General features: G+C 44.6%; 2 protein-coding genes across 6 annotated transcripts; one reads left to right on the top strand and one right to left on the bottom strand.

Moving 5' to 3' along the window:
• Positions 1-11,846: 11,846 nt before the first annotated feature.
• LOC110516183 (zinc finger protein 740) lies at positions 11,847-21,945 on the bottom strand. Of its 3 annotated transcripts, none has more exons than XM_036988672.1 (7): positions 21,687-21,945; positions 19,967-20,133; positions 19,170-19,403; positions 18,740-18,880; positions 18,489-18,615; positions 18,151-18,269; positions 11,847-14,690 (listed from the first exon to the last, which is right to left on the bottom strand). In XM_036988672.1, exons 2-7 carry the CDS (start codon positions 20,009-20,011, stop codon positions 14,505-14,507), a joined length of 852 nt encoding a protein of 283 aa, XP_036844567.1. In that variant the 5' UTR covers positions 20,012-20,133; positions 21,687-21,945; the 3' UTR covers positions 11,847-14,504. The 3 variants fall into 3 exon arrangements, with proteins under 3 accessions (XP_036844567.1, XP_036844566.1, XP_036844568.1); XM_036988671.1 differs by having other exon boundaries at positions 18,489-18,618; positions 21,687-21,847; XM_036988673.1 differs by lacking the exon at positions 19,967-20,133 and having other exon boundaries at positions 18,489-18,618; positions 21,687-21,843.
• Positions 21,946-26,603: 4,658 nt separating this feature from the next.
• On the top strand, positions 26,604-40,496 carry LOC110532657 (LIM domain and actin-binding protein 1). 3 transcript variants are annotated; one of them, XM_021616738.2, is made up of 11 exons: positions 26,604-27,155; positions 29,084-29,240; positions 29,673-29,718; positions 31,228-31,611; positions 35,942-36,002; positions 36,530-36,624; positions 36,880-36,954; positions 37,030-37,081; positions 38,432-38,502; positions 38,598-38,731; positions 38,957-40,496. In XM_021616738.2, exons 2-11 carry the CDS (start codon positions 29,119-29,121, stop codon positions 40,029-40,031), a joined length of 2,115 nt encoding a protein of 704 aa, XP_021472413.2. In that variant the 5' UTR covers positions 26,604-27,155; positions 29,084-29,118; the 3' UTR covers positions 40,032-40,496. The 3 variants fall into 3 exon arrangements, with proteins under 3 accessions (XP_021472413.2, XP_021472412.2, XP_021472410.2); XM_021616737.2 differs by having other exon boundaries at positions 26,606-27,155; positions 38,435-38,502; positions 38,930-40,496; XM_021616735.2 differs by having other exon boundaries at positions 26,607-27,155; positions 38,930-40,496.
• The last annotated feature ends 21,100 nt before the right edge of the window (positions 40,497-61,596 follow it).

Raw genomic sequence — 61,596 nt, 5'->3', positions numbered from 1 at the left:
ACGGGTGTGATTTCTTGAGAATAGCTGTATGTCCTGCAGCCTGTCTATAAGATGCAGTAACAGCAGAGTGGATGCTTGTATTGGTGTCTGCCAGGGACACAGAGCGAGAGGAAGAAGTTAAGTGAAGATAATGAAACATTACCATTGTCTTGGCTGGCCTCCAGTCAGGTCCATTGTAAAAACCTACAGTTTGTGTTGCTAGGTGGACAAGTCAACTGCTCTTTACTCTCTTAAATGGATGTAGAGATGCCACTGAATTGCATTTGTGCGTTATCATTTTGTTTTAAGCATTATGAAATTATTAGGATATAGTGTTGGATCTATTCATTCAGATTAAAAAATTCTGCCTATTCCCTATTCTATATGTCCCGACCCAAACACGTGTGTGATTTTGGGGGAGGGGAGATGTGAAAGGCGCCATTGTTTCAATAGCGTTCAGTCTAGTTTATCCAGGCTAGAATGTGAAGGATCAAGAGGACAAGGTTAGACAGCACAGCAGATCTAGACAACAGCAATGCAGTAAGTGATTAGATTAGATCCACCTCACTGTGTCCTCACCCAGCAGGGCAGAGAGGGACTGGAGAGGGTTCATATGGATCACACACGTTGGTGCCTCCTGGGTCATCCCATCACTTAGTTTTCATCTAGATATTCAATATGTTTCAGTCATATTTTGTGTGTGTGTTTGTGCATGTGCTTGTGAGTGTGTGTCCTGCCGTCCCCTCACTCATTTCCCATCTAGGTATTCCTTCAGCAGGGCAGGCGGTACCTTGGGGCAGTCAACGACCCCCTTTCATCTGCTAATTATAGTTACACCGTCGTAAAAAGACAGAGAGGTAATTTATATGAATTATACAGGAATGAGTATGATAGTCTGTAACGCCATGGCTTGACACGCTGTACATAACATGCTGTTAAACAGTCAGGAGCATGTAATGGGCTAGAGGCTTGTAATTGATCGATGCTGTGTACGATAAAAGAGAGTGTGTGTGTGAGTCAGTAAATGGTAATTATTTACATGGTGTGTGGCTGGTGACTGAGCTATATAAAGTGCCTTGCGAAAGTATTCGGCCCCCTTGAACTTTGCGACCTTTTGCCACATTTCAGGCTTCAAACATAAAGATATTAAACTGTATTTTTTTGTGAAGAATCAACAACAAGTGGGACACAATCATGAAGTGGAACGACATTTATTGGATATTTCAAACTTTTTTAACAAAGCAAAAACTGAAAAATTGGGTTAATACTTTGTAGCGCCACCTTTTGCTGCGATTACAGCTGTAAGTCGCTTGGGGTATGTCTCTATCAGTTTTGCACATCGAGAGACTGACATTTTTTCCCATTCCTCCTTGCAAAACAGCTCGAGCTCAGTGAGGTTGGATGGAGAGCATTTGTGAACAGCAGTTTTCAGTTCTTTCCACAGATTCTCGATTGGATTCAGGTCTGGACTTTGACTTGGCCATTCTAACACCTGGATATGTTTATTTTTGAACCATTCCATTGTAGATTTTGCTTTATGTTTTGGATCATTGTCTTGTTGGAAGACAAATCTCCGTCCCAGTCTCAGGTCTTTTGCAGACTCCATCAGGTTTTCTTCCAGAATGGTCTTGTATTTGGCTCCATCCATCTTCCCATCAATTTTAACCATCTTCCCTGTCCCTGCTGAAGAAAAGCAGGCCCAAACCATGATGCTGCCACCACCATGTTTGACAGTGGAGATGGTGTGTTCAGGGTGATGAGCTGTGTTGCTTTTACGCCAAACATAACGTTTTGCATTGTTGCCAAAAGGTTCAATTTTGGTTTCATCTGACCAGAGCACCTTCTTCCACATGTTTGGTGTGTCTCCCAGGTGGCTTGTGGCAAACTTTAAACGACACTTTTTATGGATAACTTTAAGAAATGGCTTTCTTCTTGCCACTCTTCCATAAAGGCTAGATTTGTGCAATATACGACTGATTGTTGTCCTATGGACAGAGTCTCCCACCTCAGCTGTAGATCTCTGCAGTTCATCCAGAATGATCATGGGCCTCTTGGCTGCATCTCTGATCAGTCTTCTCCTTGTATGAGCTGAAAGTTTAGAGGGACGGCCAGGTCTTGGTAGATTTGCAGTGGTCTGATACTCCTTCCATTTCAATATTATCGCTTGCACAGTGCTCCTTGGGATGTTTAAAGCTTGGGAAATCTTTTTGCATCCAAATCCGGCTTTAAACTTCTTCACAACAGTATCTCGGACCTGCCTGGTGTGTTCCTTGTTCTTCATGATGCTCTCTGCGCTTTTAACGGACCTCTGAGACTATCACAGTGCAGGTGCATTTATACGGAGACTTGATTACACACAGGTGGATTGTATTTATCATCATTAGTCATTTAGGTCAACATTGGATCATTCAGAGATCCTCACTGAACCTCTGGAGAGAGTTTGCTGCACTGAAAGTAAAGGGGCTGAATAATTTTGCACGCCCAATTTTTCAGTTTTTGATTTGTTAAAAAAGTTTGAAATATCCAATAAATGTCGTTCCACTTCATGATTGTGTCCCACTTGTTGTTGATTCTTCACAAAAAAATACAGTTTTATATCTTTATGTTTGAAGCCTGAAATGTGGCAAAAGGTCGCAAAGTTCAAGGGGGCCGAATACTTTCGCAAGGCACTGTACTTCTCAATGGCCTGCCCTAGTCAAAGACTCAAGGCTGGGGAAAATAGCAATGGTCCAATACACTATACAGGGGTGTCAAACATACGCGGGTCGTTTGAGTAATTTTTTTTTTTAGTTTTGACGGTGAGGAAATGCAATCAATATCCAATGTTGCGCTCCGGACCTCATTGAAGACTGAATGCGGCCCCCGGCGTAATATGAGTTTGACACCCCTGCTCTACCCTATCAAACATATAATAAAAATAGGACATGAATTATGCCTGTGTTGAAGTCTTAGACTATAATGTGTAAGACGCAGACACATTACACACACCAGACCTTAGTACTATACCCCAATGTATCTGTATTGCACCAGGAAAACATTTTCTATTCTATGTATTCCCGTAGAATATAAAATCATTGCTGCTCTGCTCCGTAGAGAAGCCAGCCAACAGCAGTGCCAGAGAACACACCACTGCACATTCTCTCTGTCCCAGTCTCCTCAGCCAGAACTCAACATACAATGTATGTTTTTGCAACAACAACAAAAAAGATGGTGATACTATCAATTACATAAGATGATGATCAATTGCTGATGTGAGTGTTTAATTCTGTGTTGATGTATGTCACCAGGACCTGAGCTGGTCTGTTAGCTACTGTTCATCATTCCAGTGGGAAAGTGACATGTTTGTTAGGATACTGCTTTTTACCCCATCATTGAATAACAGTGCTTTTGCATGAACATATTTATCCACCTATCACATTTCATTTGCTTCTCAAACGATGTCAAATACATTTTCCAACACGTTTAAAGGTTAATGACATGCGTTATCAAGGGTTAGTAAATTGACAAAATACTCCACCTTTTTGCACTACTATTCCCCTATGCCTTTTGCAGTAGTTCATATGGTTGTTTTTCCCATTCTCTCTCTCTCTCTCTCTCTATCTCTCTCTCTCTTACTTGTTTTCAAATTCTTTGTGGGTCTGTGTAATTTGAGGGAAATATCTGTCTCTAGTATGGTCACACATTTGGCAGGAGGTTAAGAAGTGCAGCTCAGTTTCCACCTCATTTTGTGGGCAGTGTGCACATAGCCTGTCTTCTCTTGAGAGCCAGGTCTCCCTCTCTTTCTCTCTCTCTTCTTACTCTCTATCCTCTCTTCTCTCTCTCTCTGTTTGTGTGATTTACAAGCACTTCTCTCTCTTCTTACTCTCTCGCCTCTCCTCTCTCTTCTTACTCTCTATCTTCTCTCCTCTCTCTTCTTACTCTCTCACCTCTCTCCTCTCTCTGTTTGTGTGATTTAGAAGCAGAATGAAATCCTTTCACATCCAGGTCTCTGCCCTGCTGTGCTGTAGTACCCAGACAACAACTGCTCTTCATTTGGACCGGCTGTCTGCAGAGACCTGTAAGAGGGATCACACCTGGTCAGCCAGCTCACTCTCGGCACGCAGACACATACCCTGAGCTTCAGACCCGGGGAAGTGTCGGCCTCAGCCCAGCCTGCCTTCAGCCAGTTAGTCCCTTTGTCTGCCCCAATGTCTCCAGCTGGTCCCACTGTCAGCCAACTGGTATCAACACAGAGTTTGCCTGGAGTAGGCTAGTGATGCAGGACTAGGCTAGTGATGCAGGAGTAGGCTAGTGATGCAGGAGTAGGCTAGTGATGCAGGAGTAGGCTAGTGATGCAGGACTAGGCTAGTGATGCAGGACTAGGCTAGTGATGCAGGAGTAGGCTAGTGATGCAGGAGTAGGCTAGTGATGCAGGAGTAGAATACAGATGCAGTGAAACTGTTTTCAATGTAGGCATCAGACTTTATGGATATTTATACTGGTTTATCCAAGTCCAGTACCATCCCTCAGGGGGACGTGTTTCTCCTCTTTTGGGGCTGTGTTTAGTCTTGTTTTACTCACTAATTCCTCAGCCTGCCCTCTTTAAGCTCCTTTAGTTTTTAACGTGGTATATTATGGATGTGGCTTTGAACATGGCGTGGCCTAAGAATTAGAGAGGGAGAAAACAAGCGTTTTATTCTGTGTCATACCTCTGTGCCTTCAGTTCACTCCCTTTCTCCCTCCCCTCCTCCCTCTGTCATCTATTCTTTCTCTCTCACTTTCTCCCCTACCTCTTCCCCACGGATTGCCCAACCACACCACAACACTGTTAACAGACGTACCTCTGACAGATTTACCGCCACTGTCTTTCCATTGGCCGCCAGAGTGACAGGTGTGATTTAGTGCCGCATTCTGATTGGCCCAGGCGTGACAGGGGAATTTATGACTGTGCTGTGATTCGATGCCAGCTGCCTTTGAAGTGAGTTACAGCTCTGTCGCTTATAGGACACAGAAACGGTGTCAGGTTTCAGTCATAAAATATTATCCCTGAAGGGAGGTGGTGCTGCCTGCTGGATAACACTGCTGGGCTGACTGGTGTCATTATAGGAGAGGAGGAGAGACCCACTACTAGAGAGTCACACAGAGAAAGAGAGGAGGAGAGACCCATTACTAGAGAGTCACACAGAGAAAGAGGAGGAGAGACCCACTACTAGAGAGTCACACAGAATGAGAGGAGGAGAGACCCATTACTAGAGAGTCACACAGAGCGAGAGGAGGAGAGACCAACTACTAGAGAATCACACAGAGAGAGGAGAGACCCACTACTAGAGAGTCACACAGAAAGAGAGGAGGAGAGACCCACTACTAGAGAGTCACACAGAGAAAGAGTGGAGAGACCCACTACTAGAGAGTCACACATAGAAAGAGAGGAGGAGAGACCCACTACTAGAGTCACACAGAGAAACAGAGGAGTAGAGACCCACTACTAGAGAGAGTCAGATAAAAGGAGAAGTACGGGTTGCCCCAGTCACACACAACTACTCCACTATCGTCATTGAATTGGGAGTGTGTGTATGTCTGTCTTTCTGTCCGTCCGCAGCACCTTCCTCAGATCTCTACTTTCCCGCAGTAAAGATAAGTATCATAAGGATAAGTGGACACTTTGAACTACCCCCTCAACCATCCACCTATCTTCCCCCGTCCATCCCCAGCCCATACATCCTGTAATCAACCAGGCAGAATTATATTACTGATAATATATCAACATCTATAAGACTAAAATGGCAGACTAAATCACTGTATCTATCGCATAGCTGATCAACAGCAGCAAGCCGCCAAAGTCACTTTGAATCCTTGTCTATCTACCCACTGGTACAATATCTCCTATGAGCCATAAATACAGTTAGTAATCTATCTATTGCCTATCTATGTCTCCATCAGCCAGGCAGACAGTCTATCCCCTGCAGATCATGCCCTGTATTCATAAAGCATCAGAGTAGGAGTGGTGGTCTAAGATCAGGTAGGTTAGGTCCGTCTGCTCAAGTGGAAAATTGCTGGAAAATAGAGAGAGAGAAACCATGTACTACCATAATGTAATTGTATAATTCCTTGATAGAGCCAAGAGCGACACGGGCATATGAACTTGCTTAGCTCGAGGTTACATGGCAGACGCAGACTCACTGTCGTGCTTAGAGAGAAGACAGGTTCTGCACTTAAACACCATGAGTACTCCCTGACGAAGACCATGCAGCCGAAACGTGTCGTTTAAAAAAACTTTGTTTCTATTGAACATGCCATACTAATAAAGGCATTTTATTTAATTATATGAAGAGTGCCTTGGTCCTCCTTTCTTTTTGATGACCATGGCTGCTCACTTCTGTGAGCTCATGACTGATATTATGACAAGAGATTAGCATAATCATATTAATATCTAATATTTATCAAGTGAGCATTAAAAATATTTGCTATTGTCGCTATGTGTAAGTTAAAGCGCTGGTTTTAACATGCCATACTTGTATCACATGACCATGCATATCACATGACCATGCATATCCATTTCAGAAATGACTCTATCTAAGTATGTCATAGAGGTTGACTACAAACAGGGCTGAAATAGTGCTTTAATAAATCAGCCACAAGACTTCAGCATGTCATAGCAGACAGTCTCTCATACCAGGCTTGCATCCCAAATGGCACCAAAGCCCATTCCCTATAAAGTACACTACTTTTGACCAGATGGGTTCTGGTCCAATATAGTGCACTTTATAAGGAATAGAGTGTAATTTGGGATATACCCCCAGAAGTCACGCTCCTACAGCTGAGCCTAGAAGTTGAGCCTAGAAAAAAACTTGTTAAAATTCTCCTCTATCGATATGCGTGGTCAGTAGGTGAGAACACATTAAGGAGAATCATATTTCATATGTAGCAGATCTATTACCTCTACTATATCTTTCTTCATCTTTTTCTTACCTGCTTATTGGTCCTGAATCCTACGGGTTCATGCCTTTATGGCGTGTTGCTGTAACAGCTTTAGAGAGGCCCTTGGAAATTTCAGATGACTTAAGGCCTTTTTAGTCCAGGAGAATATGTGAAGGGCCTTTTTAGTCCAGGAGAATATGTGAAGGGCCTTTTTAGTCCAGGAGAATATGTGAAGGGCCTTTTTAGTCCAGGAGAATATGTGAAGGGCCTTTTTAGACCAGGAGAATATGTGAAGGGCCTTTTTAGTCCAGGAGAATATGTGAAGGGCCTTTTTAGACCAGGAGAATATGTGAAGGGCCTTTTTAGTCCAGGAGAATATGTGAAGGGCCTTTTTAGACCAGGAGAATATGTGAAGGGCCTTTTTAGTCCAGGAGAATATGTGAAGGGCCTTTTTAGTCCAGGAGAATATGTGAAGGGCCTTTTTAGTCCAGGAGAATATGTGAAGGGCCTTTTTAGACCAGGAGAATATGTGAAGGGCCTTTTTAGACCAGGAGAATATGTGAAGGGCCTTTTTAGACCAGGAGAATATGTGAAGGGCCTTTTTAGACCAGTAAAATAATGTGCTGTCATAACTGCCTTTCTTCAACATCAGATTTGCAACGTTTCAGGGGTTTGAAAAGGCCTCTAGGTATACAGGTTTGTTTGCTGACTTCAGAGTGCTGGGGTGGCACCATGGCAGTGGCACGCTACTCATTGAGGGACCCACCCATTGTGCCTAGGCTCAACATTCCTTGGAGAAGCTCCAGCCCTGCCTTGCCAGCCCAGACAGGCCCCAACGAGCTGCAGATTAATGGGGTGGCGTTTGGCCATGGTGTGTTAATGTATCTGTCTGTCTCGCTAAATGCCTGTGACTCCCTCCACCTCCTTCCGTTTGCAGAGAGAAGTGGTGGGAAGCCACCTGTGGTGCCTTGGCTTGGAAAGAAAGGTGGTCTGGGAAGGGCTGGGCTCCGGCCGCGTTGTCCATCTTATCCAGGGGAATGTGAATGACTATCGAGCCAAAACACCAACAGACATTCCCTCTCTCAGCATGAGGTGGATAGGGGACAACATGAACATTTTGTTCTAGTATGTGTCTTATGGGTTAATGCATGAATATGCAGGATTTGGTAATTAGGCCATTCGTGTGACTGTTTCTCATTCAAATCCTTTGTCACCTATCATATGCTCTGATTGTGACAACTTCTCTTCCCGACTTGATCAGATGGGACAGAAGTGTTGAGGAACAGGAATAATATGCTTCAGTGTTAATTGAGAGGGGAAAGTGTGTCAATAGCAGCTGAATGCGTAGTAAACTAACAGTGTAAACCTGATGTGTCACACAGCTTTAGGGTCATTCCACCCATTCGGTACCTTTTGAGAAGTGTAACTTTGTCAATAAAAACTTTTAATTTTAACATTCTGTCATAACGGGCACATGTTCAACATAATAGAAAACAAGACTTCCTATCTCTAGAGGTAAACAATTTAATAATGACTGTAGTAAGTGCCTATTAAATGCCAAATAAAGTAACAGGGTTGATGATTTCATTTTAATTCATCCATAAATCCCATTGTGACAGGGGGAATGGAAGTGTGTTGTGTGCAACAGGAAATGGCAATTGAATTCAACCTTCATTTTTTACATTTATTATTCTTAAAACATTTCTAGCCTGTCTATCTATGGGTAATAAGGTTGAAGTGCCAATCAACATTGTGTGAAAATAACTACCACAGGAGGCTGCTGAGGGGAGGACATCTCATAATAATGTCTGGAATGGAGTGAATTAAAAGGGAATCAAACACATGTAAACTGTGTGTTTGTTGTGTTCGATATCATTCTATTGATACCATTCCAGCCATTACTATGAGCCCGTCCTGGTTAAAATCTTCCTAGAAGTCAAACAGGGTGCACAGAGAGACTTCAAGTCTATTCATATAAAAAAATCTGATTTATTGAATTGTAAATGTGGTCTATATTATAGGGCACTTTAACAGGATTTAAAAAAATCTATATTGGTGCACAATTTCTACTTAAAAGGCTGTATTTTTGTGGATTGACCATTTCTTATCGGCCACATATAGAAATCTTTTAGGATGCTTTTTTTATCAAGCGATTGCCTGTGCATCATAGAGTTGATTTGCTATCTATTTTTAGTCATGCATTTACCAATGAATCCAACTATTTGGAGGCCATTTTGTTTGTCACCCTCAAGCAGCAGAAAATGCAGTCAGTCATGTAAAATGGCTGCCATTTAATAAGGGTCCATTCTTGCTTTCCTGTCCCAAGAGAGCACTTAATGCTCACTGACGTCTCAGGTCCTCTGAACAGTTCTTATATGGGTTTATTATGCTTCTGCATTATACTCCGTATTAGGATTCAGACCCTCATAAATCATTTCAGAATAATTGCATTGAGTTTTTGAAAATATTATGTTATTTTGGTCTTCATGGTTTCTCTGTGCAGAGTTGATGGGATTTCAGAATGTATAGAAAAGCCTACTTGTAATGGAAAAGTATTTGGTATCTGTTTACTAATAGGCTAGGGTTTACCTTAGAAGCACGACTAGATACTCATGTATAAAACAACTGTTCTATCACACTTTTAATTGCTTAAAGCTGAAATCTAGGATTCAAGTGACAAGGCAATTTCTGTATTAATATTTCATAATTTTCATTACTGTGTGGCCAGTAATACCAGTGTGGCCACCACCTGTAGTTAGTAATACCAGTGTGGCCACCACCGGTAGTTAGTAATACTAGTGTGGCCACCACCGGTAGTTAGTAATACCAGTGTGGCCACCACCGGTAGTTAGTAATACCAGTGTGGCCACCACCGTTAGTTAGTAATACCAGTGTGGCCACCACCGGTAGTTAGTAATACCAGTGTGGCCACCACCTGTAGTTAGTAATACCAGTGTGGCCACCACCGGTAGTTAGTAATACCAGTGTGGCCACCACCGGTAGTTAGTAATACCAGTGTGGCCACCACCGGTAGTTAGTAATACCAGTGTGGCCACCACCTGTAGTTAGTAATACCAGTGTGGCCACCACCTGTAGTTAGTAATACCAGTGTGGCCACCACCTGTAGTTAGTAATACCAGTGTGGCCACCACCTGTAGTTAGTAATACCAGTGTGGCCACCACCTGTAGTTAGTAATACCAGTGTGGCCACCACATGTAGTTAGTAATACCAGTGAGGCCACCACCTGTAGTTAGTAATACCAGTGTGGCCACCACCTGTAGTTAGTAATACCAGTGTGGCCACCACCGGTAGTTAGTAATACCAGTGTGGCCACCACCGGTAGTTAGTAATACCAGTGTGGCCACCACCGGTAGTTAGTAATACCAGTGTGGCCACAACCGGTAGTTAGTAATACCAGTGTGGCCACCACCTGTAGTTAGTAATACCAGTGTGGCCACCACCTGTAGTTAGTAATACCAGTGTGGCCACCACCTGTAGTTAGTAATACCAGTGTGGCCACCACCGGTAGTTAGTAATACCAGTGTGGCCACCACCGGTAGTTAGTAATACCAGTGTGGCCACCACCTGTAGTTAGTAATACCAGTGTGGCCACCACCGGTAGTTAGTAATACCAGTGTGGCCACCACCTGTATTTAGTAATACCAGTGTGGCCACCACCGGTAGTTAGTAATACCAGTGTGGCCACCACCGGTAGTTAGTAATACCAGTGTGGCCACCACCGGTAGTTAGTAATACCAGTGTGGCCACCACCTGTAGTTAGTAATACCAGTGTGGCCACCACCGGTAGTTAGTAATACCAGTGTGGCCACAACCGGTAGTTAGTAATACCAGTGTGGCCACCACCTGTAGTTAGTAATACCAGTGTGGCCAACACCTGTAGTTAGTAATACCAGTGTGGCCACCACCTGTAGTTAGTAATACCACTGTGGTCATATCTCCCATTCTACACTTGTGTAGAGGTCGTGTTGAATGGGAGATGGGGTGAGAAGGAACGAGGAAGTCAATCTTTAATGAACCGTGTGCAATAAAGATTCACTTTATAGACCCTCTGGTCAAAAGTAGTGCACTATGTAGGGAAAAGGTTGTCATTTGGGACGCAATGCCAGTGTTGAAGAGACACCACATATAGTCTGTCTGCAGAATGATTTCAAACCTGGATGATTACAACACTCTCTGCAATGATGGAGTGGTATCACCCTCTCTCCTCTTCCCTCACTTAAGGCAGCCCAGTGTAGTACTCCAGCCTGTGGGTGCTGTAAATCAGGGGTGGAGAGGGAACGTCAGAGCACACACTCCCTGGTCTGCAACCTCCAGTTCAGGCGGATCTCATCCAGCTAATCGTTCCTGGAGGTTTAATCATACCTGGAGGTCAGGTATAGCCCCAATACAGGGGAAGAGAGGGGTTTGGACAGAATACCCCCAAAAAGTGGTATGGGGGATGGATAGGTCACATATGAAGTGGAGAGGAATGGAAAGGAAGTGATGGCCCCAAAAAGAGAGGGGGAGAGGTAAAGAAGGGAAAGCCCCAATACAAGAGAGGGATGGACCCAGCTCAGGATTTGTTCAGACAGTTGGTAGGCTACTCCAACCTATTGTCTCAACACCACTCTCCCATAATGTACAATGTTATTCTCACTCAACCAGCTAGGCCATCTAAGGTCGCTTCACTCTCTTTCTTCCCAAACCATCTCTGAACAAATGTACTGCTCTAATGCTATCAGTACGAGATAATATTGAGAATAGTATCAACACCTGCCTGCTGCTGTTAGGTCACGATCATAGATGTAATGACCAGGGATATAGGCTCCTCTAGTGGTGTATAGCAGGTCTTGCAGCTATGCAATATAGTTGGCTTCCAATTCAGTTGAACCCGTGTGCCATCTCCTGGAAAGATGGGTGAAACTACATCTCCCTTAGTCCTTTTAGAAAGCCAGAACAGTACCACATGTTTAAAAACTTTAAAAAGAGAAACACCTTTATTTAAGCTTGATGCCCTAGTTTTCCATTCACTACAGTATGTCTTACCGGGTCAAAAATAGACTTCCATTTGCCTGTGATGGGGACTAGAATCATGACAATAACAAAGTTATTATTTTAAAAACAAAACCTAATTTGACCAAAAAAACATTTTTACTGTCTTTACCAAAAACAAGATCACTTCATTTAACTTAGGGGATCACAAATGCATGCAAAACTACCAGTAATAAAAAAGTTAATGGACTAATCATAACAGCTACACTAGACAGGCACTAGTGGCAGTTCTGCCTCTACTCCTAATTTAAATGACATTTTAAAATATATATTAAAATAAATTTAGCAGTAGAAAACTGACTGCCATAAAACTCCTTTGACACAACAGTCTGACAGTGATGCAATAGTAACTACTGGTCCTCTATAAAACCCTGACCTCTATACAGATAACTGTTGTTTCTCCTATATTTCAGGCTTCCTCCCTCCAGTGTTTATAGATACAGAATGTCATCATGATAGCCTTGTCCCAGATCTGTTGGTGCTGTATATCCCAGTCCCACGGTCGATGATATGACAATGACCGACTCAGTGGCCTTGTGATTAGAGTGTCCGCCCTGAGATTGGAAGGTCGATCCTCAGCAGAGTCATACCAAAGACTGTAAAAATGGGACCTGGTGCGTCCCCGCTTGGCACTCAGCATCAAGGAGATAGATTAGGGGTAAGGGTCTGCGATAGACTAGCGTCCTGTCCAGGAGGTGTACTTGTATATCAAGCTGCCTCACGCTACAGATGAGTAATGTACCCAGATGCACCTATGAGCTGTTCCAGCTTGCAGAAGTCAACACTTGTGCAAGTCTACTTACAGGAGTTGGCAAACCAGTACAAACTGATCGGGGACCAGGCTACCATAAGGGAGCTTGAGACACTCCAATAAAAATTTGAATGAAAAGTACCCCATGGAGTAGATATACTGAATTCCAAACCTACTGCCTAGCCATGCCTGTAGATCTGAACACAGAAAGGTGGAAGCAATAGCTATTACCATACTGGTTATATTTATCTAATGCTCTCAGGAGTGCCTAGGCTGTAGGTGTCCTTTTGGATCAGAAATGGTCATCTTCACTGAAGATGCCAGAGGTGAATAAACACAACATATTATAGAGGAAGTATTCATTCACAAACATGTTGTCAGAGAAGGTCAATGTTGAGAGGTCAACCATCCTGCTTCACCTGCTGCTTATGATGACCCCTTCTTAAAAAAAAAAAAAAAACATCAGACATATGAAATATGACAAGCTGGATCAACACACTCAGGACATTTGATAACAAGGAATTAAAATAACACAAGAGTTAGGAAAGACAGACTCCCCAGAGTGAATGAATATAGAATAGGCCTACATACACAGTCCTGAACATTGACAAGACTATAGGTCACTAACATAGAAATAGAATAATAGAATGGACATTAGTAATTATATTTCTATGGTCACTATGCCCAAACGGTAGCTATGAGAGGTTCTAGAGTTAAACAACATATGGACAGTGTATCAAATGGCAAAGTGACATATATTTAGACAGCATTGAATCAAACCCATAACAAGGACTGGATGGATGTGTGGGGGACACAACAGAGAACAAGAAATGTGCCATGAACTCCCTAAAGGTCTCTACATGAAGGTTGGATCAGCTATTAGTTGGTCTATTAGTTGATGACCATTCCCTAACAAGGTAGACCAGGAGCTAGCGAGCTACAAGCAGTAGCAACAGAACCAACTTTGAATGAATCTGAGCGGTTCAAGACCACAAGGATGCATGTTCACCGTTGTCCTTAAAATAACTTAAATGTCCATAGTATGACCTGGTTGGCCAACGAACACTGAGGCTGCTTGTGGAAGAAGAAGAGTGTCCTAGGTTACTGATCAGTATTCTGCCCTACCAAGCAAAAACGCAGTAACTGCTCATTTGGTCAAAAATGAGTTAATGTCATTTTTTGCTACATTAAATACATGCTTAATCGTGTGGACAAGTATCCTGCCTCTATTGTATTGTATTTTGGAGAAAATGGGGGTCATGTTAGCAGTAACTGCATAAAGTTACTGTGAAACCAAGGTAAATAAAAGTCATATTTATCAGTTCCACACTATGAGCAGTTACTGCCTTTATGCTTGGTAGGGCAGAATTGTCCAATAGTGAGCTTCCACAAACACTCAATGGTAAAAAATCTAAGCCAGGGGAGCATATTGGTTTGACCAAGCCAACCTTACATTGAGTGTCCATGGATCATTCACAGTCCAAAAAATACTAGTCCAATTAAGGCTACAACATATCAGTTTGTGAATTCATTATTGCCATAGTAATATGACAGCTTGCCCAAACCCCTCCCACCCTAGGTCTTGTACCATGTACGTAACGATACAAAAATTAGAATAAAATGAGTAGAAAATTATTCACTATCCCATCAACAGGATATGAGCTCAGTGTTGAGAACAGCATAAGGTTTGGTGTCTTTGTCTTAGCCAGGTTTATCTGGGCTGAGGGACAACGCAGTACTGGTCTGCTCCAGTATGTGGCATCATTGAGCTGAGGACGGCTGACTGTGTTAGATGGGGGGGGGGTTTCTCCGAGGGGTCAGAGGTTAGACAGCCAGACGGCTGTTCTGCTGCTGTAGGGGGCTCCAGGTGGCCGTGTGCCCAGGTGCATCCTGGGAGTAGGCTCCTCCTCTGCTCTCGCAGGAGAATGACTGGTTCTCCTCCTTGGGAAGGCTGGTCCTCGCTCCACACAGACGCCGGTGACGTAGCAGACGGTCCGTCCGTGAGAAGTTCTGAAACGAGGGTAGAGGGAGAGAAAACTCATAACCACAAATGACGGGAGTCTGTAATGTAACCTATTGACTCCAACCCTGAATCATGTTCAACAGGAAAACACTGTGGAGTGCTGCAGATAGAAATGTGATGAATAGAGCCGACATGATTCCTTATTCTACAAATCAAAACTATTTCTATGTGTCAAGTGCCGAATACAAGGGTGTAAACTGAACTGTGAAATGCTTGCTTACGAGCCCGCCCCAACAATGGAGAGTTAAAAATGTTTAATGAAAAGAAAAATTGTAACAAGAGGAATGAAATACACAAGAATGGAGCTATTTACAGGGAGTACCAGATCAATGTGCAGGTGTACACGGTATCTGAGATACAGTAGATACAGTGCATTCGGAAAGTATTCAGACCCCTTGACCTTTTCCAAATGTTGTTACGTTACAGATTTATTGTAAAAATAGGTTAAATACATGTTTTCCTCATTAATCTACACACAATACCCCATAATAACAAAGCAGAAAAAGGTTTTTGCAAATTTATAAAATAAAAAAAACAGGAATGCCTTATCTACATAAGTATTCAGACTCTTTGCTACGAGACTCAAAATTGAGCTCAGGTGCATCCCGTTTCCATTAATCATCCTTGAGATGTTTCTACAAATTGATTGGCATCCACCTGTGGAAATTCAATTAATTGGACATGATTTGGAAAGGCACACACCTGTCTATATAAGGTCCCACATTTGACAGTGCATGTCAGAGCAAAAACAAAGCCATGATGTCAAAGACATTGTCCGTAGAGCTCCGAAACAGGACTGTCGAGGAACAGATCTAGGGAAGGGTACCAAAACATTTATGCAGCATTGAAGGTCCCCAAGAACACAGTGGCCTCCATCACTCTTAAAAGGAAGAAGTTTGAAACCACCAAGACTCTTCTTGGAGCTGGCCGCCCGGCCAAACTGGTCAGGGAGGTGACCAAGAACCCAATAGTCACTCTGACAGAGCCCCAGAGTTCCTCTGTGAAGATGGGAGAACCTTCCAGAAGGACAACCATCTCTGCAGCACTCCACCAATCAGGCCTTTATGGTAGTGGCCAGACAGAAGCCACTCCTCAGTAAAAGGCACATGACAGCCTGCTTGATGTTTGCCAAAAGGCACCTAAAGGACTCTCAGACCATGAGAAACAAGATTCTCTGGCCTGGTGAAACCAAGATTGAACTCTTTGGCCTGAAAGCAAAGCATCATGTCTGGAGGAAACCTAGCAACAATCTTACGGTGAAGCATGGTGGTGGCAGCATCATGTCTGGAGGAAACCTAGCAACAATCTTATGGTGAAGCATGGTGGTGGCAGCATCATGCATTGGGGATGTTTTTCAGCGACAGGGACTGGGAGACTATTCAGGATCAAGGCAAAGATGAACAGAGGAAAGTACAGAGAGATCCTTGATGAAAACCTGCTCCAGAGTGCTCAGATCCTCACTGGGGCGAAGGTTCACCTTCCAACAGGACAACGACCCTAAGCACACAACCAAGACAACGCAGGAGTGGCTTCGGGACAAGTCTCTGAATGTCAGCCAGAGCCCGGACTTGAACATCTCTGGAGAGACCTGAAAATAGCTATGCAGCGACACTCCCCATCCAACCTGACAGCTTGAGAGAATCTGTAGAGAATGGAGAAATTCCCCAAATACAAGTGTGCCAAGCTTGTAGCATCATACCCAAGACAACTTGACGCTGTAATCACTGCCAAAGGTGCTTTACTGAGTAAAAGGTCTGAATACTTAAGTAAACGTGATATTTACATTTTTTATTTTGAATAAATTAGCAACAATTTCTAAATACCTGGTTTTTCTTTGTCATTATGGGGTATTGTGTGTAGATTGAGGGGAAAAAACAAATGAATCCATTTTAAATAAAGGTTAAAAAAATTATAATTAAATGCACATGAAGGCAGGGTAAGTGACTAGGTACCAGGATAGATAATATTAAGAGTAAAAAAAAGAACCGAGTGGTAGCAGCAAAATAAAAGTATAAGTGTGTGTGTATGTAGTGAATGTGTGTGGGTTTTGTGTGAGTGTGGGTATAGTATTGTGTGTGTGTGTATAGAGTCAGTGCAATATAGTTCGGGTAAACATTAATAAACTATTTAGCAGTCTTATGGCTTGAGGGTAGAAGTTGTCTCGGAGCCTGTAGGTCCGAGAGCCGATGCTCTGGTAGGGAGCTAGGCCCCACCTTCTGTAGCGCATTGCGGTCGAGAGTGGTGCATTTGCCATACCAAGCGGTGACGCAGCCAGTCAAGATGCTCTTGATGGTGCAGCTGTAAAGCTTTGAGGATCCGATGGCCCATGCCAAATCTTTTCAGCCTCCTGAGGGGCAAGAGGCGCTGTCGTGTCCTCTTCACGATGGTGCGGGTGTGGACCATGTTAAGTCTTTAGTGATGTGGACACCAAAGAAAATAAAGTTCTTGACCCACTCCACTAGAGACCTATCAATGTGGATGGAGGCGTGCTCTCCCCTCTTTAGTCCACGATCAGATCCTTGGTCTTACTGACATTGAGGTAGAGGTTGTTGTCATGGTGCCACACTGCCAACTCTCTGACCTCCTCCCTCTGTGATCAGGCCTACCACCGTCAGCAAACTTGATGATGGTGTTGGAGTCATGAGCGGCCACGCAATCGTGGGTGAACAAGGAGTACAGGAGGGGACTAAGCACACACCCTAGAGGGGCCCCTATGTTGAGGGTCAGCATGGCAGATGTGTTGTTGCCTACCCTCACCACCTGGAGGCAGCCCGTTAGGAAGTCTAAGACCCAGTTACAGATGGAGATGTTCAATCCCAGCTGGGAGAGGGCAGTGTGAAGTGCAGTTGAGATTGCTTCATCAGATCTATTTAGCATCATCTGTGTTTCTGTTGGGGAGGTAAGCAAATTGGAGTGGCTTCAGGGTGTCTGGAACGATGGCGCTGATGTGTCATGACCAGCCTTTCAAAGCACTTCATATTTACAGATGTGAGTGCTGCGGGGAGGTACTCATTTAGACAGGTTACCTTGGAGTTTTTGTTAACATGTTCAATGGGGGTCAGCTTAAAACATGTTGGGATTACACTTCAGAAAGGTATGTTGGTTCTACATAACATTTTTATTTCAACATTCCAAAACATTGTATCCTGTCATGCTGATACCAGGTGTGTGTGTTAGGAATGGGATAGTGTGTGCCCCAGGTGTGTGTGTGTGTGTATTAGGAATCGGGTAGTGTGTGTACCAGGTGTGTGTGTGTGTTAGGAATGGGGCAGTGTGTGTACCAGGTGTGTGTGTGTGTTAGGAATGGGGCAGTGTGTGTACCAGGTGTGTGTGTGTGTTAGGAATGGGGTAGTGTGTGTGTGTACCAGGTGTGTGTGTGTGTTAGGAATGGGGTAGTGTGTGTACCAGGTGTGTGTGTGCACAGTGTGCAGTGCAGATCTCTCTTACTTGATTGCAGCGATCACACTGGTAGGGCTTCTCTCCACTGTGAACTCTCTTGTGTCTGTCCAGATGATATCGCTGAATAAACCGCATGTCACACACGTCACATGCAAACGGCTTCTCTCCTAAACAACACAAAAACACTGTTCAAAACATAATGGTATGGATGACTTTGATGGATATTTTACTTAACAAAAATACAACATTGGTTTTTGGTTGTGAGTGAGAGTCGTGCATATGTCTCTACTATGTGATTGTTTTTCAGATGAATGTTATAACTGTTGCCACATTACATTTGCTGAGTATTCCTGAGCAAGGAAGTGGAAAGGGATAGTGATTTCAACCTGTATGAGTGAGGATGTGCCTCTTCAGGTGGTAGCTACTTCGGAATGCTCCATAGCAGTGCTCACAAATGAAGTTCTTCTGTACTAGTGAATCATGATCATCATCACCGTTAATATCCATCTCCACCTGCTGAGAAACCCAATGAGTGTTCAGAAGAGTACAACTTCTCATATTACACACACAAACACTACTGTCCTATAAGTGTATCCAACATTGTATATTTCATTTCCCCATCGCACACACTACTTACCTCCACTTTCTCTCTCAGTTTGTTGGGTGTTCCTGATTTTCTGTGCTTCTTCTTTGTCGATTGCATATTCTGGCTGGCCTGCATATCTTTCTCATCCAGCAGCCTGGGTGTGTGAAATGAGTGTCCATCTTTTCTGATTAACTATCGAGGAGAAAGAGGGGGGAAATAAATGAATAAAAAATGGGGGGAGGGGGGTGTTGTTGGTATTTCAAGTCTATAACATGATCACCAAAATAGAGCTACGGCTTAGATATTAATTATATGTTTTAGATTGCTGATAGATTTACAATAATTACATAAACATAATTTCTGATTAATTGCCAAATGTAAACAACAACAGTGTTGTTTTTCCATGCCAATGAACACAGAAGAACTTGTGTGTAGACTACGTCCTATGGGCCTATAACATTAGTGTGTCTCTGTTTCTCACCAGGGGTGGGCAGCTGACTCCCGAGGGCAGGACCATGTGGCTGTGGTGGGCCTGGTGGTTGTTGTGGTGGCCGTGGTGAGCCTCGTGAGACTGGTGCTGGTGGCTTTCAGGGTTGTTGTTGTCTCTCTGACCCTGGCCGTGCTGTGAGGTCAACTTCTTCTGACTGCCGGACATGTTGTTGGCCTGCATCAGTGCGATGCTGGACAGCACCGTCTCACAGCCCAGCAACCCAGCCTACAGGAACAACACAAACAGCAGTTCAGTTGGAGCATAGAATGGTGGCCTAGGAGGGTCATCAACCCAGCCCGCAAGAACAACACAAACAGCAGGTCAGTTGGAGCATAGAATGGTGACCTAGGAGGGTCATCAACCCAGCCTGCAGGAACAACACAAACAGCAGGTCAGTTGGAGCGTAAAATGGTGGCCTAGGAGGGTCATCAACCCAACATGCAGGAACAACACAAACAGCAGGTCAGTTGGAGCGTAGTATGGTGGCCTAGGAGGGTCATCAACCCAGCCTGCAGGAACAACACAGGACAAAACACACAGAATCTCAGAGTCAGCATCAAGGTCCATGCCAGGGCTAGGGCCGCAGTCCCACGCATAAAGGCCCAACACACAAGGCAAAAATCCTGCGGGGACTGTGGATGGTCATTCACTGACTGTTCTCTGTTCTTTTTTTTTGCCTGGTGTGTCAGGCTTCTAAGGGAAAACTGTGAGGAAGAGGGAACAGAGACAATAAACAAGAGACTAAATAAATAGAAACAAAACAACGATGAAAGGAGAATTCAACTGACCCATTTCATGTGGTCTCGAACGGAGTTGTTGGGATGGTGTGTCATCGCCGGTGCGTGGTTTGAATGCGTGTGTGTGTTTGGGGGTAAAGGGGTGCGTCAAGGGGGGTCACTCAGGATGAGGGGTGTGAGAAGAGACCACACTCACCCAAATAATCAGGGGCCAAGGCCTGGAAATAGAGGGTTATTGTGAGGCCAAAATGATTGTATTTTGTTTATTTTTATTTGGACTATGACTACTGGTATTTATATTCAGGCCTATATATACTAGTTACAGTGCAAGTTGGATTAATCATCAAGGGTTCTTTTATACATTTGGCTTTATCAACTCAACAAAGGAAGTTTATATCAGGCTTGGAGAAAGCAGCCACGATTGTTTGGTGTATGCCACCTCTTCCCATGGAAAACATAAAACATTGTTGCAATGAAGACAGAAATAAAGCTAGACAAGGACAAACAGTTTTTAAAATGATCTTGTAGTTCATGAGGATGATCTGAGAAGGGGTGATGATTCATGTATGTGCAAGTTACTCAAGAGAACATTCAATATTGACCAAAGTATAATGCTAACAATATATCACATTTTTGGAGTAAAGTACAAAAACAAACAAGAAAGCCTAATTTAGCCTAGCCACACAGTTGATCATCTTCTATGTAAGTACTCTGGTCTTCATGCAAAGGGCCAGCTAAAGCTGCCTGGAAGTGAGGGTCTACCTAGCTAGCTAGCTTGTTAACGCTGCCTGGAAGTGAGGGTCTACCTAGCTAGCTAGCTTGTTAAAGCTGCCTGGAAGTGAAGGTCTACCTAGCTAGCTTGTTAAAGCTGCCTGGAAGTGAGGGTCTCCCTAGCTAGCTTGTTAAAGCTGCCTGGAAGTGAGGGTCTACTTAGCTAGCTAGCTTGTTAAAGCTGCCTGGAAGTGAGGGTCTACTTAGCTAGCTAGCTTGTTAAAGCTGCCTGGAAGTGAGGGTCTACTTAGCTAGCTAGCTTGTTAAAGCTGCCTGGAAGTGAGGGTCTACTTAGCTAGCTAGCTTGTTAAAGCTGCCTGGAAGTGAGGGTCTACTTAGCTAGCTAGCTTGTTAAAGCTGCCTGGAAGTGAGGGTCTACCTAGCTTGTTAAAGCTGCCTGTAAGTGAGGGTCTACCAAGCTAGTTAGCTTGTTAAAGCTCACACCCACAGCACAATGATAATGCAGTATGGGTCAAATGCATTGGATAGATAACCTATGTTTTGATATTGCAATACATAAAGGCCTGTAAAAAAAAAAGCAGTAGTATTCAGTGCTCTAATTAGCTACAATAATGTCTGAATACTGAGAGAGAAAATATTTGCCAGCTCAACGTTAGCTAGTTACCTAATAAGCTAGCTAGCCATCTATCTAGCTAGCTAACTAGACATCACAGTCTGCCTGAGTTTTCGAGGCCAAATACCAAGACATGGGTAAGATGAGTGAAAATATTGTTCCGCTAAATATTTTGTGAATAATCGATCATGAAGTAACGTCTGAGTAAAGCAAGGGTCTGCTTAGGTGAAGCTAGTCAAGAAGAAGACTCACTGGTTGAGTCCCCACCCACACAGATAACACAACAACAGGCAGGGCGTGCGGGTTGAGCAAACTACACATTGTTAAAACTCTAATTTGCCTTACAATTCTGGGAAATAACTTAATCATATGCATTGTTAACTCTATGGTGGCTTTGTTGGGAAGTACATTTTAGAATTGGTTTACCTTAAGATTTTGTTGAGTTTTGCAGATTAATGTTTCTTGTCGGAGTTCCAATTTTTCTCAATTTACAAACACAGGAAACGCTACCGGAAGTGTTCACCCGTAGAGCGCGTCCACGTGATTTGAGAACAACGCCGCATAATGTCGGCCATGTTGGTAAGGGAAAGATAATGGGTAGTTTCACATATGGAACAATGACTCCGATATTTCCCCGGATGTATAAATATGAAGCATCCTGTTTTACACTCCACCAAATATGGTGATAGAAAGGAAGCCCAGTGGCCAGCCGACGTTCTTCTAATTTCTCATCGATTAAGCATTTGAATACAGTTTTCTATTTCCAAAATTAAAATATGTTACGAATAGAGTGGACTAAGTTTGGTAGACATTACTCTTTGCCAAAGTGTAAAACAATGGTGTTCTTAGGAAGGAGTGAAACGACGAATTGAGATATTGCACAAGCGCACTTTACGGAATAGGCGTTCCCTAACGTAAATATGCAAATAATGCTAGAAAGCGCCAATAGGATCTCGCTAGCTTGTTCTGGGTTCTGCCCACCTCCTTGCCTGTTCTGCCCACTATGATTTATTTTCTTCCCATTGGCAACGATAGGCTCTAGTCTATCTTGAGTTAGTTATAAAAAAATCTTTGGTAATTCTCCCATGAGTTCCATTTTTTTCAGTTCCAGACATTATTATGGCCCCGTCCTCCCCAATTAAGGTGCCACATAAAAACATTACTGTCATCACAGTAAACTACTTCATACACCAACCTTTGACAATCGTTTTGATAATCTGGACTGTTCTGCTTTCCCAGCAAGCTGAACCAGAAACACACAGTCACAAACTCAGGCTGTTCAATGGGAGAGCAGAAGACCTTGGTGAGATGAAAATGGGAAAATAAAAACCTTCTGTAGTGTGTACATTACTACCAATAAAATCTCACCTTCTCTATGAGTTGAAATCACTCATGTTTCTTCATCTCCTCTACCAGAAACCTAAGGGACAGACAGGGACAAATGATTAATTCCATTCCATTTAAAAAACATCTTTCATTGACATAGGTTTTATCAAAATCTTCAAATTAGAGATCTGAGATAAGGAGTCACCTTATTTAGAATTACAGCCATGGGGGTTGTACAAATTATTTACTGTATATTTACACTAGATAACAGACAGGTGGTGCTGTTTTAAAACCTCAACGCCTCCATCTTGGCATTATTGTAAAAATATATGTTTTGGAAGCTATAGAAATGCATTTATTAACGTCTACATTGGTTTTGCCGCATTTATTATATTACAGACAACATTGTATTACGTGAGCTAAACATAAAAAATTTAAAAATATATAAGAACATTTAAAAAAATATTGAATGTTTCTGTCCCCATTGCAACAAAACATATAGTTAAATACATGTAATGTTGTATTTAATTGAAATACTAAATAATTTCATTCATTCCTATGAAGGACTGCTCCTTCTGGGGAGTGCCAAAATGGGACAGTGGCTTCAAAGCCTCTAATTGGTAAATACATAGCATCAGCAATCCAGGGTTTGTATTCATCATTGGGTTGTACCCAATACCCATGAATACACCTATAGGCTATCTGATTGTACCGTGTATGGGCGAAAGCCCAGTCTACACGCTCTGCCAAGCCATGTGAGCCCACAGCTTTCCACATCAACCACAGCTTCAGATAGTCGATCACTGTATTAACTTGTCCCCTGTATCCAGACTCATGTCATATAGCTTATCCTGCTGGAACAGGTATGTCGCGTTCGTGCTGTAGCAAGGCTTCAACAGGTTCTGTGGAAAAGGGGAAGACATGAAGAGATTCTGAGGTTTCGCTCAAGAATGACGACAAATAACAAAAATTTTTATTTGAAGAAAGACCCCAGAAGGGACAGTAGAAATATGTGAAAAGGATCAGTGGTGTGAAGCACTACTTAGGTCGTTTTTTTGGGTTCCTGTACTTTGCTATTTATATTTTTGACAACTTATATGTTTACTTCACTACAGTCCTAAAGAAATAAATGCCCTTTTTACTCCATACATTTCCCCTGACACCCAAAAGTTCTTGTTGCTTAGCAGGACAGGAAAATGGTTCAATTCACGAACAAGTATCAATATAACATCCCTGGTCATCCCTAATGCCTCTGATCTGGTGGACTCAGTAAGCATGCATGCTTCATTTGTAAATGATGTCTGAATGTTGGAATGTGCCCCCTGGCTATCCAAAAAAGAAAAGAAAATGGTGCCATCTGGTTTGCTTAATATAAGGAATTTGAAATGATTTACAGTGCATTCAAAAAGTATTCAAACCCCTTGAATTTTTCCACATTTTGTTACGTTACAGACTTATTATAAATTTGATTAAATTGTCAAAGATATTCAGAGACTTGTCCCGAAGCCATTCCTGCATTGTCTTGGCTGTGTGCTTAGGGTCATCTCTGTACTTTGCTTCAGTCATCTTTCCCTCGAACCTATCTAGTCTCCTAGTCCCTGCCGCTGAAAAACATCCCCACAGCATGATGCTGCCACCACTATGCTTCACCGTAGGGATGGTGCCAGGTTTCCTCCAGACGTGACTCTTGGCATTCAGGCCAAAGAGTTCAATCTTGGTTTCATCAGACCAGAGAATCTTGTTTCTCATGGTCTGAGAATCTTTTAGGTGCATTTTGGCAAACTCCAAGCAGGCTGTCATGTGCCGTGTACTGAGCAGTGGCTTACGTCTGGCTACTACCATAAAGGCCTGATTGGTGGAGTGCTGCAGAGATTGTTGTCCTTCTGGAAGGTTCCAGGTTCCACCTGAGCTCAATTTCGAGTCTCATAGCAAAGGGTCTCAAATCAAATTACATTTTATTTGTCACATACACATGGTTAGCAGATGTTAATGTGAGTGTAGTGAAATGCTTGTACTTCTAGTTCCGACCATGCAGTAATATCTAACAAGTAATCTAACAATTTCACAACAACTACCTTATACACACAAGTGTAAAGGAATTAATAAGAATATGTACATAAAAATATATGAATGAGTGATGGTACAGAACGGCATAGGCAAGATGCAGTATATGGTATAGAGTACAGTATATACATATGAGATGAGTAATTTATGGTATGTAAACATTATGTAAAGTGTCATTGTTTAAAGTGGCTAGTGATACATTTATTACATCAAGATGGCAAGATGCAGTAGATGGTATAGAGTACAGTATATACATATACATATGAGATGAGTAATGTAGGGTATGTAAACATTATATAAAGTGTCATTGTTTAAAGTGGCTAGTGATACATTTATTACATCAAGATGGCAAGTTGCAGTAGATGGTATAGAGTACAGTATATACATATGAGATGAGTACTTTAGGGTATGTAAACAGTATATAAAGTGACATTGTTTCAAGTGACTAATGATACATCTATTACATCCTAGAGATTTGAGTCAGTATGTTGGCAGCAGCCACTCAATGTTAGTAGTGGCTGTTTAACAGTCTGATGGCCTTGAAATAGAAGCTGTTTTTCAGTCTCTCGGTCCCCGCTTTGATGCACCTGTACTGACCTCGCCTTCTGGATGATAGCGGGTGAACAAGGCAGTGGCTTGGGTGGTTGTTGTCCTTGATGTGACATCGGGTGGTGTAGGTGTCTTGGAGGGCAGGTAGTTTGCACCTGGTGATGCGTTGTGCAGACCTCACTACCCTCTGGAGAGCCTTACGGTTATGGGCAGAGCAGTTGCCGTACCAGGCGGTGATACAGCCCGACAGGATGCACTCGATTGTGCATCTGTAAAAGTTTGTGAGTGTTTTAGGTGACAAGCCAAATTTTTATTTCAAATAACTTATGGATATTCAATTGCGTGGCACTCACTAGAAATTCAAGTATAAATTTTACTTCCTTGACCTGGATCCTTTGTTTGAACTTCCCGAGACAGCTCTATCCATCCCGGGGGCTGCACCAAAATGCAGAAACCAGAGAAAAGGAAGAGGAAGCAGGGCCCTAGTCATACTCAGGCAGCGCTTCCGAGTATATCACTCAATAACGTTTATTCCTTGGAAAATAAAGTAGACATGCTTAAGGCGAGGATCTCCTTCCAGAGAGACATCAGGGACTGTAACATACTTGGTTTGACAGAGTCATGGCTCTCTCTGGATATATTGTCCCCTTCCATTCACAGGAAGAAAGAACTCTCCGGGAAAAATAAAGGTTGAGGGGTCTGTTTTATGATAACAACTCATGGTGTGATTGTGGTAACGTACATGAACTCAAATCCTTTTGTTCTTCCGATCTGGAATACCTCAGCATCAAATGCAAACCGCTTTTACCTCTGGAGAGAAATTTCTTCTGTCATCGTCACATGCTGTGTGTATTAACCTCCCAAGCTGTCACAGCGATGGCCCTCAAAGAACTACAATGCACTATGTGAATTGAAATGCATTCCAGGTGACTACCTCATGGAGCTGGTTGAGAGAATGTCAAGAGTGTGCAAAGCTGTCATCAAGGCAAAGGGTGTCTATTTGAAGAATCTCAAATATGAAATATAAATTGATTTGTTTTGTTACGCTCGTCGTCGGATGATAAATGACTGGACCAAGGTGCAGCGTGGTAGGCGTACATTCTCTCTTTATTTGAAAATGTAACACCGGGAAAAACCACTGAACACAAACCAAACTAGTCGTGCACAAAGCAAATACAAGATTCCACAAAACCCAAAAGGAAACTGACAACCTATATCTGATTCCCAATCAGAGACAACGATAGGCAGGTGCCTCCGATAGGGAATCAAACACACCAACATAGAAACAGAAAACCTAGAATGCCCACCCTAATCACACCCTGACCTAACCAAATAGAGAAATAAAAAGGCTTCCCTTTATGTCATACTGTGTTGGAGGTGAAGGCTGTACGGTATGTACTCACCTTGTTTGCGTTTAGATTCACCCTCATGAACACAGGGTTGTCACTAGTTAACACAGCCACAAAGTCAGAATTATGGCTAACCATGCCCATTTCTACAATTTCTCTTCTTAAATTGTCATTTTAAACCTAACTCTAACCTTAACCACACTACCAAACTTATGCCTAACCCTAACCTTTCATTAATACCAAAGCAATTTTTTTGGTGTGGAATCTGACTTTGTGGGTGTGATATCTAGTGTACACCGGAACAGAGGGTTTTGGATGGGAGGGACTCTGACTGTACCTGCCAGGTGGAGGTAAATTCTGCATCGTTATTGGTTGGAGTCTCATGGTCTTCATTTGCCCCCTCCCATCTCTCCAAGCATATTACAGACTTCTATGCAGCAGTGCAAGACAGCAAACTGTTACTGAGGCACGGAGGAGAAGGCTTGAAGACTGAGAGAGAAGGCAAAGAGACTGAGGAGAAGGCTTGAAGACTGAGAGAGAAGACAACGAGACTGGGGAGTAGGCAAATAGACTGAGTGAAGTTGAAGTAGTAAGAGAGGACTCAAAGGTAAGTAATGTGCATAAGCTCTTTAGAATTCTTATGTGGTGAGATTATTTTTAAGAGCCTGTTATGTTTGTTTTCATGAGATGTGATGCAAAACAGCTTTTCTGTAAATCACGAACGAGAAAAGAAACAGTAATCTTTATAAGCTGATCTAAAAAAAATAAAGGCTTATCATGGTATTTATTTATCAGTCTGGAAATAATGCTTTGAATGCTGGGAGTTAAGTTGGGACTAATCATTTTAGCTGTTTGCTCTCTGTACTCAAGTCATTTACTATTAGTTATATTTTTTATTGTATAGCCAATCATATGCTGCTGGCAATTTCCAAAATGAATTGTCTGAGGTGATATTTTGACTTGGATCTATGCGCAGTGTTCGATCAGTGGATAAAGCAGAAGAGAAAGTGTCAAGGCTACCAGTTGACTCTTGGCTACCAGTTGACTTTTGGTAAATGGGACTTTCCTGAATGCATGCACTAAACTAAAGAGCATATCTCTTTCTATACTGAACAAAAATATAAACGCAACAAAAGTGTTTAGGCCCATGTTTTATGAGCTAGATACATGCCAACCTGCTAAACGGGGGCTTTTTTGCTGATTTCAATATTATTCATAATAACTGTGAGATCCTCACGGTGGTGTGTGGAAGGAAGGTGTCTCCTATTTCTTCTTATAAAGGAATATATAGCCTAGGTCTACCTGTCTCGCCATACCTCTGTTCAAAAATGACAGTTTAAACCAATAGTTTCAGACAGTACTATGTTCCCTAACTCGAATCCTCATCATCCATATAGGCGTTGTTTTTGTCTGGTGGACCATGTGTAATCCTGAAATGAGAGTGCATGTAATGACAGTTAGGCTGAGAGTGAGTGCATGTAATGACAGTCAGGCTGAGAGTGAGTGCATGTAATGACAGTCAGGCTGAGAGTGAGTGCATGTAATGACAGTTAGGCTGAGAGTGAGTGCATGTAATGACAGTTAGGCTGAGAGTGAGTGCATGTAATGACAGTTAGGCTGAGAGTGAGTGCATGTAATGACAGTTAGGCTGAGAGTGAGTGCATGTAATGACAGTCAGGCTGAGAGTGAGTGCATGTAATGACAGTTAGGCTGAGAGTGAGTGCATGTAATGACAGTTAGGCTGAGAGTGAGTGCATGTAATGACAGTCAGGCTGAGAGTGAGTGCATGTAATGACAGTCAGGCTGAGAGTGAGTGCATGTAATGACAGTTAGGCTGAGAGTGAGTGCATGTAATGACAGTTAGGCTGAGAGTGAGTGCATGTAATGACAGTTAGGCTGAGAGTGAGTGCATGTAATGACAGTTAGGCTGAGAGTGAGTGCATGTAATGACAGTTAGGCTGAGAGTGAGTGCATGTAATGACAGTCAGGCTGAGAGTGAGTGCATGTAATGACAGTTAGGCTGAGAGTGAGTGCATGTAATGACAGTTAGGCTGAGAGTGAGTGCATGTAATGACAGTCAGGCTGAGAGTGAGTGCATGCATCTGCTTGCCCTGAATTCCAGTCAGTCTGTGTGACGTCCCAGGAAACAGGTGGGTAGTTCACGGAACTCTGACAGAGAGATGACTGGGGAGGGCCTGTGCCTGCTGGCAGTAGCTTGGGGGCTTCAACTTCATGATGTCTCAATGATGAGACAATGATGTCTCAATGATGGATTAGTAGCTGCTGTGTGCTGGCTACTGCCTTACTCACTGCTGATTCATCCATAGGAACCGCAAGTAATTAACACAATTGTAGCCTACTGTCATTCACTGCAGACATAGACGTATTGATCATACAGTCTCCTCCCACATGCTGAGATACTGCTGTCATGAAGTAAACACATCAGAGTTTTTTATTTAGAAGGATTTCTAATTCCATGATTGTTTAGGGTGGAATTGTGAGGTTAATTTGACCTATTATTTTTTCACCCTCCAGCCAGCTAGAGCAGTTTTTCCCTGAGAACAACAGAGATGGCCATCGCTCCGTTCAGTCGCAGACAGTGGGCCTCCCACTCCCTCAGAGTCACAGCTAATGAGTTGTCCATAGTTGGCACCAGAGGCAGGAACAATGCCATTGCTGAGCGCTTCTCCAAGTAAGTTTCTCACTCTCTCCCATTTACCCTTACTGTGACTGTTACTCACTTCCTAACATCTTCTCTTCTCAGTCAATGACTCTTCACATTTAAACTCACCCAGATGTATCTATTCTCTCTCTATTGTACATAACCCTGTATCAAGGTAGAAACAAACATACTCCTGATCACTGATGGCTTTTCCATCCTAGTAATAATGTTAGTAGTTGCGTAGTTTTATATTTTTGATATTCGGAGAAGGTTTCAGTGTCTGACCACTAGGAGACAGCGTTGATCCATGTTTGTGTATAATTGGAATTAGAAGAGATCCCAACAAACGCCCAAGCAGTTTTAGTTCTAGAGGCTAAGACAGGGCTGTAAACAGACTACCTATAAACTGCTCTACCTCATGATGCAGGCCTATGCTCACAACCCCATCTATCCTCTTCCTAGATACCAACTGGCTGCAGAGGAGGGCAACTCGGAGAGAAAGAAAGCAGTAAGTATCCACTCAGGGTTGGAAAGTGCAAATATCTAACAAAGCTATTTCTCTCTCTCACATGTACTTACTCATCCTCACTCATGCTCTCTCTGAGACACACACACACACACACACGGCTGTTCACATGCTGCAGTTGGAGACTAGACTAGAAAAGCCTTAATCCTTATGTTGAGACTTTAATCTTAAGGTAGATAATACCTCCACTGTCGTTTCACATCGATGCTCTTGTTCCTGGGTGGTCACTCCCTTCACGGCCATGAAGGAAGACAATGTAATGCCTGATCCCACCTTGCCGATACATCCACTCTTCCCGGTGGTCAGTTGGCTCGACCCGGGAATTGCACTTGAGGGGATATAAACAGACGGCAGGGATTTTTGTTCTTCGTTAGGCAACTTTTTCAATCCCAGGTAGGTGTCTGGCATAGGTAGACCATCATTTGGTGTACTGTGTTGAAAGCAGTGCTTGAAGTGGATTGAAATAGGTGCTGGCACTCATTTTGGGTGACAGTACTGTTTACATATATATTTAGGTGGGGAAGTGCTGCAATAATTTGAAGCCTATATTCTATAAGAGGTGCGGGTGCTCAAGCAGTAGAACATTTTCAGTGCCGGTATTTATAACCAGTGGGGGGAGGGGACAATTGAACTGGCAAATGCCAAGACTGAGTTTGCGTCTGGGACTCCTCATTATGGTTTACACCTGCGTTGTGGTGTAGAACTAGCTATTGTCACTGTTAGCAGAGGCTCAAGGTATTTTCACAGAATGTAAAATTAGGTAAATACTTACACAGTTTGGGGAGGGGGCATGCGGCAGGTCTCCTGTTTTCTCTTTTCCTGGATTGTTCCCTTTCCCTCAACTGACCCTTTTCTGTTTGACAATGGTGCCCTCTTGGTGAAATGTAAATAACATGTTAGCATAATACAGTTGGATTATCAGTCAACATGAGTCACATTTATCAGCATTCCTCACTGTCGAGGCTCCTTTTTCTCTCACTCCCCCTTCCCCTCTCTCTCGCTCCCGATACTTTTGAGTAGACCTATCTTGTGTTAAACATCCCTTAAATTTGTTTTAGTCATAATCCTAGTCACTTGATGAGCATGAGAAACTGTAGTCGGCTGTTTGGGTTAGCTAGGGAGAGGTCTTGTTTTTGGAAAGATGCTAGTCCAGTTGAATGCTAACGGTAGCTTTATTAGAATGCGGTTGGAGACTCTTACTCTTGTGTCCTGGAACTATTGATGTGACTGGTATCTGTTTTCTGTCCAATTACCCATTGGTCTCTATCTTATCTCCTTCACATGCTGCTAATAGTATTACCCTCATTGCCCTTCTGGGTTGAATTCCACAGTGTTTCTATTCTATTCGTGGATTCTATTAGGCACACCATTTTGATTTATGCCATTGCTATGTTTCTGCTAGTCAGACTATATGAACAAGTTTAGGAGTAGCCCTGGTGAATATAATGGATATCTTAATAAACTAAACTTTCTCTTTACGTCCTCCTCGAGGCTGCAGATCCGTTGCCCCCAACTCTCCGCAGTGGCAACCTGAGTGTGTTGAAGAAGTGGTGGGAGCAGCCTGTCCAGTCCTCAGCCACGTCCTGCGCCCCGTTACCCCACACTCGCTGCTTACTCCCCTTAAACCCTAAAGCCAAGCATCAGATCCAGCCCCAGGCCACTCAGGCCCAGCCACCTCTCTCACCAGACCCCGACACCAGCCCCACAGCCGCTGAGGACCAGGCAGGACCTGGTATGGAGAGAAGACTGCAGCAGAGAGACCCAGAGAGGCAGGAGGCAGTAGAAGAAGTACCTTGTGTCCCCAGTGAGAAGCCCAACATCCCCCTCAACCACCTCAAGATGATGTTCGAGAAAGGAGAGAACCAGCAGAACAAAGTAAGTCCAAAGTCACTGATTACAAACTAGCATGTTTTCAACAAAAAAATGAATAGGAAATATTTTTTTTGTATAACATTTTCAGACACCTTTTTTATTCTTTACATGACTTGACTGGACGTTATATTTCAAATCTTCCGTCACATAAATAGTGGGAATGGCTATTGGCTGAATGGCTATTGGCTGAATGGCTATTGGCTGAATGGCTATTGGCTGAATGGCTATTGGCTGAATGGAAACACTTTTCTATTGTTTAGGTATTAGGAGAGTGTTGTGTGGATCCGGTGGTGTGATTACACAAGCTACTCTGATGGTGACTTATGCGATGGCTTTGCTAAAGAAAAGCCCCATGTGTTTTAATCTGAGGTCAGAGGACTGCCTGAAGCTGAAGTATTGTGGTTTATAAGACAACTGGTCTGTGTGTCCTCCATTGTTCCTGTTCTAGAAGGGAAGGTGTCGTGTTCTCCAGGGGTCCGAGCCCTCCTGGGGTTAGTCATGCTGCCTGTCACATGCACCGCTATGACTGTTCTCATCTCACTACAGAACACTCCTCGAGATAGGCTAGCTATAAACATGTCCTCAGGCAGATAAAAGGGGTTCTTCAAAACAACCACTGTCCTATCCTCCTCATGCTCCCTCTGAGCCATGTTGATATAAAGGCAACATGTGACACTTTTCCAAATGCACTGGAAACCTTTGGTACTTTAGTATATTTTAGCAATTCTTCTGAACAAAAACATAAATTATTTTTATATTTGACTGAGTTAGTTCATTTTAAGGAAATCGGTCAATTTAAATAAATTAATTAGGCCACAATCTATGGATTTCACGTGACTGGGAATACAGATGCCTTAAAAAAAGTTAATCAGGCTGTTGATTGTGGATTGTTGTCCCACTCCTCTTCAGAGGCTGTGTGAAGTTGCTGGATACACGTTGATCCAGAGCATCCCAAATATTGTCTGAGTATTCAGGCCATGGAAGAACCGTGACATTTTAATCTTCCAGGAATTGTGTACAGATCCTTGCGACATAGGGGCGTGCATTATCATGCTGTAATGTGAGGTGATGGCGGCGGATGAATGGCACGACAATTGGTCTCAGGATCTCGCCACGGTGTCTCTGTGCATTCAAACTGACATGGATTAAAATTAAAATTGCGTTCATTGTCCATAGTTTATACCTGCCCGTACCATAACCCCACCGCCACCATGGGGCACTCTGTTCACAATGTTGACGTCAACAACCGCTGGCCCACACAACGCCATACACGTGGGTCTGCGGTTGTGAGGTCAGTTGGACGTACTGCCAAATTCTTTAAAACAATGTTGGAGGTGGCTTATTGTGGAACGTTCAATTCTCTGGCAACATCTCTGGTGGACATTCCTGCAGTCAGCATGCTAATTGCACACTCCCTCAACTTGAGACATCTGTTGCATTGTGTTGTGGGACTAAACTTCACATTTTAGTGGCCCTTTATTGTCTCCAGCACAAGGTGCACCTGTGTAATGATCATGCTGTTTAATCAGCTTCTTGATATGCCACGCCTGTCAGGTGGATGGATTATCTTGGTAAAGGAGAAATGCTCACTAACAAGGACGTGCAGAAATTTGAGAGAAATAAGCTTTTTGTGCGACTGGAACATTTCTGGGATCTTTTATTTCAGCTCATGAAATGTGAAACACTTTTTACATGTTGCATTTTCTTTTTGTTCAGTTTCGATGAGCTCATTTAAAAGCAAAGGATATTTTTCACCCTTATTAACTCTAGAGTCTAGACTAACAGTCTTTATTTTGTTTGTTTTTCCTGGCTTGTACAAATGTTAGGTATTGAATGTGAAAGGCCAGACTTTCAATGTAACATTCCAATGAGGTAGGGTTTTAGTTGACCATTGATCAAGATTCAGATTTTTTTTTTTAAATGTTTAAACCCACAGCACTGGCTCAGATAACTGGCTTACTACTCGGTCTTTGAACATGGACGCCCGCCTGGACATCAGATCAGAGGAGTGTTTTTGTAGCGGCTTAACAAGTTGCCTCACCTGCCATGCCCCAGCTGGCTGAACCCTCCTTCACTTCTTAAGCACATGAGCAGCTCTTTCTTGTTCTCTCAGCTGAAAGCCAGGAAGTGACCTGGCTGCCCCTTCCCTCGACCCACACCCAGCCCTGTGCCTGACCTGCTCCCTGACCTGTAGCTCAGCCCCTGACCCTCTCCTCGAGAGGTGGTGATGTCATGGGGCAGGCACATTACTGCAGTAGAGAAGAAACTGAGCCTCCTCTGATAAATCCCTCCCTGGCTTATCAAAGCAAGGCCTTTTCCTTCTGCCCCTCCTCCTTCTCTCTTCTCCCGCTCCTCTCGCTGGAGGAGACGGCCATGAGGGAGAGGCACTGTGAAATTAATTGACCCAACTTCACCCCCCCCCCCCCCCCCCCCCGGTCACCCCCCTCTCTCCTTTCCAGCCCCACTCCCCTCCATATGCCCCCCTCTCTGCTTCTCTCTCTGTGTGACTGTGACGAGGCAGAAAGGAAGGACGAAGGAGAGGCACCAGTTCATTGGAGCCACAGTGTAATGAACAGAATCGAGTTAGCTGCTGTTGATGTTCCAAGCTCCTCCAGGACAGATATGAGCGCTCCAGCTTAACTCCTTTCCTCTTCCTTGTGTTCCACTCTGCTTCTCCCTGTAGCTCCTAGCGTTGCTTTGCAAGAGGTAAATATGTTTTTTGTTCTTTGTTTGGTCTCAACCTTGGATCTCCATAAGCTCACTTGTAGTGCTGCGGCTCTGAAACAGTCTCCGCCTTATATTTGGTTTGCTTTCTTTGCTTGTTTTAATGTTTTGACTAGATTCTAGCGCATTACGCTGTGAGTCCTTTGATGGTAGGGCTGGCCTATACACTGACTGCACTATGGTTGGTGAATTATGCTTACTGTCAGTGAATGGGCTTATCAAGGACTTTTTCATGTTTTTGTCAATGGTGGTTCTGGGCTATATGTAGCCTCAAACTCACTGATTCTTGAATGGACCTTTTTTGTTATTGCTCTGATGCCCAGCCAGCTGGCGGTAGGATTCAGGGAGGAGCCTCGATTTGTATCATCTGTCTCTGGGGGTTTTAATTGTCAGTGGGATTAGTGTCAGGTCTTTGTCTGTCTGGCTTGCTGATCAGTTCCTCCCTCTCTGAGCTCAGCTGCCTCCTGGCCTATTGTTTGTTTACAGCCTCCCCCATATTGTTGAGGCACCGCCCGTGACCATGGTCTGGAGAGGGTATCGTCTGAGTCTTGGTTTGGTTTGGGAGGGGGCCCTCTGGCTGGGTTAGAGAGGGGTCTCTCCGCCTGTGGTCCGTCTGGGCCAGCTGGGGTCTGGCTCCCCCTAGAGCCTAGATTAATCCACTCTGGAGGATGGAGCAGCACGTTCAACCCCTTTCTGCCAATGCAGATCCAAAATCCAGACTGCCACAAACGCACAACCCTACAAATACTTTTCCTTCGGAACAGCACTACTCTGTCTCCTCTTTGCATTTCAGGGTTTTATCCCCCACTGTCTGTATTATTAAGGCTGTGCCCATTGCAGTTCCAGCCTCACAAGGCTCTGTGACACCCTGTTGCTCCTCTAATCTCTGACACTGATCACACTCTGGCTAAAAGGCTCTGCGTGGTCAATCCAACGTCTGCAGTGACCGTACAGCATTTACTGCGATGCAGCCTCTGCAGAAGTCAGAGCATTCATACTACTTGTGCTTCATGGAGCAGAGCTGTCATGAAGGAAGTTGTCAAGGACGTGCATTTGCTTATACAGGACCTCCCGCCCCCACCTAATGTCAACCAATCATGTCAATGCGGAGATATATGGAGCCCTCTGTATTGTTACAAAATTTAGGAGGCGCACAGTGATGCGGTACAGCCTGAGGGAGGCAAGGCAGACACCCCTATCTGCCCCAGGCTCTATCTCACTGAGCTCATAAGGGGATTAGAGTATAGAGGGATTGGATGCAGAGGCAGATAGCCAAGAAGGGGGAGCTGGACAACAAGCCAGGCTGCTACTGGAACTGACTGACTCACTGACAGGCTGCCATACCACTTCTCTTCTCCACTCCTGTTTTCCTCTTCTGTCAGAGCACAGGGTTCAGAACTGTCTGATGGATGGCCCTGGTTCTCTCCTACTGTATGTTTATGCTAGCCTAGAGCTAAGTATGTGAGCATCATATGTTTCTGTATGCAAACCACGACACAGGTGCTGCTGGCATTAGTCCGTATGTTCAGAGCCTGCTGAGTCTACAATGTAAAGGCTACCATAATGGAATATGCTGTCCTGATAGTGTGGCTTGGCTCTGTGTTTCCAGGTGTCCAGAGCGCCTGTGAGGATCGGAGGCATCACTGATAACATGGACCAGCTACTTGGAGGTACTATTACACTGAGGAGACACACACGGAATGGGACACCAGAGTTAAAATCTAATCAAGGATATTGTTTCACTAGGCCACACAGAACTACAGACAGACTAAAACATATGTAAGTTGTTTCCTTCCTGTAGCTGTTTCAGTGGTATAGACTGTATGGAGAGGGCTGGGGCTCACTCCTTGTGCTATGATCAGCAGGATGCCCCAGTGATTACAGGAAGAATGATAGTTACAGGAAGAAAGCTTTTTCTTTCCATTCCCCCGTGAACCTGTTCCCATCACAGCCTGACAAACACTGTGGTTACATCTTAAATAGTATCTTATTCCTTAATAGTGCACTGCTTCAGAACAAAGCCTATGGGGCTGTAGTCAAAAGTAGTGCACTATATAGGGGGGGCATTTGGGAGGCTCCCCCATGACCCACAGTCTGCATTGTGCTGAATCTAAAGCCTGTACTTTCCTTTCTATAGCTTATGCGCAATGTGTTTCTGTGTATGTGTGTAACCTGCGCTTCTCTCTCTGTCTCCTAGATGCAGGGAGTATGGAGTCCATGCCCCTGAGGGACAGGATGGCCATGTACCAGGCTGCTGTGTCTAAAACCGAGGTGTTATCCTCCTCAGTCAGCGTGAGTTCCTGTCCTTTACACTGCCATGGAAGACTAACTACCATGTGCAACCATAGACATCTCAAATCTGACTGAACTTGAGCCCAAAGTAATAACTTTTGGACCACAGGAAGAATGGCTTCTGCTTTGGCAAAAGCATCATGTGGATCCGAAATAAACCAAACCAAACTTCAGGCCCATCCCGGCCAGAACCTGTCATGTGCAGGTTACTTATCCCAACTGTAAAACAGGTCCCTGTCTTTCTCTCTCTGACAGAGTGATCAGTTGGACTCAGGCCTCCTCTGCAGCAACAAACAGAAGGAGAATGTACCCCCAGGCAGTGGGGTCATGGTGAGAAACTGTGCTCTTTGTGTCTGTGTGTCTATGTCTGAAACATCCCTAAATCATGATCTCCTCTCCTCTCAGGGTTCGGACTCTGAGCCCAACAGTAGGAAAGCCTCTTCCACAGAGAGCAATGGTAACTATTTTGGTCCACCACTACATTTCACCAAATCTATATTCTTGTTCGTCATCATTTGTCTCCTCCACTGAGTGTACGAAGCATTAAGGACACCGACTCTTTCCATGACATACACTGTCTAGGTGAATCCAGGTGAAAGCTTTGATCCCTTTTGATGTCCCTTGTTAAGTCCACTTCATTCGGTATCATGATCTCCAACAGGTTGGTTGTGACCTACCAGTAGCTCGCAGGCCACCTATGAGTAGCTCGCAGGCCACCTATGAGTAGCTCGCAGGCCACCTATGAGTAGCTCGCCAAACAATTCTGAAAGTACATGCAATATTCACCTGTTCCACCACAAACTGTCATAAATCTTTCAAGTATCAGACACCGCAAGCTCCCAGCTACTATCAAACGAATGCAAGATTGACATTATCCCACCCCTGGTTAGCCACTATTGGCTTAAAAAGCCAAACCTAACACAATATCTGTTTCAATATTAAGTTTCAGCAATATTGCCCCTGTCTGGAAGTGTGGTGCTGGTGTTCATCACTCCATGTGTAGCCAGTAGCGATGGGTCGATTGCAAACGAATGGCTCTTCTTGGTAATTGTCGGGAAGCGAGTCGCATATGTGAGAGGCGTTCATTTGGCTGCCTAATTTGCATCACTTTTACTGAAGATGGTAATTCGCAGTGCAGGAACAATATAAGGAGAGGCTGATTCTGATCTACGTGCATTCAATTTGACTTACCTGGCAGAAGTATATCATTAGGATTTATTTGCAAACTTTGCCATGAAATGAGCAGCAGTAGTATAGAACCATCACTATACCGGCACGTTAGACAGCACAGTAGATGCCAATTAAAGGGCCAGATGTGCAATTAAGTGTAGGTAAAGCTGAGGAGACAGGTTAAAGAAGGATGTTAAGCCTTGAGACAATTGAGACATGGATTGTGTATGTGTGACATTGAGGGGGAATTGGAAAGACAAAAGTTAAGTGCCTTTGAACAGGGTATGGTCGGTGCCAGGCGCACCTGTTTGAGTATGTCAAGAACAGCAACTCTGATGGGTTTCTCACGCTCAAACAGTTTCCTGTGTTTCAAGAATGGTCCATCACCTAAAGGACATCCAGCCAACTTGACACAACTGTGGGAAGCTTTGGAGTCAACGTGTGCCAGCTTCTAAGTGGAATGCTTTCGACACCTTGTGGAGTCCATGTCCCGACAAATTAAAGCTGAGGGAGTGGGCAGATGCACGCAAGCAACTCAATATTAGGAATGTGTTTCTAATGTTTGGGGTACTCTGTGTATTAGGTCAGTATATTCACAACAGCCTCCTCTGTTGCTGATATTAGTCTCATGTCACAGCAGGCTCCAGTATCGGCACCTCCTCTGTATCCTCGACCCAGAACGATCAAGCTCAGCCCAAGAACCCCAGGGTGAGTTCAACAGTACCCTTTCTGCATTTTTCTCAGAAAGCCATTCCCTCTCTTAATTAACCTGCCTTGAATGCCTCTGTTTTGTGTGTGTACAGAGCTTCTGCTTGCCTGCACAGGAGAGCTGTGTGTCGTGTCAGAAGACCGTCTACCCTCTGGAGAGACTGGTGGCCAACCAACAGGTCTTCCACAACACCTGCTTCAGATGCTCCCACTGCAACACCAAACTCAGGTAAGTGGATTGGACAGATGCCATGCAGCAAAGAATTGTTTGATTGTTGTTTAAACATCTGTGAACCTCACTGTTAGTGGACCTTATATTTGTTGTTAGGTTCACATCTTGTTCCTCTTGAGTTTTCAAGGATGAGGGTTTATGCTGCTTGATTATAAAAAGTATGGCCTTTCTCAATGTGTTTTGTCTGCTGGACAGCCTGGGAACCTACGCCTCTCTTCACAGCCTTGTCTATTGCAAGCCTCACTTCTGTCAGCTGTTCAAGGCCAAGGGCAACTATGATGAGGGCTTCGGCCTGCGCCCTCACAAGGAGCTGTGGGAGACCAAAGGAGAGAGTGGGGCTGGGGAGGAACAGCTGACCGAACAGACCACAGAGGTCACCTCCTTCTCCAAAGACAAGCTTAAGAAGTGTGCCTCTACCGGCACACTGTTGATCAGCCCAGCAGTGGAGGAGTCTCCACTGGCCAAGGTCAATGTGGTAACAGCCTCCCTAGAGACCCGTACCCAGATCTCCACAGAGAAGGACAAGCCAGTGGAGACACGTCGGCTGAAGATTTCCTGGCCTCCCCGCACCGAAGGAGATGGAGAGGGGGGTAACATGGGGTCCAGCCCCACCTCAGAAGGAAGCTCCGGTGGCAGACCATCCCGTGCCAAGTGGCCCCCAGAGGGTGACTCGGCCTTCCCCGACCAGAGCCCAGAGTCCACCGAACGCTCCACCCTCTGCAGGAGCTCCTCCCTCAAAGAGCGCAGCCAGCCCTTCTCATTGGCCAGCCCCTCCCATGCTCCTGCCCCTGCTGCCAGTCAGACAGCCAATCCTGAGCCAGAACTGCTGGAGAGGATGAGCTCATTGGAGGACAGGGAGCCTGAGCTGGCCTCCAGTCCTAAGGAACAGATCATAGAGGTCCGGGAACAATCTCACAGCCTGTCACATGACTACCACACACCTTCTGACGACAGCTATGTTGATGTCCAAACCAGCACTGAGGAGGGTAGAGAAACACCTCTGAAAGAGAACCACCACGAATCACTAGAGTCAAAAGAAGAACAGGGAGCGAAGGAGGACTGGGATGAAGAAGAGAAGATGGAGGGAGAAGATGGGGAAGGGTTACCTTCTCAAAACTGCCACACTGCCTTGTCAGAGATCGTCACGCCCCCCTCGTCTCCGGAGGCGGAGCCTAGACCCAAGACCAACCCCATGTCTCAGGATGTGGGCTTCTGGGATGGCAAGGAGGCCGTGTCTGTAGAGGACATGATTAAGAGGAACCGCTACTATGAGGAAGATGAGGACGAAGAGGACTGAAAGAGACTGGTTTATTAAGTCAGGAACATTATTAGACATGATCAACAGGCTGTTGACTGAACTTCCGCCCCTCCTTTTTGTTTTCGTTTGAAATGTAGATTTTCTCTCTTCATTTCCCTTTAACCTAAAGAACGGTGTCTGGCTGTGTTTGGTGTGATGTCAGTTTCTTTCTTTTCTACTACTACTCATTGTAATAATTTATCTATGTAAATTTTACCTTGGCTCTGGATTTGTCCGGAAGATGGTACAAGCCAAACAAATGCTGATAATATGAACTGAACCCAGTTAATGAGACACCATTTTTGTCTGTATTTTCAAATACAGTAGTTTTATGAATGTTTTTAAGGTGGTATGTTTTATCAGAACAGCAGGATAGCTGTAAGGACTGGAAGGGTTTCCACCATATTACGTATTCTGCTGGTTATCATTGTTCAAATTTGAATAAAGCAATTGTTATACAAAATATTCAGTGACCTCTAGTCTCATTATACACATGTAGATCGAAAAATGGAAATAACCACCTTTTGTTACATGTATTACAGTGAGTGGGGAAAGTATTCAGACCCTTTGACTTTTACCACGTTTTGTTACGTTAGCCGCATTCTAAACTGGATGAAATAGTCCCCCCCCCCCCCCCCCAAAATCTACACACAATACCCCATAATAACAAAGCATTTATTTTGTGCAAATGTGTATATATGAAAAAGGGAAATATCACATTTACATAGGTATTTAGACCCTTTACTCAGTACATTGTTGAAGCACCTTTGGCAGTGATTACAGCATTGTCTTTGTTATGTGTTACAATACATCTCCCTCACTAACTTTAAGCATCAGCTATCTGAGCAGCTCACCAATCGCTGCTGCTGTAAACAGCCCGTCTGTAAACAGCCCATCCGACTACCTACCTCATCGCAATATTGTTTTTATTTACTTTTTTTGCTCTTTTGCACACCAGTATTTCTACTTGCACATCATCTGCACATCTATCACTCCAGTGTTGATTTGCTAAATTGTAATTACTTCGCTACTATGACCTATTTATTGCCTTACCTCTTTTTTACTCCATTTGCACACACTGTATATGCATTTTTCTATTGTTATTGACTACTTTTGTTTATTCCATGTGTAACTCTGGTGTTTTCTTGTCGCTTTGCTTTATCTTGGCCAGGTTGCAGTTGTAAATGAGAACTTGTTCTCAACTGGCCTACCTGGTGAAATAAAATTTTAAAAGCTTGGCACACCTGCATTTGGGGAGTTTCTCCCATTCTTCTCTGCAGATCCTGGCTGGGACACTCAAAGACATTGAGACTTGTCCCAACACCACTGCTGCGTTGTCATGTTTGCTTAAGGTCATTGTCCTCTTGGAAGGTGAACCTTCACCCCAGTCTGAGAACCTGCTCCAGAGCGCTCAGGACTTCATCAAGGATCTCTCTGTACTTTGCTCCATTCATCTTTCCCTCGACCCTGACTAGTGTCCCAGTCCCTGCCACTGAAAAACATCCCCACAGCATGATGCTGCCACCATACTTCGCTGTAGGGATGGTGCCAGGTTTCCTCCAGACGTGACGCTTGACATTCAGGTCAAAGAGTTCAAACTTGGTTTCATCAGACCAGAGAATCTTGTTTCTCATGGTCAAGAGTCTTTAGGTGTCTTTTGGAACACTCCAGCGAGCTCTCGTGTGCCTTTTACTGTGGAGTGACTTCCATCTGGCCTCTCTACCATAAAGGCCTGATTGGTGGAGTGCTGCAGAGATTGTTGTCCTTCTGGAAGGTTCTCCCATCTTCACAGAGGAACTCTGGAGCTCTGAGACCATTTGGTTCTTGGGTCACTTCCCTGACCAAGCCCCCCCCCCCCAGTAGGTAGGTTAGTGAGTGCTCACAGAAGGGCACTACTCACTCACACAGAGAATCTGTCGGCATCCCAAATGGCACCCTATTATATATAGGGCATTAGTTTTGACCAGGGCACGTATAGCTAAAAAGTATGGTACCCAGGCTAGGGCACATAGGACTCTGGTCAAAAGTAGTGCCGGTAGCCTAGTGGTTAGAGTGTTGGGCCAGTAACCGAAAGGTTGGTAGATCAAATCCCCGAGCTGACAAGGTAAAAATCTGTTGTTCTGCCCCTGAACAAGGCAGTTAACCCACTGTTCCTAGGCTGTCATTGTAAATAAATTGTTCTTAAAGGACTTGCCTAGTTACATAAAGGTTAAATAAAACATATAGTGAATAGGGTGCCAGTTAGGAAGCATAGCCCAGTGCTCACAGGAGGGCACTACTCACTCACTAGTACGGAGAAACAGAAGCCCAGTGCTCACAGGAGGGCACTACTCACTCACTAGTACGGAGAAACAGAAGCCCAGTGCTCACAGGAGGGCACTACTCACTCACTAGTACGGAGAAACAGAAGCCCAGTGCTCACAGGAGGGCACTACTCACTCACTAGTACGGAGAAACAGAAGCCCAGTGCTCACAGGAGGGCACTACTCACTCACTAGTACGGAGAAACAGAAGCCTATTGCCTATAACCGGAATTGCCAGCAGGCTCCCTGACTCAGCAGAACTGTTGGACATGCATTGCATTGCTATGTTTGGGGCTCCCTGACTCAGCAGAACTGTTGGACATGCAGGGTTATCCATTTAGAGGATGCAGGTTGGTCAGGTTCATTCATTTAGAGGATGCAGGTTGGTCAGTTTTATCCACTTAGAGGATGCAGGTTGGTCAGGTTCATTCATTTAGAGGATGCAGGTTGGTCAGGTTCATTCATTTAGAGGATGCAGGTTGGTCAGGTTCATTCATTTAGAGGATGCAGGTTGGTCAGGTTCATTCATTTAGAGGATGCAGGTTGGTCAGGTTTATCCATTTAGAGGATGCAGGTTGGTCAGGTTCATTAATTTAGAGGATGCAGGTTGGTCAGGTTCATTCATTTAGAGGATGCAGGTTGGTCAGGTTTATCCATTTAGAGGATGCAGGTTGGTCAGGTTTATCCATTTAGAGGATGCAGGTTGGTCAGGTTCATTCATTTAGAGGATGCAGGTTGGTCAGGTTCATTCATTTAGAGGATGCAGGTTGGTCAGGTTCATTCATTTAGAGGATGCAGGTTGGTCAGGTTCATTCATTTAGAGGATGCAGGTTGATCAGGTGCATTCATTTAGAGGATGCAGGTTGGTCAGGTTCATTCATTTAGAGGATGCAGGTTGGTCAGGTTCATTCATTTAGAGGATGCAGGTTGGTCAAGTTCATTCATTTAGAGGATGCAGGTTGGTCAGGTTCATTCATTTAGAGGATGCAGGTTGGTCAGGTTCATTCATTTAGAGGATGCAGGTTGGTCAAGTTTATCCATTTAGAGCAGGCCCGGGAAAAGGCTTGCCCGGGACCGTATGCGCCAGCGACCTGATTCAATGCGGCCAGTGGAATCATGCTCAGATCACATCAAGAATTTGCGATAGTAAAGTTTTGAAAAAGCGTATTTGCTATACGAATTAAAAGCCCAATTAATTCTCGCCTTGGGGAAATGATTTAACTCCCACCGCTTGTGAGACATTTATTTTGAAGGCACGCATAAATAACTGCACGAGGACAGACAGTGACTGACAGGCTGACACACGTCACAGTTACAAATAGTAGCTATAGTAGAAAAAAACGAGTTCTTCAAAGACAAAAGTAGACGATGAATGTAGGATGTTGACATTGACATGTTCAATCATTGAAGTATCAAGGAAAGCTGTGTGCTTAGTGTGCAAAGAGAGCATCACTGTCTTGAAAGACAACAACTTGTCCCGACACTTCCAGACGACACAGGCAGAGAAATATAGGAATATGTCTTCTGAGCAGAGGACAGGTGCATCGAAAGAGTTGCTTTCTCAGTTGCAGCAAAGACTTTTCACAAAACTGCATTCAGCAAACAACGGAATTGCGAGAGCTAGCTAAGTACTGTCCCCAAAAATGGATAAACATAGCAAGCCACTCGCTGGGAGCGAATTCATTAAAGAATCTTTAATGTTTGATTAGATTAGAGTTGACTCCGCAGCATAACTTTGCCCCGCAAGAAGGAGCTGTTTGAAAATGTTCCCCCTGTCACAGTGACACAGCGTGTTGAGGACATTGCAGAGAATATAGAACAGCAGTTGAAAGACAAGGTAAAGGATTTCACCTATTTCTCCTTGGCCCTGGATGAGAGCAGTGATGCAGGTGACACAGGGCAGTTTTTGATATTCTTACAAGGCGTAACCCCAGACGTTGAAACTACAGAGGACCTTTCTTCAGTGCAGTCAATGAAGAGCACAACAGAGAAATATTTATTGGAGGAGGTTAATACGTGTGTGGCAAAGCTGGGACTTAGTTTTGAAAAGTTATCCTGTGTGACCACTGATGGGTGCCCAAACTTGACAGCAAAAAACGCTGGTCTTTAGAAAAGGATACAAGATCAAGTAACTGAGCTGAACCACCCTGAGAAACCACCTTTCCCCGGGATCACGGTGAATGGGGGCTACTTTTTAAAATTCACATTTGAGTCATTTAGCAGACACTCTATCCACAATAACCGGGATTCAATCACACAGCTAATGCACCTTTAAGGCATTTTTCTTGACGTTCAAGGAGAACGCTGCGGATGTCAGCGGAAGTGGAAAGAACCTTTAACAGTAATGTTCAATGGGATTGTCGACAGCACACCTTTAATTGAATCTCAGTGCATTCAACTAAGATAGGTAAAACAACCACATCACAATCATTGAAGAACACTTGCATAACCACAAGGGGGAGCCCAAAGTCCTTCCCTACACCTACTGTAGCTCCAGAACCATCTCACTGACACTCACTGAAATCACAGCACACATCAAATCATTACCCAATCACTCTAAAAGCACCTCTCTATGTACGCCTATTGAGTTTCTGGTTGTCGATGAATAATATATAAAAAAAACGTCAGAACAGCCAGTTTGTTAATATTGCCTTTCTCGTGTAGCTATAACATTTCTAGTGACTCCAGTGTGTGTGTGTGTGTGTGTGTCACGGCTGTTGAAAGGAGCGGACCAAGGTGCAGCATGGTGAGCGTACATGTTCTTTAATTAAGAAAAGACGCAGAACAAAACAATACACACTACGAAACAAAACCGTGAAGCGTAAGGCTAAATGCCATAAAGAAAGTCAACTTCCCACCAAGACAGGTGGGAAAAAAGGCTACCTAAGCATGGTTCCCAATCAGAGACAATGATAGACAGCTACCCCTGATTGAGAACCATTCCCTGCCAAAACATAGAAAATCATAGAAACACAAAACATAGAATGCCCACCCGAACTCACGCCCTGACCAAACCAAAATAGAGACATAAAAGGATCTCTAAGGTCAGGGCGTGACAGTACCCCCCCCCACCCCAAAGGTGCGGACTCCGGCCGCAAAACCTAAACCTATAGAGGAGGGTCAGGCATCTATCCGCGGCAGCTCAGGTGCGGGCCGCAGACCCCGCTCCACCGCTGGCTCACCCCACTTTGGTGGCACCTCTGATGCAGGGACCCTCGCCGCCGACCGGGGACCTGGGACCCTCGTTGCTGGAGGCTCCGGAATGGGCACCGTTGTCGCTGGAGGCTCCGGAATGGGCACCGTCGTAGCTGGAGGCTCCGGACTGGGCACCGTCGTCGCTGGAGGCTCCGGACTGGAGACCTTTGTCGCTGGGCGCTCCGGGACTGTAGACCTTCGTCGCTGTAGGCTCCGGACTGAAGACCGTCATCGCTGGAGGCTCCGGACTGGGCACCGTCGTCGCTGGAGGCTCCGGACTGGAGACCTTCGTCGCTGTAGGCTCCGGACTGAAGACCGTCATCGCTGGAGGCTCCGGACTGGGCACCGTCGTCGCTGGAGGCTCCGGACTGGAGACCTTCGTCGCTGGGCGCTCCGGACTGTAGACCTTCGTCGCTGTAGGCTCCGGACTGAAGACCGTCATCGCTGGAGGCTCCGGACTGGGCACCGTCGTCGCTGGAGGCTCCGGACTGGGCACCGTCGTCGCTGGAGGCTCCGGACTGCCACTCTCCGGACTGCCTCTCGGGCTTCCCTGCCAGCCGTGTTCGTCTCGTCGACTCCACCCTCCGGTATCCCTCTTCGCACTGCTCCACAGAATCCCAGGCGGGCTCTGGCACTCTCCCTGGGTCGACCGACCACCTCTCTACCTCCTCCCAGGTTGTCTCATACCCCTGGCCATGCTGCTCCTCCTTACCATGATGCTTGGTCCTTTGATGTTGGGAAGTTCTGTCATGGCTGTTGAAAGGAGCGGACCAAGGTGCAGCGTTGTGAGCGTACATGTTCTTTAATTAAGAAAAGACGCCGAACAAAACAATATACACTACAAAACAAAACCGTGAAGCTAAAGGCTAAGTGCCATAAAGAAAGTCAACTTCCCACCAAGACAGGTGGGAAAAAAGGCTACCTAAGCATGGTTCCCAATCAGAGACAACGATAGACAGCTACCCCTGATTGAGAACCATACCTGGCCAAAACATAGAAATAGAAAATCATAGAAACACAAAACATAGAATGCCCACCCCAACTCACGTCCTGACCAAACCAAAATAGAGACATAAAAAGGATCTCTAAGGTCAGGGCGTGACAGTGTGTGTGTGTGTCTGGGGGAAAAATATCCTCATTGTGCTGCCTGTGTGAACGCAGCCGAAGTGAAAATTCTACGGAAATTAAGATTCGGCCCAGACGGCTGACTCATCTCCCATTCAATCTCAATTCAGGCAAGTGTCACTATGTTCTCTTGTTCTACATCACATCTGTTGGTTTCAGGGAGGAACTGGTATGTCATTAATGGGAACAAGTGACATTGGAAACTCTTTTAACTTCCTCTATTGTAAACAAATCTCCATTCTGTAATAATAACAATCTATTAATCTGAATTGAAAATGTGCACCGTCTCATTGAGGTTATTTTCACGAAGTATGTAGTATCGTGGGAACATGATGCCACAGCCCATGATATCACCCTTGAAACAGCAAGGACCAAAGGGTTTCCCAACCCCACTAACATGGACGATATTCCCATCATCAGAGAGAGAGAGAGAGAGAGAGAGACACAGACAGAGAAAGAGAAGGGAGGAGAGACAGAGAGCGAGGATGAGGGAGAGGGAGAAAGAGAGAGAGAGAGATGAGAGAGACACAGACAGAGAGAGAGAGAAGGGAGGAGAGACAGAGAGTGAGGATGAGGGAGAGGGAGAAAGAGAGAGAAGGGGAGAGAGAAAGGGAGAGAGAGAGAGAGAGAGACACAGACAGAGAAAGAGAAGGGAGGAGAGACAGAGAGCGAGGATGAGGGAGAGGGAGAAAGAGAGAGAGAGAGATGAGAGAGACACAGACAGAGAGAGAGAAGGGAGGAGAGACAGAGAGTGAGGATGAGGGAGAGGGAGAAAGAGAGAGAAGTGGAGAGAGAAAGGGAGAGAGAGAGAAGGGGAGAGAGAAAGGGAGAGAGAGAGAGAGAATTATCTACCTCACTTGCTTTGGCAATGTTAACACATGTTTCCCATGCCAATAAAGCCCTTGAATTGAATTGAATTGAGAGAGAGAGAGATGAGATAGACAGAGAGAGGAAGGGAGGAGAGACAGAGAGCGAGGATGAGGGAGAAAGAGAGAGAGAAGGGGAGAGAGAAAGGGAGAAAGAGAAAGAGAGGGGGAGAAAGAAGCTTTGTCAGTGAGGACTGTTGATAATAGATGTGATTTATGTTGATTGATTGATTATCCAAATGTTATTTAAGTTTCACTAAGAATGCACCATTGTCACCTTCCAATAGTTCTTCGCAAAAAACATGTCACTAGAAACACCTGCAGTGGAATTTCACTTGAAACTATTTTTAGGATGTCCACAAGGAAATGATTATCTAGGTAAACCGCTATGTTAACAGCTAGGTAAACCGCTAGGTAAACCGCTATGTTAACCGCTAGGTAAACCGCTAGGTAAACAGGTAGGTAAATATCTAGGTAAACCGCTATGTTAACAGCTAGGTAAACCGCTAGGTAAACCGGTAGGTAAATAGCTAGGTGAACAGCTAGGTGAACAGCTAGGTAAACAGCTAGGTAAACAGCTAGGTAAACAGCTAGGTAAACAGCTAGGTAAACAGCTAGGTAAACAGCTAGGTAAACAGCTAGGTAAACAGCTAGGTAAACCGCTAGGTAAACCGCTAGGTAAACCGGAAGGTAAATATCTAGGTGAACAGCTAGGTGAACCGCTAGGTAAACCGGTAGGTAAATATCTAGGTGAACAGCTAGGTGAACAGGTAGGTAAACAGGTAGGTAAACAGGTAGGTAAACAGGTAGGTAAACAGGTAGGTAAACAGGTAGGTAAACAGGTAGGTAAACAGGTAGGTAAACAGGTAGGTAAACAGCTAGGTAAACAGCTAGGTAAATATCTAGGTGAACAGCTAGGTGAACAGCTAGGTAAACCGGTAGGTAAATATCTAGGTGAACAGCTAGGTGAACAGGTAGGTAAACAGGTAGGTAAACAGGTAGGTAAACAGGTAGGTAAACAGGTAGGTAAACAGGTAGGTAAACAGGTAGGTGAACAGCTAGGTGAACAGCTAGGTGAACAGGTAGGTAAACAGGTAGGTAAACAGGTAGGTAAACAGGTAGGTAAACAGGTAGGTAAACAGGTAGGTAAACAGGTAGGTGAACAGCTAGGTAAACAGCTAGGTAAACAGGTAGGTAAATATCTAGGTAAACAGGTAGGTAAATATCTAGGTGAACAGGTAGGTAAATATCTAGGTAAACAGCTAGGTAAACAGCAAGATAAATGTGCTGCACTTGATGCTCTAATATTTTCAAACTCTGGATTTAGTGCCTAGCTGTCCCATCTATTCAGAATGTTCCGGTCTATTTTGCACACTGTGTACAGCGATTAGCAAGGGGAAATGCTCTTGTAGCATCCCAATGTTATGGACATGATCACTGGGTCAAACAGGGCTCTACGACACGCATCTATACACATACATAACATTACTTCAGGATTCATTAAGTAAAACAAATTCAATCTCTGGTGAAAAACAACAAAACAATAAAAAATAAAGCAAGAGGGAGACAACAATAAAAAAAAAAGAATGAAAAAAACATTGCTAAAGGTAGCCTGCAGTGTGTGTGGCTAGGTTGCTGCAGACATGATCCTTTCCGGTGTGTGCGGCTTGGTTGCTTGTAAATATTTTTGGAGTTGTCATGGGAGCCATTCCCGGCTTAAGATACTGTTTAAACAATCTCTATCTGAGTGTGTGTGTGTGTGTGAGTGTGTGGGACGGGGAGAGAGATGGAGACACTGTATCATTAGTGCTCCCATGAGGGCCTCTGTCACAACACACACAACACACTCAGCAAACACTGGTGCCACTAAGGGGGAGGAGATGAGTGGGGGGGGGGGGGGAGAAGAGGAGTGCGGCTAAAAATAGCAGTGTAGAGTGTGGATAGAGAGAAGGCAAGGCTCTCTGGCACCTTAGACAACTGCTCGCCATGCCAGGTAACCTGGCTGAAACCTGGCCGAGACCTGAGGACCAGAGGGATGGAGGAACACAGAGGTGAGAACCAGAGAACAGGGCTGGTTGGCGTTCGTAGTAAGAGAGTATGTCTGAAAAACACAGGGGCTTCCCTCAATCCCTCCCTGGCCAGGCCCAGGGAACTTTGACTCAACTGATTCCTCAACAACAACATAACCAGCTAGAATACGTGTGTGGATCAATTAAGACAGCAGGTCTTAATTCTTAAAATGTGACTATGGAGGTGGTAGGATAGGGCCTGTGCCACTTAGGCAAAGTAGTGTTGGTGGTAGGATAGGGCCTGTGCCACTTAGGCAAAGTAGTGTTGGTGGTAGGATAGGGCCTGTGCCACTTAGGCAAAGTTGTGTTGGTGGTAGGATAGGACCTGTGCTTTTTAGGCAAGGCAGTGGTGGTGATAAGGTAGGGCCTGTAGCTGGTGATGATGGTGGTAGGGCAGGGTGTGACCAGTGACAGCCAGGTTAGGTATTGGCGGTGATTGTAGGGCAGGTTTGGACCAGTGACAGCCAGGTTAGGTATTGGCAGTGGTTGTAGGGCAGGTTTAGACCAGTAACAGCCAGGTTAGGTAGTGCTAGTTGTTGAAGGGCGGGGCCTCATGCTGCTGGTGAGTCACTGATGATGAGCTGTGATGGGGCCGTGCTCTGATAGCCCAGTGCCCGGCAAGCTGACAGGGTTAATGAGACTTGGTGAGCCGCTGTCTCACTGGTTGCGCCCAACACTGGCTGCCTCGGTCCGCTCTGAGCACAGAAGAGGGTCCATGGTCCGTTGGCACAGTCAGCACCATCACACTGTCGCAACACACGGAATGGAGGTCCTCACTGTCTGTGCCAATATCATAAAATAAACACTTGTGATTGATCCTAGTGATATGACACGCAGGCAGCTGGCAGCCACAGAACATAAAAACAGAGATGAGCTGATTCCCAAAGGGCACCACTACTTTGAACCAGGGCCAATAGGGTGCTGTGGTTTCACAGATGATTGAGGTGGCAAACCAAACCAGGCAGAACATCTTCACAGTGTTTTGTCTTCGTTTCAAAATTCAGTGAGGCAAAATAACAGACACAAATTGAAAATCGGACTTTCCTATAGAGAGTCTGCTATGGCCTTGTGCACTATCGAGAACCATCCTGACTGGTTGCATCACTGCCTGGTATGGCAACTGCTCGGCCTCCGACCGCAAGGCACTACAGAGGGTAGTGCGTACGGCCCAGTACATCACTGGGGCCAAGCTTCCTGCCATCCAGGACCTTCATACCAGGCAGTGTCAGAGGAAGGCCCTAAAAATTGTCAAAGACTACAGCCACCCTAGTCATAGACTGTTCTCTCTTCTACCACACGGCAAGTGGTACCAGAGCGCCTAGTTGAGGTCCAAAAGGCTTCTTAACAGCTTCTACCCCCAAGTCATGCGACCTCTAAACAGCTAATCAAAGGGCTACCCAGACTCCTCTTTTACGCTGCTGCAACTCTCTGTTTATAATCTATGCATAGTCGCATTAACTCTACCTACATGTACATATTATCTCAATTACCTCAACTAACCGATGCCCCCGCACATTGACTCTGTACCAGTTACCCCTGTATATAGTCTCGTTTGTTATTAGACTGCTTCTGTTTAACTATTTGTTACTTTTATTTTCTATTTTCTATAGATTTTCTAAAATCTAAAATATGTTTTGATTTGTTTAACACTTTTTTGGTTATTATATGATCCATATGTGTTATTTCATAGTTTTGAAGTCTTCACTATTATTCTACAATGTAGAAAATAGTAAAAATAAAGAAAAACCCTTGAATTAGTTGGTTTGTCCAAACTTTGGACTGGTACTGTAGATATTTTGGATACTTTGTCAAGAGGGTGCATACTGTGAAGTCCTGAGTTATTGTGTTGCTGATTGTGTTTAAGGCTTGGATGGATGGATGGATGGATGGAGAGGAGAGGAGAGCACTAAGAGATTCTAGGAGGCCTGTTCATCTGGGGTGCGTCCTTTGGGCCATGGTCAAAAATAGTGCACTATGTAGGGACTATGGTGTCATTTGGGATGGACCCTAAGAAGTTCTAGGAGTCCTGTTGATGTAAAGTGAAGGAGCTGGACAGGAGCCTGTATGTGAACCCAAGCATGGGAAAGCCAACCTCAGACGTAGAGTGGAAAACCACATACATCATTTTTAAGATTAATGGGGAGCTGTGCTGGGGCGTGCAGATTCTTGTGGCGTCTACCACCCGCCAGCCAAACCAGAGGGGGAGTCCACATACAGAACCCAGTCGGACTGACTGGCGTGGTAACGTTATCGTGGTGCCCCAATCCATCCCTCAGCTCTGCCTGGCTGTATCATCTCCAGCTTTACTAGGGTTGCATCCCAAATGGCACCCTATTCCCTTTACTGTGTACTACTTTGGACCAGGACCCATTAGGGTTCTGGTCAAACGTAGTGCACTAGGAAATAGGGTCCCAATTAGGATGCAGATTAGGAGAGATTGTCAGATAGTGAGGAAAATAAGCAGCAAGGTTGCATGCTATAAAGTGTACTACTTTTGGCCAGAGCCCCAATGGCACCCTATTCCCTATTTAGTGGACGACTGTGGTCAAAAGTAGTACACTAGACTGTATAGGGATTTGAGGATAGGATGCCACTTCAGACGTACTTTTAACTAGAACACATGGCATGTGGCTGAGGCCCTGACTATAACCCCTTGACAAGGATCGGTTTAACAATAAGGTCCGCCAGACTGGCCAATGTCTAGATAACTCTCAGAATCCCCACAATACACTCCCTCTTGCTCTGATATAGTAGCAGACCTAGCAGTGCATGATGGCTCATTTATAGTGATAGCTATAGTGATAGATAGCAGTGGGATGCTGGAGGCTTTGGGATGGCAGGTGCCTGGAGACAGAGAGATAGCAGTGGTTGGTAACAGGGCCTGTCCTCACAAAGGGCCACACTGAGAAGTTAACTAACCGTAGCAAGATAACTACAACGGATTCCCCGATTGGCGAGAGCGAGAGAGATCGGCTAACTTCCTGAGGAATGAGATATTGTCCCCGTTTCTTCCTTAAGACGTTTTGTTGTTTTCTTCTTTATCGGCCTGTGTGATCCTACTCTATCTGCCTTGGCCACCTCCAGCTCTACCTCCTTCTCCAGCTCTACCTCCTTCTCCAGCTCGACCTCCTTCTCCATCTCTACCACCTTCTCCAGCTCGACCTCCTTCTCCAGATCGACCTCCTCCAGCTCAACCTCCTTCTCCAGCTCAACCTCCTTCTCCAGCTCAACCTCCTTCTCCAGCTCTACCTCCTTCTCCAGCTCGACCTCCTTCTCCAGCTCGACCTCCTTCTCCAGCTCGACCTCCTTCTCCAGCTCTACCTCCTTCTCCAGCTCGACCTCCTTCTCCAGCTCGACCTCCTTCTCCAGCTCGACCTCCTTCTCCAGCTCGACCTCCTTCTCCAGCTCTACCTCCTTCTCCAGCTCGACCTCCTTCTCCAGCTCAACCTCCTTCTCCAGCTCGACCTCCTTCTCCAGCTCTACCTCCTTCTCCAGCTATACCTCCTTCTCCAGCTCCTACTCCTTCTCCAGCTCGACCTCCTTCTCCAGCTCGACCTCCTTCTCCAGCTTTACCTCCTTCTCCAGCTCGACCTCCTTCTCCAGCTCGACCTCCTTCTCCAGCTCGACCTCCTTCTCCAGCTCGACCTCCTTCTCCAGCTCGACCTTCTTCTCCAGCTCGACCTCCTCCAACTCAACCTCCTTCTCCAGCTCGACCTTTTCCAGCTCGACCTCCTTCTCCAGCTCGGCCTCCTTCTCCAGCTCGGCCTCCTTCTCCAGCTCGGCCTCCTTCTCCAGCTCGACCTCCTTCTCCAGCTCTACCTCCTTCTCCAGCTCTACAGCCTTCTCCAGCTCTACCTTCTTCTCCAGCTCCAGCCGAAAGAGATGGTGCCCAGAGATGCTTGGTTTGAAACTGCCTGTTTCAGAGAGATACACAGGAAACAGCTCTGATCCATCAATCCTCCAAACGTGAGTTAGTTCAAAACCCACATACTCAGAGAATGAGCTAACCGTTAAGGCAGGCAGAAAACAAATGTTGAAAAAGAGCACAGAAATGTGGGTGAAGAGCACATATAAATGTGGATGAAGAGCACATAGAAATGTTGATGAAGCACACATAGAACTGTTGATGAAGGGCACATATAACTGTTGATGAAGAGCACATAGAACTGTTGATGAAGCACACATAGAACTGTTGATAAAGAGCACATATAACTGTTGATGAAGAGCACATAGAACTGTTGATGGAGAGCACATAGACATGTTGATGAAGAGGACATATACATATTTGATGAAGAGCACATATACATGTTGATGAAGAGCACATAGAACTGTTAATGAAGAGCACATAGAAATGTTGATGAAGCTCACATAGAACTGTTGATAAAGAGCACAGAAATGTTGATGAAGAGCACATAGAAATGTTGATGAAGAGCACATAGACACGTTGAAAAAGAGCACATAGAAATGTTGATGAAGAGCACATAGACATGTTGATGAAGAGCACATAGAACTGTTGATGAAGAGCACATTGAGCTGTTGACGAAGAGCACATAGAACTGTTGATGAAGAGCACGTATAAATCTTGATTAAGCGCACATAGAACTGTTGATGAAGCGCACATAGAACTGTTGATGAAGAGCCCATAGAACTGTTGATGACGAGCACATAGAAATGTTTATAAAGAGCACATAGAATTGTTGATGAAGAGCACATAGACATGTTGATGAAGAGCACATACTACTGTTGATGAAGAGCACATAGAACTGTTGATAAAGAGCACAGAATTGTTGATGAAGAGCACATAGAAATGTTGATATAGAGCACAAATACATTTTACTGAAGAGCACATAGACATGTTGATGAAGAGCATATAGAACTGTTGATGAAGAGCAAATAGACATGTTGATGAAGAGCACATCGACATGTTGATAAAGAGCACATAGAACTGTTGATGAAGAGCACATAGAACTGTTGACGAAGAGCATGAACTTACCTGCACAGTCGGCCACTGAGCCTCGGCTCCAGCCCGAGTGTCTGTTCTTGTGATAGTCCTAAAGACAGACAGATGCACAAGTTACTGTACAATCACAGCTCTCTACACACATTCAAGTCCACTCTTAAGATATAATTTCCCACAGGCCTACAAAAAAAACTGTTGTCTTAGCTTTTCTGTGTTCCCATATACTTTTCTGTGTTCCAGTGTACTACCGTAGTGTACTACCCTTGTGTTCTACACTAATCTGTCATCATGTTTAGTGTACCCCACTGGTTAGTCTTTATGTTTTGTGTACTTCTATATTCCTGTTGATTTGAAAGTGTAATTGTAATGCTTTGCTATTAATCTCGTAGATTTTTAATTGGTGTCTGATCCTTACATTGTTCTTTGGATTTCTTCCCCTGAAGCAGACCATCGTTTGTTGCCACATTGGTGTGCGGTACAGTACACACAGACAGGATACTTACATGGACTCAGACTCAGAGAGAGTTAATCAGCAGATGTTTTTTGTTCTCTTTGCTCTACTCCACCTCCACAAGTAGAGCCAACGAACCACAACCCAAAGAGGAGGAAGACAACTGCTTTTCATTCGTACTTGAGGAAACACATTTCTGCTGTTCCTCCTCTACGCCGCAAAACTGTCAATAAATGACCCCAAATATGTAACAGGTCATTGTTGATTGTGGGAACGGTTCAGAAGTAGCCAATTCCGTAGCTACATACTGTATGAGAACACTGAGGTCTGGGGGAACTCAGTTGGGGTCTCAACTTACTGTTGAGAGTTAGAATAGTATAATACTTAAGGTGCCATTTCAAAACTTTGTTGCAGCAGTTTTCGTCTTGTTACATGCCACTCACTGACAGTCCCTCAATTAGCCCATGTTAGTAAAAAAAACTTTGATTGGTAAAGTAGTCTAGTTAGTCTAGCCAACTATCTAAACTTGTAGTAATCATGGCTGAATTATCAGCATGCCCAGGGGCCCTGACCTGCAGGGGGCCACCATTGATTTTGTTAGTCACTATCACTCAGATATCAGATTAACCTGGCATGAATCATGCCAAAATGTGTAGAATTGCAGGTAATTTGCTGTAAAACTACACAACAAAAACTATTCTGTTAAGCAAAGGTATTTTTTTTTACCTTTTGTTAATAAAATAAATGTTCTACTAACAGATCCCTCTGTATTTATTAAATTCCACGTTTTCTCCCCGGTGCTGAGTTTGTGTGTAGCGGCTAACTGTATAGCTAATATGAGAGGTGAATGAAGCTGCAGCAACCATGTGATAAAGGCTGGGGTCAAATCCTTCCCGCCCTGTCCCGACCTCACTAAAGGCTGGGGTCAAATCCTCCCCGCCCTGTCCCGACCTCACTAAAACCTGGGGTCAAATCCTCCCCGCCCTGTCCCGACCCCACTAAAACCTGGGGTCAAATCCTCCCCGCCCTGTCCCGACCTCACTAAAACCTGGGGTCAAATCCTCTCCGCCCTGTCCCGACCTCACTAAAACCTGGGGTCAAATCCTCCCCGCCCTGTCCCGACCTCACTAAAGGCTGGGGTCAAATCCTCCCCGCCCTGTCCCGACCTCACTAAAACCTGGGGTCAAATCCTCCCCGCCCTGTCCCGACCTCACTAAAGGCTGGGGTGAAATCCTCCCCGCCCTGTCCCGACCCCACTAAAACCTGGGGTCAAATCCTCCCCGCCCTGTCCCGACCTCACTAAAGGCTGGGGTCAAATCCTCCCCGCCCTGTCCCGACCCCACTAAAACCTGGGGTCAAATCCTCCCCGCCCTGTCCCGACCTCACTAAAGGCTGGGGTCAAATCCTCCCCGCCCTGTCTCGACCCCACTAAAACCCGGACCCTGGTTACGACCCTGGAAGCAGCTACAACCTTTACTCAAAAGGACCACATTTCAGTGACCTTCTCAGATTACCCATACTTGCGTTCTAAATAGTATGCATTTTAAGTATGCAAAAAAAACGATGGGACATTTAGAAAATGTAGTGTGCTGTTGCCCTTTTCTGCAGTCAAAGACCAAAAGTGCACTCTTTGGCCTCATGGGTGGAATGTTATTCATATTTTTCATAATTGAATAATTCATAAAAACATAATTTTTTTAACAACGAAATTCCGGTGTTTCTATGTCTAACAGTTTTGCTATATTTCAGTCTTCTGTGACGTATCAAACGTGTAATGTTGGGATGCAAACTCAAAATGCAATACAACACAACTCTATATCTGACATCATACATGTGTCTTCTTTTTTTGTATGCCCATAACCAAACTGTGAGCTGTGACCTTTGGTTTCACATTTTTTTTTAAAATGAAGACTAGCAAGAATCACTCTGTGTGACCCTGATTTATCCCACAGGAGTAAAAGGTTAAATGCCAGGATGTCATACTCATTTTGGCTTTTCATCTAATAGAATTCGCTGCACACTATTGAGGAAGAGAATCGTCTGTCGAGACTCACGTGTGTTTGACAAGAGCTGATAATCAGCTGAGGGGACGTGCTGGACCAAAATGAACGAATGGCGGGAATCAACACAAATGCATTAGATCACGCATTCTCAGTAGGATGAGCCTAGAATGCTGATATTTGTTGCTTACTGAATTAGTTTTTACTAAACAGTACGTTCTAAATATAGTAGTATGTAGTATGATTAGTACACAATATGCAGTTGAAGTAAGTAGTAGGCAAGCCAGAAGTAGGCCAGTGTCTACCGATCTCTACACAGGTGGGAATGATATCCCTTCTGGAGAGGCCACAGACAGCTGCTCCATCAGGTCAGACGAGACAGAGAGAAAAGAAGCCAATGCTGGGGTTAGTCTGTCTGACAACCACACTGGGGCTGTAGGAGAGGGGAAGGTGAGGGAGGAGAGCGAGGGAGCAGAGGAGAGGAAGACACAGAGACAAGGAGGAATGCAGCTCCTTCTCCAAGCCTTCAGCCATGTCTACTCTCTTTCTTTACCTTTTCTCAACCACAAGCTCTGGGATTTCTCTGGCTGGCCTCATCTCTGGGATGATGACGCTTAGCTAGGATTGTTTGGGGTTTTGTTTTAGCAGAAGTATTCAGTGTAGTTTATGGACCCTGCTCAAAAGTAGTGCACATACATACATATATACAGGGAATATGGTGCCATTTGGGACACAGGCAACAAGGCTCTGATCAATTCTTTGGTTGGGAACAGCAGAAAGCAGCATTGGGCTCATTTGATCTGTTCATCTAATATGGATTTTAAGTGATGGATTTATAGTCAAGTCACAGTGAAACCACAGATGTGTGTCTTAGTAGAGATGATGAATGATGTCTTTAATACCCCCCCAGTGTAACACCCCTGGATCTCTACCATCTACTGTGGCATGTTGTTTTGTTTCTGACTGAGGGCTCTACATATTAGAGTATGCAGTTGAGCAATACTAAATCATCAACAATGGTTTATATGAATACCACCTGCACAAACAGTCCTCATCAACAACGATCTGTATAAATACCATCTGCACAAACAGTCATCATCAACAACGATCTGTATAAATACCATCTGCACAAACAGTCATCATCAACAACGGTCTGTATAAATACCATCTGCACAAACAGTCCTCATCAACAACGGTCTGTATAAATACCATCTGCACAAACAGTCCTCATCAACAACGATCTGTATAAATACCATCTGCACAAACAGTCATCATCAACAACGGTCTGTATAAATACCATCTGCACAAACAGTCATCATCAACAACGGTCTGTATAAATACCATCTGCACAAACAGTCATCATCAACAACGGTCTGTATAAATACCATCTGCACAAACAGTCATCATCAACAACGGTCTGTATAAATACCATCTGCACAAACAGTCATCATCAACAACGGTCTGTATAAATACCATCTGCACAAACAGTCATCATCAACAACGGTCTGTATAAATACCATCTGCACAAACAGTCATCATCAACAACGGTCTGTATAAATACCATCTGCACAAACAGTCATCATCAACAACGGTCTGTATAAATACCATCTGCACAAACAGTCATCATCAACAACGGTCTGTATAAATACCATCTGCACAAACAGTCCTCATCAACAACGGTCTGTATAAATACCATCTGCACAAACAGTCATCATCAACAATGATCTCACTGGGTCTGGATAAATCTGCCTAAAAGTTTATTCTGTTAACCCAAGAACCCCAGTCTACTACTTAAACATGAACTTTGGACCACATTGCTCTGCAGAAGCCATTAGTCTAAAACTAAACTGCTTCCAAAAACAAAAAACAGTAGCGTTGTGTCTGTCCATAGCAGATCCCTATCTGATCCTGAGGGGCTTTATCAGTGTCATTGGAGCTAGCCTGCATTTCCACACTGTGACAGAGTCAACAAGCTGGAGCTGCAGAGACGCTGGCCTTCCCTGGGGGATTTGTGGAAGCAGATACCCATCTTTCTCCTGAGTCCTGGGCTATAAATATCATCACAGGGATTACTGCAGGAGAAGCCAGGTGAGCATGTGTGTGTGTGTGTGTGTGTGTGTGTGTGTGTGTGTGTGTGTGTGTGTGTGTGTGTGTGTCCACAACCCTCAGAGAGAGAGAGAGAGGGGGGAAGAGGCTAGTGGGGGTACAGGTTTGATTGTGTAAGCCCTTTTCATCGTGTAAAAACCACTGTTGTGAAATGCCAGGGCAGAGAGATGGATATCAGAGATACAGTACTTGATGGGAAAGAATAGAACAACAGCCTGTGTGTGTGTCCTGTCAATTCTATTATTACTACAGTAAACCAGATAGGGAGAGAGAGGCCTTGGCTTGGCTTTCACTCTCAGCTCCTTTGTTCAGCCAGATAGAACCTGACCTTAGTAGAATCAACATGTTCATAGGCTCTGGTTCTGAAGTGCTGGATCAGGGAGCGTTCTCAGGCCAGTGAGGACACAGAGACACAGCTGCAGCCACAGGGCCCGGCCAGGCCGAAGGAAACAGGGTTCACACACACACACACACAGTGGGAGGGGGATGGAGGGGGGCTGAAACTAAGCCTGTGGGGACAGAAGGAAGAGGGCAGAGGAAAGGGTCGACAGGGAACGGCTGGGAGTGGAAGGCCAGCCAGCGAGATAACAGCCTACCACAATAGCTCATTTTCACACACACACACACACACACACACACACACACACACACACACACACACACACATACACACACACACACACACACACACACACACACACACACACACACACACACACACACACACACACACACACCACTCAGGGCTGGATCTTTCTCTTTGTCCTGCACCTTAGCAACCAGTGTGTACTCCGGATGCAAGCTGAAGCTACCAAGCAGCACACATACATCTAAACTCTTATCTGCAGAGAGAGGAAGGAGAGCCAGAGTAGATGTAGCGCCAGGTCTGGGAAGGAGAGATCGTAGATTACATCTCCCCCAACAGACACACACACACACACACACACACACACACACACACATACAGACTTTGTGCTTCTGTGTTTGCCTCTACCCGGTCCCTAGATTCATATGGTTGCTGATTTTTAGACCTCCCCAAGACAGAGCTGCTCTTCCTCCCGGGGAAGGCCTGCCCGCTCCAAGACCTATCCATCACGGTTGACAACTCCACAGCGTTCCCCTCCCAGAGTTCAAAGAACCTTGGCATGACGCTGGACAACACCCTGTCATTCTCTTTAAACATCAAAGTAGTGACTCACTCCAACAGGTTCATGCGCTACAACATCCGCAGAGTACAACCTTTTCTCCAAGCGGCGCAGGTCCTAATCCATGCACTTGACATCTCCCGTCTGGAATACTGCAACTCTCTGTTGGCTGGGCTCCCCGCTTGTGCAATCAAACCCATGCAATTTATCCAATATGACATTGCCTTCCGGTGTGCCCTTGAGCAAGGCACTTAACCCCCCACAACAACTGCTCCACGGGCAGTTGTTGTGTCTTTTGCAGGGGTTGGGATTAAGCAGAAAAACACATATGCTTTTCGTGAACGAACACTCGCACACTCACACCAACACTCGCACTAACACTAACACCAACACTCACACTAACACTAACACTAACACTCGCACTCACACTCACACTAACACTCACACTAACACAAACACTCACACTCACACTAACACTAGCACTCACACTAACACTCGCACAAACACTCGCACTCACACTAACACTAGCACTCACACTAACACTCACACTAACACTCGTATTAACACTCGTATTAACACTAACACTCGCACTAACACTAACACTCATATTAACACTAACACTAACACTCAACACTAACACTCATATTAACACTAACACTAACACTCATATTAACACTAACAGTAACACTCAACACTAACACTCGTATTAACACTAACACTCGTATTAACACTAACACTAACACTCGTATTAACACTAACACTCGTATTAACACTAACACTCATATTAACACTAACACTAACACTCAACACTAAAACTCATATTAACACTAACACTAACACTCAACACTAACACTCATATTAACACTAACACTAACACTCATATTAACACTAACAGTAACACTCAACACTAACACTCGTATTAACACTAACACTCGTATTAACACTAACACTCGCACTAACACTAACACTCATATTAACACTAACACTAACACTCAACACTAACACTCATATTAACACTAACACTAACACTCATATTAACACTAACAGTAACACTCAACACTAACACTCGTATTAACACTAACACTCGTATTAACACTAACACTAACACTCGTATTAACACTAACACTCGTATTAACACTACCACTAACACTCGTATTAACACTAACACGAACACTCATATTAACACTAACACTAACACTCGTATTAACACTAACACTCGTATTAACACGAACACGAACACTCATATTAACACTAACACTAACACTCATATTAACACTAACAGTAACACTCAACACTAACACTCGTATTAACACTAACACTCGTATTAACACTAACACCAACACTC

This window comes from Oncorhynchus mykiss, chromosome 9, assembly GCF_013265735.2.
Source record: "Oncorhynchus mykiss isolate Arlee chromosome 9, USDA_OmykA_1.1, whole genome shotgun sequence".
NCBI lineage: Eukaryota > Metazoa > Chordata > Actinopteri > Salmoniformes > Salmonidae > Oncorhynchus > Oncorhynchus mykiss.
The sequence above is the reverse complement of the archived record's forward strand: the minus strand, read 5'-3'. Positions and strand labels throughout refer to the sequence as shown.

Excerpts from the sequence above, each read along its gene's own strand:
- LOC110516183 (XM_036988671.1), bottom strand. The coding sequence starts at position 20,011 with ATGACACACCATCCCAACAACTCCGTTCGAGACCACATGAAATGG. Across the intron at positions 18,881-19,169 it reads GAGTCAGCTGCCCACCCCTG|TTAATCAGAAAAGATGGACA; the intron begins GTGAGAAACAGA and ends TCTCCTCGATAG. Across the intron at positions 18,619-18,739 it reads AACTGAGAGAGAAAGTGGAG|CAGGTGGAGATGGATATTAA; the intron begins GTAAGTAGTGTG and ends TGGGTTTCTCAG.
- LOC110532657 (XM_021616735.2), top strand. The coding sequence starts at position 29,119 with ATGGCCATCGCTCCGTTCAGTCGCAGACAGTGGGCCTCCCACTCCCTC. Across the intron at positions 36,955-37,029 it reads CCCCAGGCAGTGGGGTCATG|GGTTCGGACTCTGAGCCCAA; the intron begins GTGAGAAACTGT and ends CTCTCCTCTCAG. Across the intron at positions 37,082-38,431 it reads CTCTTCCACAGAGAGCAATG|CAGGCTCCAGTATCGGCACC; the intron begins GTAACTATTTTG and ends CTCATGTCACAG.